Source organism: Thamnophis elegans, chromosome Z, assembly GCF_009769535.1.
Source record: "Thamnophis elegans isolate rThaEle1 chromosome Z, rThaEle1.pri, whole genome shotgun sequence".
Lineage (NCBI taxonomy): Eukaryota > Metazoa > Chordata > Lepidosauria > Squamata > Colubridae > Thamnophis > Thamnophis elegans.
In genome coordinates this window covers 61063612-61135700 of record NC_045558.1, presented here as the reverse complement: position 1 = coordinate 61135700, position 72089 = coordinate 61063612, and the positions used below count along the sequence as shown (strand labels likewise).

General features: G+C 41.7%; 1 protein-coding gene across 3 annotated transcripts; it reads right to left on the bottom strand.

Moving 5' to 3' along the window:
* Positions 1–51861: 51861 nt before the first annotated feature.
* Positions 51862–59591, bottom strand: CRTAP (cartilage associated protein). 3 transcript variants are annotated; one of them, XM_032237597.1, is made up of 7 exons: positions 59042–59591; positions 57221–57370; positions 56599–56770; positions 55055–55183; positions 54125–54270; positions 53817–53900; positions 51862–52404 (listed from the first exon to the last, which is right to left on the bottom strand). In XM_032237597.1, the coding sequence occupies exons 1-7, from the start codon at positions 59498–59500 to the stop codon at positions 52348–52350; spliced, it is 1197 nt and encodes a 398-aa protein (XP_032093488.1). In that variant the 5' UTR covers positions 59501–59591; the 3' UTR covers positions 51862–52347. The 3 variants fall into 3 exon arrangements, with proteins under 3 accessions (XP_032093488.1, XP_032093489.1, XP_032093490.1); XM_032237598.1 differs by lacking the exon at positions 53817–53900; XM_032237599.1 differs by lacking the exon at positions 55055–55183.
* Between the last annotated feature and the right edge of the window lie 12498 nt (positions 59592–72089).

Sequence of the window (72089 nt, the reverse complement as noted above, 5' to 3'; positions counted from 1 at the left end):
TAATGCACTTAAATCAAGGTAAATAGTTCATTGGTGTCAACTTTACCTATGTCAGTCGTAGAAAACATTCTGTCTTAGACTAGAGGGTTTGGGAGATGCTAATTTAGTTTTTCGATTGGCATATGCCTGTGTGACCTCATGCAAGAGTTGGAAGTACTGTGCTCAAAAGAAGAATGTTTTGTTGTACATCTTCAGGGCAGGCCACAGATATGATATAGGCACTGATGAGCTCAAAGGTAGTCTGTAAGACTGATAGCAATGCAGTTGGGCAGTTCTGATTTCTTGAAGATGGATGGGTTTGTTGCAAAAAGACAAATCTTTTCATTTAGGTGATCTATAACCAAACTAAAGTTCTTGAGGTTATGGCTACTTGCCAAATATTAATAATTGCAGATTTTCTAATTATGAATTAAACTGGCATACTAGATTTTATTAACTTTCTGTTACTTCTACTATGGTAATTGTTTTACAAAAATTACACCAAACATCAATGTCTTACTTCTTTAATTTAAATGTAAAACTTAATTTACCAATATTGGGATACCTTCAGTGGTTCTGAAACTGATTATGTGGCTAAACGATATCTGATAAAATTTTAATTAGTTCACAAAGAATAGCATTAAATTAATATAATAGAATGATCATGCATTCACAGTATTCTTCAAAAGAATATTTATTTATTTACATTTTAGGTCTGTTAGGCCACGTCTAACAATCTATGTATGCCAAGAGCAGTCAAGAAGTACACACCTGGAAAGGCAACAAGACTCAGGCAATGGAGAAAAGAATGGTGCAATATTAGGTATGTAATTTCTCTCGGTATCAAACATATTGCTCCTGTACCTTGAAATAATATTCTCTATATGTCAATTACAGATTTCTTTGAGGCATTGAAACCAGTCTTTTTAAAGAATTAAAAAACCTTTTAATCTTTTTTAGTGTGGAAAATCTATTTTGAATTATATACCATGTTGTTATAAATTGTTTGTAACTGAACTTGCATTTGAAAAAGTACACACAAGTGAATTTGTAGCTGAAGATTCATGCTGCAATGCATAAATACTTTTCAGTTTTCTAAAATACAATTCAGGTTTACTATCCTGAAAACAAATCATGCCAAACTGATACTGCTTAATAGATGTATTAATGAGACTTAAAAAAAGCTTCTAATCCAGATAACCCTCTAACGAAAAATATGAAAACACATTCCCTTCAAACTTGATTGACAAATAGCATTTGTAAAATGCAATTTTAAATAGAAATTGAAGCAAATTATGGGTAACCCAAGGGAAAATATTTGAACTTAAAGCATTGGAAGTACAGTTAGTTGAAGTAAATTAAATTTAGCAGAGACAAATATAAAGTATAATGAAGATATTGAAAGGAGATTATATGCTACAAGGCGTAATTAAGTATAGCGGTACAAAAGTTTGTGAACCCTCTTGAATTTTCAATATTTCTGCAAAAATATAATCTAAAATGTGATCTGATAAGGCTTATAATCAGATAAAAAGAATCCAGTGAAACAAATGAGTCAAAAGGATTTCTTGTTCATTTCTTTGTTGAGGAAAATGATCCAAAGCCATATATTTGTGTGTAGCAAAAATAGGTAAACCTTTCCGTTCAGTAACTGGTGTGGCCTCATAGGCAGCAATAATTATCCAAATGTTGATCAATGCTGTACATCAGAAATTTTAATCAGAGGTGAACCTCCTTGTATAAATTGGTCCTTCTGTCTTTTCATATTTCTATAGGATACGACTTTGTTTTTTGTCATAAAACCTGTGTGTTTTTTATTGTTCTCCTGCTGCATGAGCCACTTTCTCTTGAACTTAAATTCATGGGCAGATAACCTGACATTTCCCTGAACAATTTAGTGGTACAATTCAGAATTCGTAGTTCCATCAATGGTAGCAAAGGTTCAATGGCAGCAAAGCAGGCTGAAACTATGATATTGCAACCATTTTTCACATGTGTTCTGGAATGAAGTGTTTGCCTCTTTGCCAAACAACTCTTTTCATTCAGGCAAAAGAGTTTGTTTTGGTTTCATCTAACCACAGAATATTCTTCCAACAGTCTTATCCACATGGTCTTTTGTAAAACTATAGGCAGGCATCAGTGTTCTGTTTGGAGAGTATTGGTTTTATTCTTGCAACCCTGGCATACACATATAGTTGTTCAATGTTTTCTTGATGGTGGTCTCAACACTGGTGTTTCCCAATGCAAGAGAGGCTTTTGGTTCCTTAAACATTACCTGGGTTTTTGAGTCTTACTGGAGTAACACATGCCTTATCTTGATGTGATCTTGGTTGGTTGTCCATTCCTGAGGAGGGTAACAATAGTATTGCATTGTGTCCATTTATACACAATCTGCCTTTCAGTGGACTAGTGGAATTCTCTGAAAAGAGTTCAAATTCTCTGAAAAGAGTTTTGTAACAGGATGAACAACTGTTTTCCAGAAGCTCCCAGAAATCATTGTTTGAGCTATATCATACTTCCATATATCTGTGTTGTGAAGATCAGACTTAGATAGTGAATTCCCAGAATTCTATTATTTAAGTAAAGCAGGACTTTTCACCACCAGATCTGATTATCATCATCCTAGAGCTTCACATACTTTTGCCATATTGTATCATTTTTTCTTAATAAATCAATGAACAAATATAATATTTTAATTCAATTGTTTAGTTAGGGTCTCTTTATTTAGTTTTGGGGGTTCTTTGGATACTTTTTAAGTCATAGTTACAAAGAAAAATTAAAATTTTAGAATGATTCACAAATTTATACTCATCACAAAACAGATACTATTTTGTATAAATAAATATTTCAATATAATGTTTCAATGACAAAAAGTATGGTTGCATTAATAAGTGCAGTGTATTCAAATTTTGAGAAAAACATTTGGTCTAAAAACCTATATTCTGAGTGCTGTAGTAAGTTTTTCCATAATGATTAAAAGCATAAAGGGTAAATTATATAAAAGTATGTGGTAGAGGTTAAGAATGATTGAGAAAGGTACATGTAAAAATAGAAATGTTCTGTGAATAAAAGCATTCTTCGGCATATTCTCTTGTTTTTTTCAGCCATATTGATCTAACTGCCTATTTGTATTTATATTTGTATTTTATTATTTGTATGCTGCCCTTCTCCGGGAGGACTCAGGGCAGCGAACAATTCAAGGGGGGGGAAAAGGGGAACATAAAAGACAAAATACAAATAATAAAAGTAGACAACAGTTGCACAGCCATACATGTCGAGAGGGGAGGGAACTCATCACCCCCAGGCCTGCCGGCAAAGCCAGGTTTTGACGGCTTTTCGGAAGGCCTGGAGAGAGGTGAGGGTCCGAATCCCTGCGGGGAGTTCATTCCAGAGGGCCGGAGCTGCCACAGAGAAGGCCCTCCCCCAGGTAATAGCCAGGTGGCATTGGCTGGTAGATGGCACCCGGAGGAGGCCAACCCTGTGAGATCTAATGGGTCTGTGGGAGGTAATTGGCAGCAGGCGGTCTCTATGAAGGCGGTCTCTATGAAGTGAATTGATAGGTTTCTGTATACTACTTTGTCCTAAACAATCCTGTTTTATGTGGAATATCACAAACTACTACTTAACCATCAGAATAACTTCCAAAAAATGCCCAATCCATTTCCAGGCCAACTCGATCAACATAGCCTGAGAAAGAGAAGGAATATTAGATTTTAGATAACTTATTAAAAAAGCACATTATGAGATATTCAGATATTCACTTCCAGATATAAGGATACACAGCAATAAATCTCCTTTCCCCAAGTACAGAATGTTTTCTGTCTTAAAAACTCAATTTACAGGGAAGATTCTGCTGTCCATGCATGTGGCATTTGAAGTCAGGTTTGATTACTTTTGCACAGAGTAAGATCATACATATTTATGGAACAAGGGGATGCTTGTTGCATCTATATAGAAAAATATAAATTTAAAGGAGAGACTGGAAGTGCCTCAGTGAGACAGTCAGGAAATCCGTGGGCTCTGAAGAGCTTCATGTAAATCCTGGCTGACAAACCGTTGCCGAGGGTCTTCGAACCAGAACTTTCCTGGAGGGAAAGTGAAGAAGGAACTGCATCTCAATAGACCAAGAGGAATGTAACTGATTCTTCGCAGGTCAGAGACTAGTTCTCTGAATCAACAGCATTGTAAAATGGCCGTTACAAAGCTGAGGCATCTGGACTAAGTATCGAGCAGGAGCGGTGTTTGGAAGCAGTTTGGAGATCTGGTGAGATTTAAATAACCAACTGATACAAATTTGAATTTTGAAATTGGAATGAACTTTGTGAGTAGAAAATAGTATTAATGGACAGATTGGGAATTTGGCGGAAAGGAAAGAGAGAGAAAGAAAAAAAATGTGGTTTAAATTTTTAAGCCCAAAGATAACTGTTTGCTTTAAATACTCACTAAGGGGACTTGTTTGTTCCAACCTACACATCTTAAGCAAACCTAATTAACTAGAGGTGGAAAATAACAAAAGGAAGAATCAAGAAAAAGCTTTGTCTCTCCCCTGTCTACAATTTTATCTTTTTTAGATTTAAAATTACAAAGCTGTACCTTTGAAAACAATCAAGTTGAAAGAACTGAGGAGTGGAACCATTTGCCGGAAGGAAGAAAACAGTATTTGGAAGAACAAAGAAAGCAAAACTTAAAGATTAGACCTTAATGTGAAGTAGAACGGCTGAACTAGCTGAACTGGAATATTTGAATTGGATTAGAATCGGGGGGGGGGGGGGAGGAGAGAAGAAACTATGGAATTTAAATTGTAATTATAACAAATTGAGATTTATTTTAAAAGGGTAAAAACTGTACATTTTATACTGGACACTACTGAAAGTTCAGAATTTGAAGAAATATGCAAGATTATAAAAATATGCGTGAGTCATTAAAATTAAATAGAGATGTGAAGTTAGATATTAAGGAGAAACAAGAAGTGAGGGAAAAAGAAGGAAAAGAAAGTGGAACTACAGAAAAAGCAATAGAAGGAAATGAAAATAAAAAAACCATAAAATATTTCACTGGGTTTGGCAGTGGCACAGGAAAAATTGAAAAGGGGGGATATGTCCCAACAAAGAAAGGGAAGGGGATTATAGAAGAAAGAAAAGGAAATGGCCAGACAGGCAAAGAGAAGAAAGAAGGGAGTGTGTATACCACAAAGAAAAAGAACAAAACTGAAAGAAAAGAGGGAAAGAAGGCAAGGAGACAGACTACATTGAGGAGGACATGCTAAATGGCAGAGCAGAAGGTGATAAAAAAGTCATAGAAGGATTTATACCCAGTAGAAAGAAAAAGCAGAAGTTTAGAGATTGGGATAAAAAGCTCACTAGGAAGAAGGGGAAAGGAGAAGGGCTGGAATGAAGATTGACAGGAGAGAGGAAGAAAGGAAGTACACACATATATTTACAGGAGTAATTATATTAATATGAATGATTAGTTAATTGGATATTTAGAAATGTCTATGCAGAGAATATAAGAGGTATGTGATTTGTTCTTTTACATGATAGTTAAACTGAGTCATTAATTGACTATATAATAAGGATGATAATGAAAAATAATTAAATATGTTAAAATATTTGGAATATGGATATTGTGCAGATAAGTACATATAGAACATTTTAGAAGATGAATATAAGTGAGGTGTATGTTGCCTGCCATGTTTTGTAGCAGATTAATGAAATTGTAGTAAGCATTTAATAGCAAGAATTGCAACTAAAAGATAATTAAATGTAAGCTAAGTAATGATATGGGGGAATAGAGAGGGAACTTGAAATATATATTTTAATTAAAAATTACAGCTTATAAAGAGAGAATTAAAAACTTGGGGCATGTAACGATGCATAACTTTACAATATTATTATGAGAACAGCTGGAAACTGTAACCAGGCCCACACTTTGGCCAAAAAATAAGCTGGGGGAGGGGTGGATAAAATGTAATTGCTATATATGTATACTTTTTTTAAGAAAAAAGGAGGATATATGTTAAAATTATTAATATGAAAGATGTTTATTGAAATGAAACTACTAACACCATCTATATTAAATGGAGCCTGCTCAGCCACTGAAATACACCATGCAAGCAAGATGAAGACAGGAAGAGAGAAGGGAGACAAAAAGAGGGATTAGGAGAGAGGGTAGAGTGGGGGGAAGAGGAGGAGAGAAAGAAGGAATGGAAAGAGGAGAGAGGAGAAGGAGAGAAAGGGGAAGTAGAAAAGATAAGGATGATATAGGGAAGAAAGGAGGTAGGGAGGAGGAGAGAGGGAGAAGAGGCAAGAAAGTGATGGATAGGGTATAAATATGGTGTATGGAAAGCAGAAAAGCAAATGATAGTCTTTGGGCATTGATGGTAAGAGGAATTGATATAATATTGAATAATATTTAATAATACAAAATAATGTTGGTGATGATGTAATGGTATACATGTGGTTATTTGTATGAAAAAAAACTAAAAAACATTATACATACATACATACATACATACATACATACATACATATATATGTTTTTTTTATTTGTGCTTTGTTATATTTGTAACACAAATATAACAAAGGCAACAGTAAAAATATTGGGTTTCTGTCGTGATGGACTCTTGTGACGAGCCGATTGACAGATGATGAAAGCAGTTAGCTTCCTCCCATAATTGGGGCTTACCAGGGGTTGTAAAAATCTAATATATATATAAGATAATACCAGTCCATTTTCTCTCTCATACATAGCATGGCTTAACTATAGTTCTTTCAATGACTATTATAATATTTTAGAGTTTACTCTGTATTTCGAAAATTATTTGGAAATAATATTTTGTCTCTTGGCTTAGTTCTATTTCAAGAATATTATGAAAGGTAGTCATCTTCATTAATGTTTGGGCCATCTTTCAGCAGCTGGCATTCAGGTTTGAGGTTGTACTTACTTACCGTATTTTTGGAGTATAAGGTGCACCAGAGTATAAGACGCACCAAGGTTTTGAAGAGGCTTTTTTTTAAAAGTAGGTAGGTAGATAAAGGGAATAGAGAGGGAGCGAAAGAGAGAGAAATATAGTAGGTAGGTAGAGAGAGAGAGTGAGTAGGTAGGTAGGTAGGTAAATAAAGGGATAGAGAGAGAAAAATAAAAAGAGATAGAAATACAGTAGATAGTTAGGGAGAGAGAAAGAATAGTTAGTTGGTAGGTAGGTAGATAAAGTGACAGAGAGAGAGAGAAATAGAGAGAGAAAAATATAGTAGGTAGGTGGGGGAGAGAGTAGGTAGGTGGGTAGGAAGAGGGATAGAGAGAGAGAAACAGAGAGATAGAGAAATATAGTAGGTAGGGGGAGTGTGTAGGTAGGTAGGTAGGTAGGTAGGTAGGTAGGTAGGGGGTTAGAGAGCAATAGAGATAGAGAGAAATAAAGTAGATAGGTAGGTGTTTCTGATGGCACAGCACTTGATCAATATAATTCTCAACAATCAGTTAAGGAGCTTTCCAAAAAGGGGGGGAAAGTTTTTGCACTCTGCAAACCCCCCCCCCCCCAAAAGGGCTCCTTTTCACAAAAACAGGCCCTTTGTTTTTAAAGGCATGAATAGCCTTGGGGAGTAGGGCTTGCAGAGTGCTCCTGGGGGGTGGGGGTGCCAAAAATGAGGAAAACCTGTTTTTTGCAAAAATTGTGTCATTTTTTTGTCAAAAAAAATTGCATGCATAGCCTTATGGAAGCTTATTGGAGTGTTGCGGGGGGGGGGGGGCAAAAATGGCCTGTTTTTTGCTCATTTCTGCCCTCTCCAGCCCCCAGGAGCTCTCTGAAAACCTCCATGAGGGTATGCACAGCCATTTTGGTGAAGGGGGCAGGCTTTGGGTGGCAAAAATGCTATATTTAGCATATTTGGTATTTGGTATTTATTGGGATTTATAGGCCGCCCTTTTCCCTGAGGGGACTCAGGGCAGCTTACATTCGTAGGGAAAGGGGAAGTGCAATATAACACAAAAACAGTATGTGACTAAAATAAACAGTAAAAAACACAACTTTCATTCAGCATTCAACACTCGGGCAGGGTGAATTAGAAACTTATCCCCAGGCCTGGCGGGATAGCCAGGTCTTGAGGGCTGTGCGGAAGGTCTGGACGGTGGTGAGGGTGCGAATCTCAACGGGGAGGTCGTTCCACAGGGTCGGAGCTGCTACTGAAAAGGCTCTCCTCCGCGTAGTCGCCAGTCGGCATTGACTGGCGGATGGGATTCGGAGGAGGCCCAATCTGTGTGATCTAATTGGTCGGAGGGAGGTGATCGGCAGGAGGCGGTCTCTCAGGTATCCAGATCCACTACCATAAGATGCACCCAGATTTTCAGCCTCCTTTTTGAGGAAAAAAGCTGCTTCTTACACTCCAAAAAATATGGTAATTCGAAGAATCAGACTTCTACTTAAGTTGAAGAGAAAAGAATATATGAAGTGGGTCTGCAGGCTGCATGATTCAAACATCAGTGTTGTGGATCGGTATATAAAAAAAGGTTTTTAGTTATCTATAATTTAGCAAGCTATGCTTCATAATACTGTAATTTTATAGAATAGAATACTAATAATTTAATAAAAGAAATAAATCAAGAGATATTTGTGTTTGAAGAGCAGTATTATGGGGTCTTTTACCATTTCAGAAGATATTTTTTTTATTTTAGTTTACCATGCAATCTACTTGGAAGAAATGGCTGCCTTGGAAGTCATTCACAAGCTTGCTTTGGTGTTCAATATTCCTTTACATCAAATTAATCAGGTTTACAGACAAGGTCCTACTGGCATCCATATTCTTGTCAGCGATCAGGTAAATTCCATTTCTCCCTCACTAACACCCATTTTACATTTCAAAAATTCCAAAACAACACAATCAATTTGTGTTTTCTTCCTGGCGTAATCCACTGCTGTGGACTAAGAAAGATGTTGCAATTAAGGGTACAAATTCAAATTCTAAATGAAAGACAAGACAATCAACAAACAAGCATACTAATCTCATTTTTTATATGAAATTTATTTTTCATCTAGTCTTAGTTAATGAATATTTTGCTTTCCTTAAAATTCAAATGAATTTTTAATATTACAATACAAACAATTCCTATTATCTTAACTTTCATCCTATCAATTAAGCAACAAGAATGAAGCAAAATCATTGGAAAATGATTCTACTTAAAACTGTCTCAGTTCAGGAACAAATGGGTGATTATCATCCTTTGACAAAATGCTCAGACTATCCCTAATCTGATGTCTTCTTTGTGAACACCAGTGTCTCATTTTTGTTGCCATGATTCTAAATATTCCAGATACATAGTATGTAATATGTTACCTTTATTTATAAATAAATATATCAGATCCATATGTTAACTATGATATTATGAAAATATGCAATAAAAACTATGCATTATTAGATATCACTGCACCTTTGACTAAATTAGAAAAGAATGTTAGTTCATAAGAGGGAAGAGCATTACAGAGCCAAGTTGTTTGTGGGACTGTTTGTTAACTTTTATGTAATGTATTAAACAGATCTGACAATTGTCAACAAGGAATAGTATTTATAACCTTCCACCCTAGATGGTCCAAAACTTTGAAGATGAGAGCTGCTTCCTCATTACCATAATAAAAGGTATTATGGTAATCATGAAAACAGAGAAAATCAAATTATCTAGCATATCTCTAATATTAGATTTTGTATTTATGAAATTTCTAACTATACTATACTATAGCTTTCCAGAATTTATTTTAAGCCCTAGCTTTACATAAAATGTTATATCAATTTAGCATGGGAATGAGTCTAGGTGAGCCCTAAACACAAGTGCAAGCTGCAGAAAGTTTGATTTGTTGTATCATTCAAGCATGTCAATTTAATCTTATATACACTTGTTAAACCTATGGACTGCATTTTATGATAACTTGTTTGCCTTGACACTTCTAAAAAGTTAGAGTTAGGAAAATAAATTCATCTTTGAACCTTCTAAAATGAAAACAAAAGTTTCACCCTACCACACACAAGTCTTAGCCTTTATTAAGATTTCCCTTGATATGTCTACATCATATTTAGTCTGAAATGTGAATCATCTGAAATGGTGTACACAAAAACACTTTTTATCAGAGATACTGTTATTTATGTCAGAGATACTGTTGTTATCTGTTATACAGTTTGATATTGCTATATGGATTTAATGTTGAGATTGAGAGATTGAGAGATTGAGATTGTTTATTTGTATGCCGCCCTTTTCCATGGGGGGACTCAGGGCGGCTCACAATCAAAAGGAAGGGGGGGACAGACCTTTACATATAAGACAGTACATGATTAAAACACAACATTCATACCATTTGGGCGGGTTACCGTCTTTAGCCCCAGGCCTGACGGGATAGCCAGATTCTAAGGGCTGTGCGGAAGGTCTGGAGGGTGGTGAGGGTACGAAGCTCCACGGGGAGATCGTTCCATTGGGTCGGGGCTCTCCTCCGCGTGGTGGCCAGTCGGCATTGGCCAGCGGATGGAACTCGGAGGAGGCCTAAACGATGGATCTAATGGGTCGTGTGGAGGTGATCGGCAGTAGGCGGTCTCTCAAGTACCCAGATCCACTACCATGAAGGGCTTTATAGGTGGCAAGTAGCACCTTGAAGTGTATCCGGAGATCGACAGGTAGCCAGCGCAGCTCGCGGAGGATAGGTGTTACGTGGGTGAAACGAGGTGCACCCACAATCGCTCGCGCGGCTGCATTCTGGACTAGCTGAAGTCGCCGAATACTCCTCAAGGGCAGCCCCATGTAGAGCACATTGCAGTACTCCAGCCTAGAGGTCACAAGGGCCCGAGTGACTGTTGTGAGAGCCTCCCAATTCAGGTAGGGGCGCAACTGGTGCACCAGGCGAACCTGGGCAAATGCCCCCCTGGTCACAGCTGACAAATGGTGTTTGAAAGTCATCTGTGGGTCCAGGAGGACTCCCAAGTTGCGGACCCTGTCTGAGGGGTATAATGTTTGACCCCTCAGCCTGAGAGATGGAATATTTGCCAAATTGGCGGGAGGGAAACACAACAGCCACTCGGTCTTATCCGGGTTGAGCACAAGTTTGTTAGCCCTCATCCAGTCCCTAACGGCTTCAAGTCCCTGGTTCATCACATCCACCACTTCATTGAGTTGGCACAGGGCGGACAGATACAGCTGGGTATCGTCCGCATACTGGTGGTATTTTATCCCGTGCCGCCGAATGATCTCGCCCAGCGGTTTCATGTAGATGTTGAAAAGTAGGGGAGACAGGACCGAACCCTGCGGCACCCCATATGTTAGGGGCCTAGGGTTCGATCTCTGCCCCCAACTAACACCGACTGCGACCTGTCCGAGAGGTAAGAGGAGAACCACTGCAAAACAGTGCCTCCCACCCCCACCTCTTGCAGTCATCGCAGAAGGATACCATGGTCGATGGTATCGAAAGCCGCTGAGAGGTCAAGGAGAACCAGGATGGAGGCGTGGCCTCGATCCCTGGCTCTCCAGAGGTCATCGGTCAATGCGACCAAAGCGGTTTCTGTGCTGTAGCCAGGTCTGAAGCCGGACTGGAATGGGTCAAGATAGCTGGCTTCCTCCAAGGCCCGCTGGAGCTGAAAGGCCACCACCTTCTCAACAACCTTCCCCACAAAGGGGAGGTTGGAGACTGGACGGTAATTGTTAAGAGCGGCTGGATCCAAAGATGGTTTCTTCAGGAGGGGTCTCACCACCACCGCTTTGAGTGCGGAGGGAAAGACCCCCTCCCGAAGGGAGGCAGCAACAACCACCTGGATCCAGCCCCGTGTCACCTCCCTGCTGTTGACAACCAGCCAGGAGGGGCACGGGTTCAGTACACATGTGGAGGCACTCACAGCTCTCATGGCCTTGTCCACGTCCCCAGGGGCAACATCCTGAAACTCAACCCAGCGATGGTCTACCAGATTATCCCCTTGTGCCTCAGCTGGATCTGCAGAATTGGAGTCCAACTCTGACCGAAACCGAGCAACTTTGTCCGCCAAGAACTGGACGTACTCTTCAGCCCTACCCTGCAAGGGGTCCCCCGTATCCATCCTATTTAGGAGGGAACGGGTTATCCTAAACAGGGCGGCTGGGCGCGACTCGGCGGAGGCAATCAAGGTGGCAATATAAGATCTTTTTGCCGTCCTAATTGCCCTGATGTAATCCTTGATGCACGATGTTAAGAGTGCTCGGCTCGATTCGGATTTGTTGGATCTCCATAGGTGCCCTAGGCGTCTCTTCCGGCGCTTCCTCTCCCGGAGTTCCTCGGTGAACCAAGGAGCCCTCCTGGATCCACTGCCTCGGAGTGGCCGTAGAGGCGCAATCCAGTTAAGAGACTCCGTCGCTGCCGAGTTCCAAGCAGCAACCAGAGTCTCCGCCGGACTGCGAGCGAGGGTATCAGGAATAACCCCAAGCTCCGTCTGGAACCTCAAAGGGTCCATAAGTCACCTGGGGCGGAACCATCTGATCAGTTCCTCCTCCCTACAGCAGAGGTTTGGCCTCTGAAAGTCAAGCCTCAGTAGGCAATGGTCTGACCACGACAGGGGTATGATCTCATTACTCCTCAGACCAAGATCACAAGTCCACTGCTCCGAGAGGAATACGAGGTCGAGCGTGTGACCCGCTGAATGGGTTGGGCCCCAAATTACCTGGGTCAAGCCCATGGCTGTCATGGAAGCCATGAACTCCTGCGCTCCATCAGAGTGTTCACCGAGCGAAGGCAAATTGAAATCCCCCAGAACCATAAGCCTGAGGAACTCAATTGCCAGCTTGGCTACCGACTCGAGGAGCGAGGAGAGGGCTGCTGCAATGCTGTTGGGAGGCAGGTACGTTAACAGCAAACCCACTTGACCCTTGAGGTCCAACTTCACCAGCAAAGACTCACACCCGACAAGCTCCGGAGCAGGGATCCTACTAGGTGCTAGAGACTCTCGGATAACAATAGCCACACCACCCCTTCCGTGGGCTCTTGGCTGATGAAACACCTGAAAACCTTCTGGGCACATCTCTACGAGGGGGACTCCTCCCTCCGGGCCCAGCCAGGTTTCAGTAATACATGCCAGGTCTGCCCTCTCGTCTAAAATTAAGTCCCGGATGAGGGGAGCCTTATGAACTACAGACCTGGCATTTAGCGACAACAGCCTGAGACCAGGGTCCTGATTACTCGCGCCATCTGGCCTTGGAGTGGGACTCATAGGGCCGGAAGGAGGGATCTCTATGACGTAGCGAGCCCTCCTTCCCCGGTAATGGCCAGCCCTAAAGTCCCCGCCATATCTGCCCCTCCCTGTTACGACCGTAATGCCCCGGCCCACTCCCATGTCCGTGGTTCCCTCAACCACCCCTATGGCTCCCGCGTTCCCCGGCGGGCCCTCCGAATCAAACATACTCATTTGTACACTCATACAGTCCCCACGTAATAGTTAAAACACATAAAATACAACGGTAATGAAATAATAAAAAGTGGGCCATTCATTCAATCACAAACAAATCTCATACACTCACCATACCAGTTAAAAGTTGTGCAGATGTAATGTATAGCAGTATGAGAAGGAGGAGGGGAGAGGTATTCCACTCCTCTCCCTTCCTATGGCAATTAGTTGATAAGATAGTTACGAGCCCAGCTCCAATCCACTGAGGGTATACAGAGGGGGGGGGTGGCGTTTCCCCTCTCTAATAAAGTCAAAAAGTCCCAGAAGTCTAGATGGTTAAAAGGGCTGCCAAGGGTGTTGAATCCGGGTTGCCAGAAGTGTAGCAAAGCGTAGGGTCTGGGTGGCTCGAGTGATGTCACTGGGGCAGCAAGGGGTGATGCTGATTGCGCCGGTATAGTTTGTTCGTAGGTGTAAAACTCTGAGGACTGCGATTGTAGGCAGGATGGGTATGTGCTACTACTACTACTATTTGTAGTATCTAGCCAGCCCAAAAACCAGAAAAAAGAGGAACAAAATCATCCGGTAAAACAAATCCAAACTGTTTCTCTGCTTCGCTTTGCTAGTTATATTTATAATCCACAATAGTTCAAAGCATTTTAATGTTTTCACTATGTATCTCCAAACCTTCAGTGTAAACAGTTTGCAGGTGTTGTTTTGTTTCAGACTCCATTCTAAAAATAATTACCTGTCATAACAATCTTCTTCCTTTCACTTGTAATGTCCTCTCAACCATATGTTGCCTTTCCTCAATTTCTCTGTTTTTACTACAGTATTTATTTCAAACTGACTAAACTGTATAAAAGAATTTTTTCGAGTCCATCCAAACAAAATAACCATAAGATCCATTCCAATATATTTTAAATGTTAAAAAAGGGAAGGAGTAGCCAGACCAGGCTTTACTGTAATTTTAGCCCGTGCCTTTTAAAAAATAATAATAATTCAGGCTTTGTTTGGAGCTGTCAAATGCTCAGAATCTTAATCACCACTAAGCTTTGGGGAGCGGAAAAGGCATACCCTTCCTCCCCCCTCTTGAGTCTCACTCTCAAAAAAGGAATTATTTTGTGGAAAGTTCCACCCAGAGGCTAGAAAGATTCTTGCCTAGATCACTCACACTGCTGCTTGGACTTTCTCAATATCTTCTTCAGTTGGGCTTGGTCTGGCCCAGCTTGGTCTAGCCATAATGGCCATCATCTTCTTTGTTTGAGAATTTCCTCTGGACCTGCAAGGGATTCCTTTCCTCCTCACGATCCACGGCATGTCCTCTCTACCTTTGTTAGCTCTCTGGGGTGACTTTTGGCCCTGTGGGGGCCTTCTAGCAGGTAGTATTTGGTTGGATTAGCGGAGCCCTGCTAATCCACCACCATATTGCCGCGATGTCATCTCCGCTCTTTCTCCGGAATTTTGATCATATGTCGGTGAGCCACTGCAAAAGTCAATTTTCAGACCCAGTTATAAGTTCATTTTTTTCAGTACTATCATAACTTTGAACTTGGCAAACAAATAGATATAGCCTGAAGACATACATTCTTCTGAATGGCCATTTTTTGACAGAAACGTAGGTTTTTGCTGGAAGCCAGAAAAATAAGTCACAAATTATGTTCCTGTGACTATAGGAACATGCAACCAGTTGTAAAGGAACCAGCTGTAAAATGCAATGCAAGAAAATCCCCAGCCAAGTTCAGCACTTAGGAGACTCATTTCAATTCTGAGCTACAAATATTATCCTTTATTGCTATATTCAATAAGGACCAGAAATGCTCTAAGGGCCATAAAATGCCCATTCCAGCCTTATCATAATTTTGAATGGTTGTGAACTGACTGGTCACAAGTCAAGAACCATTTAAGGCAAAACTTTATTAAATTTTACCTCTAGAGGGATATGACTGTTATTTGGAAAGTTTTCTTTTTATATATGTTAAATGTCTGATTTCTGATCCAAATATAGCATAGTTACTAAATAAACATATAAATATGTGTTTTAATTGTCCACCCTTTTCTGTTTTGTCCGCAATAATTCATTTTTATAATGAAATAAAAGTATCCATCTCATCTTGATGAAATACAAAGGAAGAATAGTTAATGCTATTCTTCAAAATTCAGGAGAATAGTTAATAGTTAATGAAATGCATGATGCAAAACTGTTTATAATAAGATAAATAAAACTCACATAAAAAGCTGTTGTCTGACTATAAATATAAAAGCTCCTGTGAGAAAACAAGTCATCCTAACACTTGGCTACTAAATTCTAATTGCTAATGAATATTGAAGAAACTCCATAGGGTTATTTGGGGATGTGGATTCAACTTTCAAAGATGATCATATTTATTAAGAAAGATGTCAGCTATTTCTAACTTTGAGAGCTAATAGTTTTTCAGTTTATATAATCATAAAAAACACTTTTACATTAATATCCTGTTTTCTGCAATTATGCATCTTCAAAGATAGTAGGCATAATTTTTAAACTAGTGTCATTTTTGGCTTCAGTAGAAACAAATTAGCATATGCCAGTTTTATGTTACAGATACAGATTATCAGAATATCTACTTGTAGGTCATCTAGTCCAACCCCCCACCCAGAAGACTCTACACCGTTTTTGACAGATGGCAGTCCAGTCTCTTCTTGAAAACTTCCAGTGATGAAGCTCCCACACCTTCTGAAGGCAAGCTGTTCCATTGGTTGATTGTTCTCACTGTCAGAAAATGGTTCCTTATTTCCATGTAGTTCAGTTTCCATCCATTATTCCTTGTCTGGCCTTCAGGTGCTTTGGAAAATAGCTTGACCCCCACCTCTGTGTGGTAGCCTCTCAGATATTGGAACACTGCCATCATGTCGCCCCTGGTCCTTCTCTTCACTAGATAGCCATGCCCAGTTCCTGCAACTGTTCATCATGTATTTTAGCCTCCCGTCCCCTAATCATCTTAGTTGCTCTTCTCTGGACTCTTTCTAGAGTCTCAACTTCTTTTTTATAGTGTGATGACCAAAATTGGGTGCAGTACTCTTGGTATGTCTTACTAAGCTTTATAGAGTGGTATTAGTACCTCCCTTGATCTTGATTGTATCCCTCTATTAATGCAACTTAGGAGTGCATTGGCTTTTTTGGCTGCCACCACACACTGCTGGCTCATACTTAACTGTTTGCCCACTAAGACTCCAAGATCCCTCTATTAAGCCTGCTTTCACCCAGTCTTTATGTGTACTTTTGGTTTTTCTTGCCTAAATGTAAGACTTTACTTTTCTCTACATTGAATTTCATTTTATTAAATAGGGCCTTTTGTTCAAGTCCAACAAGATCCCCCTGGCTCTTGAGTCTATCATCTAGGGGTTAGCTATTCCTGCCAGTTTAGTATTGTTGAGGATTCAGAAAATCCTCCACTTACGACCGGGAGGCCAGCAACAGTCTAGGCTGCGCCCTGATTGGGTGAGGCGCAGCATAGCCTGTTGCTAGCCAGCCGAGCCAATCTGATTGGCCAGGGTAATGCGTCAGCAGTTGCTAGATGCTCCTAGGCCTCCCATTGGTTCCCCTGTTTAAACTACTGTGTATAAATACCTTGGCGCGGAAATGTTACTTTTGAATCGCTGTCATCTTCTTGCTTGAATAAATATGTTGTGTTGTGAAGTCCTGGCTCTCACGTCGTCTCTACCCTCGATCCATTAAACTGGCGACAAGGATGGGATTCAGCGATTCCTGACTGCAGAGCCTAGGACAGAGCGAGAAGGAATTCAGCAGAAGCCGCTCAAGCCGCATCAACCTGCCAGTGCGGCGAACCACTGATATATATTTTTTCCTCTCTCTACGCTCTTCTATCACTCCCTCGCGTACCACACCGAGAGATCTCTTACAGCTACCATGGCATCCGCCGTACCGCCTTTTGCTCCCTTCGGAGCCGCTAGTGAAACCTGGGAAGGTTTCATGGAGCGCTTCGAGTGCTACCTTATAACATTGAAGAATCACAACCAGCCAGAGGCAGAAAAATGCAGCTTCTTTTTGAGTTGTTGCGGACCTGCGATGTTCGCGTCCGCCAGAGCCTTAGCCTCTCCGCGACCGGTGTACCAGCTCAGCTGGGACACGTTAATGTCCAAACTGAAGAATCACTACGCCCCGGCACCGTCCTGCATCGCTCGCCATTACGTGTTCCACCAGTGTGTCCAGAAACTGGCGGAAAGCATCAGCCAATTCCTAGAGTCGCTCCGCATAACGGCGGTCCAGTGTGACTTCCGCGATTTGGATGAAAACCTCGTCGAGCAATTTGTATGCGGGATGAAGGATGTTCACTTATGAAGCTGCCTCCTGTGGCACCCCGACATCACAATTCAGCAGGCCGTGGAAGCTGCCAGAGCAGCCGAGCTGTCTGAGCAATCCAAGGCTGATATGCAATGCCTGCAGCCCTTTCTGCCGCCTCCTCCGGCACTTCCTGTCTGCCCTCCGCCTGCCGCTCAAGCCTGCCTCGTTGACGAGCTGGTGCCACCCGAAGATCCCAGATCTGAACTAGTTGGCCAGCTCCGGGCACAGCCCAGGCGCCCACCACCACCGCCAGCTGCCTCTGCCTTGTCTGGATGTGTGGGTTGCGGCGGCTGCCACACCCACACGGCTTGCCCATTCAAGGGCACAGTCTGCCGCCATTGCAACAAGAAGGGCCACATTGCCCAGGTTTGCCGCGCCTCCCTGCCTGCACCCTCCTTCCTACAGCAGCCTGCCACATCTCAACCGCAGCCACACTGCCAACCGCCGCGGCCCGCTGTGCGGGCTGAAGACTGCCACACCGTTTACCAGCCGGACGTCATCGGGGAGACGGTCAGCCAGGTGTCAGCCGGGGCCCGCAAAGTTTCCGCTGCACTCCAGCTCAAAGGTCAGCCCTGCCGAATGGAGATGGACTCTGGCTCCTCCCGCTCCCTGCTCTCCTGGGCCACCTTCTCCCGCCTGTGCCCCCACGTCTCCTGTGCCCAGCTGCAACCCGTGGACACCTCCGTCAGGGACTACCAGGGGACTCTTATTCCCACCCTGGGGACCTTTTCCATTTGGGTGGACTATGGGGATTTTCACGGCCGTTTGCCTATTCTTATTGTTAAAAACTCCCTGCCTGCTTTATTGGGGCTTGATTGGTTTCCTGCCTTGGGGCTGTCTATCGGGGGGGTGCATAGGGTGGTTCCCTCCTCCCTGGAAGATGTCCTTACAGAATTCTCTGACATCTTCAATGGCCAGCTGGGTTTTTACAAGGGCACCCCCATTTCCCTTAACCTCAACCCCCAGGTTGCTCCAATTCGGCTGAAGGCTCGCAGGGTGCCTTTTGCCTTGAGGGCCAAGGTTGATGCCGAACTTGATAAGCTTCTGGCGCAGGGCATATTTGAACCCGTCGATCACTCACGATGGGAGACCCCGATCGTGGTCCCTGTCAAGCCAGACGGGTCGGTGCGGATCTGCGCCGACTACAAGTCGACTATCAACCTTGCCCTCCAGGCAAACCCCTATCCAGTCCCTGTGGTGCAGCACCTGCTCCCTTCCCTGGGGCGGGGCTGCACATTTGCAAAACTGGATGGCGCAGGCCTACCAACAGCTCCCAGTGGATAACGATGCGACGGCCACCCAAACCATCGTCACCCATTGTGGGGCTTTTCGTTGCCGCCGCTTCCAATTCGGCGTTTCCGTGGCCCCGGGGATCTTCCAGAGCCTCATGGAACGGCTGCTCCATGGGCTCCCTGGCGTGGTTCCGTATTTCGATGACGTTCTGATCGCTGCTTCCAGCCGCTCAGAACTCATTGAAATGCTGAGGAAGGTCCTCCTTCGTTTTAGGGGCGCGGGTTTAAAACTCAAGCGCAGCAAATGCTCGTTTGCTGTCCCTAGGGTGGAGTTCTTGGGCTTCTTGATTGATGCCCAAGGAATCCACCCTACACCTGCTAAGGTGGCAGCCATCAGGAACGCCCCCACTGCCTCCTCTAAGGCGGAGTTACAGGCGTTCCTGGGGCTTTTGAATTTTTATGCACCATTCGTGCCGCACAAGGCGTCACTAGTCGAGCCGCTGCATCAGTTGCTCGACCGATCCGCGGCCTGGCACTGGGGCAACCGCGAAGCGCATGCGTTCGTGGCTGTCAAAGACACACTTACGTCAGAGGCTGTCTTAGTGCAGTACAGTGACAAGCTGCCGCTGACGTTAGCCTGTGACACCTCCCCCTACGGTCTGGGGGCAGTCCTGAGCCATGTCGTCCCCAATGGCTCAGAGGCCCCTGTGGCTTTTTACTCCCGGACACTCTCCTCAGCAGAGCGCAATTACAGCCAGATAGACAAGGAGGCTCTGGCTGCAGTGTCCGGGGTTAAAAAGTTTCATGACTATTTGTATGGTCGGCACTTTACCCTTGTCACTGACCATAAGCTGCTCCTTGGGCTTTTGGCTGGTGACAAGCCGACCCCCCCCCCCCCATCCTCTCTCCCAGGATGACACGTTGGATGGAGTTCCTCACAGCGTATTTTTATACGCTGCTCTACTGTCCAGGCAAGCAGCTGGGGCATGCTGATGCCCTTAGCCGCTGCCCCGTGCTGGATTCAGACCCGGCCTTGGTGCCTTCCCTGTCTGTCTTATTGATTGCTTCCTCCGGCCTGCCCCTCTCGGCCGCAGACGTCGTGGATCAACTAAGGAGGCACCTCCCTGCAGAGACCAGCGGCCCGAAGGATCCAGGGCCCAATGACACAGCTGCCTGCCAGCCGGTCTCAACGTTCCAGGCCTTTCCCCAGGCAGGCCTCTCCTACCCTATGTTTCCAGAATTTCAAGCTACAGTTGCTCCACCTCAATCCGACCAGCCGCAGTACGACAGGGCCTTCCCTAGTTCAGGCCCTACCTACCCAGATGCCCCCGGTGAGCAGGTGCCTCAGCAAACTCAACCCGAAATGGTTTTCCCGCCAAGTTCCAGCTACAATCCTTCGCTGGTTGCCACCTCCCGGCAATGCGAAGTTCCCCCTGTGGCCGCGCCCCCTCAGCCCGGCCTACCTGTTTTGTTGAGCCCTCCTCCTTTGGGGAGGAGCTACCATGAGCAGGTCTCACCCCTCCAACAACTGCAGGTGAACTGCGAAGATCTGGGCGGGTCCGGCGCCGCCCCGCCTACTTAGAGGACTACGCATGCTCCAATCAGGGGCATGCGCTCTAAGCCGGGGGGAAGGGGTGTTGAGGATCAGAAAATCCTCCACTTACGACTGGGAGGCCAGCAACAGTCTAGGCTGCGCCCTGATTGGCTGAGGCGCAGCATAGCCTGTTGCTAGCCAGCCGAGCCAATCTGATTGGCCAGGGTACTGCGTTAGCAGTTGCTAGACGCTCCTAGGCCTCCTATTGGTTCCCCTGTTTAAACTACTGTGTATAAATACCTTGGCACGGAAATTTTTGAATCGCTATCATCTTCTTGCTTGAATAAATTTGTTCTGTTGTGAAGTCCTGGCTCTCGCGTCATCTTTACCCTCGATTCATTAAAAGTATCATCTGCAAATTTGGTAAGTTCCCCTTCTTTTCCCTCATCTAAGTCATTTATCAACATATTGAAGAGTACTGGGCCTAAGATGGAACCTTGTGGTACTCCACTGCTTACTTCCCTCCATGTAGATGTTGTACCATCAAGGACTACTTGTTGAATACAGTTCGTTAGGCAATTACAATTCTATCTGATGATGATGCTATCTATCCCACTTTTTTCTAGCTTACCAAGAAGTAGGTTGTGGTCTACTTTGTCAAATGCCTTGCTGAAGTTTAAGTATATTATTTCCACTGTATTTCGCTGGTCTACTAATTTAGTCACTATGTTGAAAATGAAATAAGATTGGTTTGGCATAATCTTTTTTTAACAAACCCATGCTGACTTCTAGTTATTGCTTTACTCATTTCTAGATATTGGCAGATCTGTTTTTTATTATCTTTTCTAGATATTGGCAGATCTAGATATTTCCAGTGTCTTCCAGGGTATTGGTGTTAGGCTGATTGGTCTGTAGTTTCTTGGGTCTGGTTTTCCCCCCCTTTTTTGAAGATGGGAACCATGTCAGTTCTTCCAATCCTCTGGTATTTCCTGTGATCCAGGATTTTTGAAAGATGTGGTAAAAGTACAAATTTATTAGGAATGTTATATTAGCACAGCTGGTGAAAAACCAACTCTGAAAGACCCAGGGTTTCCCCCACCTAATCAAAACCCAAAGTTCTTGTCCCAAATCACACATTCATCATATGGTCTAATCAGGACACAGTCCCAATTCCTTCTGCTTCTGCTGACTTCTAGTTATTGCTTTACTCATTTCTAGATATTGGCAGATCTGTTTTTTATTATCTTTTCCAGTATCTTCCAGGGTATTGGTGTTAGGCTGATTGATCTGTAGTTTCTTCGGTCTGGTTTCCCCCCACTGGTTTTTTTTTTTTTTTTCTGGAAGATGGGAACCATTTCAGCTCTTCCAGTCCTGTGGTAATTCCCCGGTGCTCCAGGATTTTTGGAAGATGTGGCACAGTGATTCTGAGATAACATCTGCCAGTTCCTTTAGAACTCTGGGGTGTAATCCATCAGGTCCCGGTGATTTGTGTTCATCAAAATCAGATAGGTGTTCTCTTACCAAATTTTTTGCTTATTTTAACTTATTTCTAGTTTGTCTTTTACAGTTATGTTTTTTGTAAGCTGAACTATTGTTTCTTTTTACGTGAAGACCAATATAAATGAGTTAAACATCTCTCTTTCTCTCTGCTGCCTGTTACTTCTTTGCTGACTTCTCTCTTTAATGGACCAAATGTTTCCTTGATTTTTTTTCTTGTTATTTATATGTTGGAAGAAACTTTTTTTTATTATCTTTTGACTTTTGTTGCAAGTCATTGTTCATTCTGAGCCTTTGCTTTCCTGAATTCATCTTTGCAGATTGTAGCTATCTGCTGATATTCTGCCCTAGTTATGTGGCCTTCTTTCCATTTTTAGTACATATCCTTTTTGTCTTTTAATTTGTCAGAGAGATCTTTGTGCAGCCATGCTGGTTTATTCTTTGATTTATTGTTTTTCTTTTTCAGTGGTATTGTGCTTGGCTGGGCTTTCATGATTGTATTTTTCAGAGTTTCCCAAGCTTCTTGAGTTGTTTTCCTCTTAAGGATTTTCATCCAAGGAATCTTCCTGAAGTTCTCTCTGAGAGAGAAGTCTAGGACTTTAAATCAGCTCTTTTAAAGTCTAGGACTCTGGTATCATTATGTTTTATTGCTTGTGTTTGCATTATGTTTAATTCTAGTATGACATGATCACTCTCACCCAAGATTCCTGCGGTTTCAACTTCCTCAATAATTTCTTCTCTGTTTATAAGAATTAAGTCCATTATGTCCCTCTAATTTCCTCCTCTATCTTTTGGACAACAAAGTTATCAGCTAGGTTGGTTAGGAATCTATTCAATGTGTCTTCCTATTGATGTCAGGGTAATTGAAATCCCCCTGTAGCCTACATATATTAGTTAGTTGGTTGGCAAAAAGTAAATATATTTTTTTCTGCTTGATTGGGTGGCCTGTAGTAAATACCTATGGCAATGTCATCTTTTTTTCATTTATATTGATCCATATGGATTCTAGGAGGTTTTCATCTTGGTACCGTGCATTCTGTAGCAATGTAGTGATCCTTTACATACACTGCAACTCCACCTCCTCTTTTATGGGGTCTGGTTTTTTTGAACAGTTTGCATCCTTCTATCAATGTGTTCCAGTTGTGGGTTTTGGCCCACCAAGTTTCTGAAATTCCAACTATATCATATCCAGTGATGTGTGGTGAGGTTTATGGCTGCTGAGGCACTGACACAGTGGTGGGCTTCAATTTTTTTTAGACTTGTGGACTTCAACTCCCAGAATTCCACAGCCAGGCATGCTCAGTTCCGATTTAAAGTGACAGCATTTGTTTTTCTCCTTTGCGAAAGAAGTTTCCTTTTTTCATTTTTTTTTCTTCTCCCTTCCCCTCCTTCCTCCCTCCCTCCCCCTCTCTCAAACACACACACACACACACACACACACACACACACACACACACACACACACAAAAGTTGGATTGGATATCTTTTCCAATGGCTTGAAAACAGCTCCTCTGCCATCCCCCTCATTCCCCTGCTGCCTTCCCCAAACACCTCCACCATTGCAAATGCAGCCTGCTGTCTGGGTGGAAAATGCCTGGAACGCAATAAAGCCCACCCACTCACCTCCTGCTGGCAGGCTGGTGTGAGAGGAGAGGCAGAGAAGCCGGAGGGGAGCCGATCCGAGCCTTCCAAAATAAAGAGGCTGGGGGAAAGTGTGTGTGCTACAGCATGGCTCTTTGCCTGGCTTCCTGCCTCCTTCTGTGGTCTCCTCAGTGTTCGCTTGTGCTCTCCCTCCCCAAGTGTTTTTTGATTGCAGGCGGAGCAACGTTGCCTTTTCAAACTTGTAATCAGTGAATCTGGGCTTCACATAAACTTTCTTTATATAGTTTTATCCAGTTGTGTGTGTGAGAGAGAGAAATGGATGGGGACGTGGGGAGGAAGTCACTACACTTGGGGAGGGAGAGCACCAGCAAGGAGACCACAGGAGGAGGCAGGAAGCCAGGCAAAGAGCCATGCTGTAGCCCACATACTTTCCCCCAGCTCCAGAAGGATCCACTATGTAAAAGTCCAGCCCAGCTTCACTGATTACAGGTTTGAAAAGGCAACTGTGGCTCTGCCTGCAATCAAGCTACACTTGGGGAGGGATAGCACAAGCCAGCCAGGGTCCTTCCTTCCAGCCTTTGCCCAAAGTCCCGCACAGCAGCAGGAGGATAAAGTTTGAATTCCTTCCCCTCCCTCCGACCCACACGTACCTTTTCCAATTGCTTCAGAGAGGACTTCAACTCTGCTCTTGCCTCGGGTCCTCTGAAGAAGCCCCGCCCAAATGATTGCCCTCTACTATGAGGCAGGAGAACTACGTGCTTCACCTAGTCTGAATTTTTAGGCATTTTATGATCGCTCAGGACAAGAAACATGTTCCATACAGCGATCATAAAACACCTAAAAAGTCAGACTAGGTGAGGCACGCAGTTCTCCTGCCTCATAGTAGAGGGCGCTTTTTAGAGACTTTTTTTAACAGTTAGGCAGAGTCATCCACTGTGAGACAGCAACTAGCTCAGCTTTTTCCTTTTATACTTTTTTTCTTTTCATGATGAGAGCAGTGAGGCTGTGCCTCACATGCCTCACCTGACTTCACGTCACTGATCATATCTACCTTCATGTATTAATAATTCAAGTTCACCCTGTTTGTACATTTGTATATAGGCACTTGGGGTCTTTATGTCTGACTCTGGGAATGCTTCCTATACCTCCTTTTTGGTATTTGAGTTTGTTTTCCTTCTTACCTCATGAATTGACTTGTTTTCTAGGAGTTTTTGCTTGGAATTAGCACCTGGAGATTGATCACTCCCCCCTTCAATTTTAGTTTAAAGCCCTCCTGATAAGTTGAGCCAATCGTTTTCCAAAAACATTCTTCCCAGTCTTTGTGAGGGTGCAGCCCATCATGAAGGTAGTACAGACCATGATCCAGAAATCCAAAGGTTTTTTGGTGGCACCAACCCTTTAGCCAGTGGTTCACTTCTAGAATCCTTTGTATTCTTAATCTTGACCTTTCGTTGGCAGTACAGATAAATTACTTGTGCACCTAACTCCTTAACTTTCTTGCCTAGCTGCTTATAATCATTCAATATTGTTTTCAAGTCCTTTTTGTGCTTTTTATCCCTACATGTAGTAGTAGAAAAGGGTAGTAATCTGTGGGTCTAATTATTTTGGTTAGGTTCTCAGCCACATCCTTGATTTTTGCTGCTGGAGACAACATACCTCCCTAGACTGTATGTCTGGTATATAGATGGGTGGTTCTGTGCCTTTGAGAATAGAATCTCCTATCACCAGTACTCACCTTCCTTTTTTAGGTGGTACAGTCTGGGGTGCTTTTTTGTTTATCCCAGGTAAGTTTGTTGATCTGACTTTTTTAAGGGATATTGGATGATATCTATTGCATGTTTTCTTTGTGGGTCTTAGTATTTTCAACTGGGGGAGAAATTGGTTGCTCAGTTTTAATGGGGCTGCTTCTGATTGAGTTAGATTGAGCAGCAGGGGTTTGTTAGATGTATGCTGCTTCTTTCTTTGATTATTGTGTTTCCTTCTATATGTGACATACCTCCATTTGTCTTCCTCCAAGGGTTTATCAGCAGGGTCAAATCCTCTGGGAATTATTTGTTCATTATTTGGTTCAATTTGGGCATAGCTTTCTTGCGTAGGATCCCTTTTTCCTCTAGTAGTTCACATAGCATACATTTAATACATGGGTAATTTGGGTGTTTGTTAGGCATAAGCATATATATGGAACATATATTGCATACCACAATAGTATCAGTCACTTGTTCCATGTTTTTGTTTCTTTTTGCTGGTTCTTTTAAGGGTATAAAGTTTTGTATCTTTTTTTCTATTCTTTTTTCTGCCTTTTTGTGCATATTTTTATACCTTGTTATTTATTTTACTTGCTTACTATTATGTTAGTTTTAACTTAACTTAACCTTTCCTATATTTTTAGAAAGTTTTTGAGCTCCAGTTCCCCCTATCTTATTAGATTTGATTTGATTTATTTTATTTATCTTTATTAATCCTATTGTTCCTTGATTTCTAATTTTCCATTCTTGTCATTATTTGCCTACTTAATTATCTTTTATTTTCTCTCCTGTATTTATTTTTATGGTGTACTGGGCTCTTTCCTCCCTGCCTATTGGAATCTCAGGCTTAATTTGTTGCCTTCACCGTTGTTCTCTGTTCTGGCCTTTCGTTGTTTTCTCTGCCAGCTCCCTTCTATCCTTTGGTGCTCTGATCTTTTCAGCTTCATCCCTGCTCTGATCAGTTCTCTCAGCCTACTGTGCAACTTTCTGGTCAGCTCAGCTCTGCTCTGCTGTCCGGTCTGCTCCACTCAGCCTTCCACTATTGCTTTCCTGGTTGATTTCTATGGTGCTTGCAGGCTCTGGGTCACATGCTGCCCCGTGCTGCTGCTGGTCGCTCTCCTCCCTGCTGCTATGCCACTGTTTTTTGCTTTGGAGCCATGTGGCTCCCGTTTACTGTCCACAGCACTTGGGACGCTACTTCTACCAGCAAACAGGACTGCCTGGATGGTCCCCAGAAAGCTTGTCTCTTCTCTCTTCCCTTCCTTCTTCCCTGTTTTGTTCTCTCACCAACTCGATGATCCATTGGAAATTTGCCTCTTCTCTTCTTCCCTGTTTGTTCTGTCACCGGCTCGCCTCTTTGTTCTTTGCCAGTCATTGCACTGCCCTCAGTCAGTTGGCCTCTCTGCCCCACAGCTGTTTTTCCTCCCTGCTTCGCTGCTGGTCCCACTTGCTCACTGGCTCGCCTCTTTATTCTTCACTGGTTGGCTTTATCTGCAGTTGGTTTGCCTCTCTGCTCGCCTTCTGCTACCAAATATTACTTCTAGGAACAATAAAAGTAATTTCACCAAAATAGAATGGGGAATAGTCTTTCAGACATAATTTTGATAACTATTCCTTTGCATTTTTTTCTGTCATGTCAATAGCTATTGAATAACCAAAGACCAAAACTGACAGGACATTTTAGAATATCCTTGTTAATATCAAATTATTTTTTAAAATAATAATTCACATGGCTAAAAAGATGTTTCTGATGGAACTTTCTTCTTCAGAGGAAAGAATTAGAACAACCATAATAAAACCAAAACAAGTAAAAGAAAATCAGCTTTATAGAATTTGAAAAGGAATAAAATTGTGCACTGATATTGTTCAGCAAATGAAATTGTTCAATTGAGGGGAACTTGCACTCAGTAAAATATACAGTGCCATCCGCTGACTTCCCCCCACCCCCCAAAAAGCTTTATGGTTACAGTGCATTACACTGTAACCATAAAGCTAATTATAATTTTTATAAATTTTATTGAAAAATAATATATCACTATAAGATTATAAGAAATTCTTTATTTCTGGCATATTTAAACTGTCCAAAGTCACTTTGTTGAAAGATGTCTACTAAATAAACAAACAAACAAACAAACAAACAAACAAACACTTCCCAGTGAGGGAAAGTGAGTGAGTGTGTGTGTGTGTGAGAGAGAGAGAGGGGGGGGGGGATAAAATTCAAGCTTTTGCTGATGACTTAGTATTCATATTGGAAGACCCATTGGAATTGAGAACTGCCGTAAATTAATCCAGAAGATAGAAGAATTTGGCGAAGCGGCAGGCTTAAAAATTAACAAAAACAAAACAGAAATAATAACAAAAAACATTACAAAAAAACAAGAGAAAGATTTGGAGAAAATGACCAAAATGCAAGTAGTCAAGAAAGTTAAATACCGAGGAATTTGGTTATCAGCAAAATGCTCTTCAATTAAGGAGGGCAACCACCACAAACTAATACAGCAAATAAAAAAAGATCTAGAATGCTGGAAGAATTTGTAATTGTCGCTCATTGGACTCATAGCTATGATTAAAATGAATATACTGCTGAGAATTCTATTTTTATTTCAAGTAGCTCCAATACAACCAGGTAAAGCATTTTTTCAAGATTTAAATAAATTAACAAGGAAATTCATATGGCAGGGGGGAAAGCCAATGATCAAATTAAAATTATTACAGGATAGCAAGGAAAAAGGAAGTTATAGTTCCCTGATTGGGAACTATACTTTCAGGCAGCAACACTAACATGGCTCAAGGAGTGGATCGAGTTGAAAAATAAGATAATTATGGCAATAGAAGGGCACAATCTCCAAGTAGTATAGCACACATTCATTTGGGATGGAAAAAACAAAACACACAAATATCCAAAGATATTTAATTAAGAATGCACTCCTACAAATTTGGCAAAAATCAAAACAACAACACAATATTAAAATCCCAATATGGCTATCTACGATAGAAGCAATGAAACACCCAAATTTTATAAATATGGATTAAATAGTAAGATATAAAGATTTAATAAAAGGCCAGGGGAATTTGAAAACCAAACAAGAATTAAAAGACCTAGGTGTAAACATGGCTTACATATATGCAAAATGAATTACAGTTGGAGCAACATGAATTAGATAAAATACTACAAAGTACGGAGAAAAAAATGATTGGGAAAATATACAAATTCTTGAGATATAAAATGGAAGAGAAAGTTTTCAAGGAAACGATGATAAGGTGGGGGAAAAACTTTGGGTATAATATCAAACTGGAAAAATGGGAACAACTTTGGGAAACAAATTTGAAATTGACCATATCTGTGGCATACACGAAAAACCAGTACAAAATGTTTTATAGATGGCACTTACTGCCTGCGAGCCTCATGAAGGTATCTCCAAGCATATCTCCGATGTGTTGGAAGTGTGAAAAATCATATGAGACTTACTATCACACATGGTGGATATGCAAGGCCAAAAAATACTGTATCAAAATTAAAAAGTGGCTTGAGGGAATAACGGGGAACTGCATTGATTGGAAACCAGAACTTTTTTTATTAAGTCTAACCACAACAAAGTACAGTAGAGAAATATTATACCTAATCCTAAATATTACAACAGCAGCCAGAATAACATATGCACAAAAATGGAGAAATAATAGTACCGAAGGAAGATGAGGTGATAAGGAAGATCTTAGAATGTGCAGAGATGGACAAATTGATAAAGGAAATACAAGGAAAGGAGGAGTCAGAATATTATTTAGTTTGGGAAAAATGAAATGACTAGACAAAAGAAACAAAAAATAAGAAATGTAAAATTAAGGTATAGTAAAACAATTAGGATAAGATAAGGGGTAGGAAAGATAAGTTAAGATATATTAATGTAAAAAAAGTGTATACAATACAATATAGATAATATGATGGTCTGATATAAATGGCTAAATATCAATAATTAAGGAATTGTACATGAAAAGGAGTAAAAAACAAGGTGACCACAAATGTAAAATTGGAATATATAGGAGGGGAAACAATGACTATAAAGATTCACTAATATGTAACTGCTGTAAAATGGAATTTTTAGTTCCTGTGTTGTTTTAAGTTTCATATTTGTCTTTGTTGATGTATTTAAGTGTTTAAAATATAAAATTTTCTGAAAAGAAAAAAAAAGATCTGAGGCTAAAGGTCCAAAAATTACATATTGAAAGTATTTCCAAATCCCTCCCCTCAAGGACCCAGGCTGAATGCCCAATCCCCAATCCCCAAGATGTCATGTGGGGTGCATCTTCAGGTGGCTTCATCTTTCTGGTATGCTGGGACGGTTGACCTTGATTGGGCATAAACAAGTCCATTCAGCTGCGCCATAGACGACGAGAGCAATCCTCCCATTTACTTCACACAGATGAGATGTCTCCACCAGCTTGCTTCCACTCCCAAATACCTAAGCCCCTCCCCCATTACTATGACAGCCGATAGCAAGCAAACAACATAGATAGAGGCTAACTCTATGCTTGAATATTAAATATAACTATTTTTCTTCTTACTAAAATAAATAATTTGAAGAGTCCTGCTTTCTTGGGAATATTGGAGAGGCAAGATCTTACATTAGGCAAGAACTGCAAACTAGTCAACCCTACTGTGCCTACCCTAGGGGCCAAACACACTAAGTCTGCCCAGGGCAGTGACAATGAAGAGGCTGAAGACTGGGGGAGAACCCCACTCCCAAAAATCTCAATTGAGGCCCTCAATGCCTGGATCGAGAACATTGCCCCAAGCACCACTGCCAAGCTGAGGTGAACTTCCCCACCACCATAGGTCTACAGATTGTGCCATCAAGATTTTGTGGGGACCAAACTACCTAAGCCAAACCTTATGCTATGACTCCCCAGGAATTGGATGAATTGTGGCAATTCATAGACAAAAACCTTGAGCGTGGGTTCATCAAACCAGCAAGACCCAAGGTGGCCACCCCCATCCTGATCCAGGAGGAGGAGAACTCATTATGCTTATGTGTGGATTATAGGAATTTAAATGCTATTTGCAAAGAAAATCTTTATCTCCCTACCCTTAATGAAGGACATACTGGTCCATCTAGTGAAGGGGATAATTTTTTCTAAACTAGACTTGCGTGAGGCTTATTACTGATCAGGTTCTGAGAAGTGGACAAATGGAAAACAGTATTTAATTGTCCGCTAGGATGTTTTCAGTTCAAGGTTTTGCCATTCATACTCCAAGGGGCTGAAACGTCTCCCTCTCAGACAGAGGGGTTCAAGTTCTGGAAAGCTTTTTTGAATCTACTTGGGACTGAGCAGGGACTTACCATATTTTTCAGAGTATAAGATACACTGGAGTATAAGACGCACCAAGATTTTGAAGAGGCCAATTAAAAAAAAGTTTTTGCACTCTGCAGATCTCCCCAAAACTGTTTGTTTTTTGTGAAAACGGGCCTGTTTTTGTCAAAAAAGGGGGGCATGCATAGTCTTTAGGAGGTTTATAAAGTGCTCCTGGGGACTGGGGGGGGCAAAAATGAGCAAAAAAACCAGCCCATTTTTTGCTCATTTCTGCCCTCCCCAGCCCCCAGGAGCACTCTGGAAGCCTCCTAAAGGCTATGCATGGCCATTTTGGTGAAGGGGATGGGGTTTCAGGAGGCCAAAAATTCTGTATCCAGTGTATAAGGTGCACCCAGATTTTCACCCTCTTTTTTGAGGGAAAAATGTGTGTCTTATACTCTGAAAAATACGGTAGTTCTAGTCATCATGTGCAGACAAATGGGACCACGGAAGAAACACAATTCTGGAACAGTACCTGCATGCTTTTTAATTAATTACCAGCAGGACAACTGGACCGAACTACTGCCTTTTGCAAAATAGCCTATAATAATGCAATTCAAACTAGCACAGTTTTTACCCCTTTCAGAGTGGCCACAGGGCAATAATTCAATGCTATGCCTGAGTTACCCTCACATGAACCAGATATACCCTCCTTGAAACTGTATCAGTCATTTGTAAAACATTTGGTCGATGGTCCACAAAGCTTTGAATGAAGCCAAGGCTGCCTATAAAGCACAAGCAGACAAGAAACAAACAGAACCTAAACCTTATAAAATGGAGGACAAAGCTTACCTTTCCATCAAGTTTCTAAAATCTTTGCAGCAGTCTAAAAAGCTGGGCCTAAATATATTGGGCCTTTCCCTATCATGTTATTAACTCTGTCACAGTGGAATAGCAACTCCATAAGTCATTACAGCAAGTCCACCCCGTTTTCCATTGTAGTTTGCTGAAGCCTGACGTTACCTTTGATCTTTGTTCAGCTACTACTCCTGTTCTGCTCCCTATTATGGTAGAGGGTGAACAACATTTTGAAGTTCAGGAAATTCTTGACTCTAGGAAATTCCACAGGACCACTCAGTACCTGGTGGCTTGGAAACACCTCCCCTTCTCACACAATCAATGGGTTCACAAGCCAGCATCCCAGATGTCTATAGCGGCCACCAGCCCCTCGAACCAGAGATCTTTTTAGTATATGCTCCAGAGAGAAAGATCTAATTCAATTAATGATCTTCAGATGATATTACATGCTATGCAAGCACAATGGCTAGAAAGCATGAGGAATTACAAGCAAGGAGCTGCTAAGAGGAGTCCATATAGATTTGATTAAGAGGATGTTTGGAGGTCTGGTTCCACAAATGGCAGAAGATATGAGATTGTTTTGTTACTGGAAAGATACAGGTTGATAGATGGAAGAATATAATTTAAAACTGCTAAACCTAGTTAAATTTAATGACAATAGGTACAGCTAAATAAAAAATTGATAATGATAGTAATGTATACAATGTGTAGTGTTATGATAAGCAATAATTGGATATGAATATTGACTGATACCCATGAAGGGAAGACTAGAAATCCTTTTGGATTATATATAAAGGTTAATAATAATAACAGTACAAAAAGAACCAAATTAGACACAGTTAAGTTTTGATCGTTAGGGGGAAAATGTTATGATATAGGATATAGTCAAATAAAGAAAGGATAATGATAATAATAATAATAGTGTGTGTGTGTGTGTGTATGGGTATAATATAAGGAAACTGGATGTAAATTGTAAACAATGATTTGGAAAGGATTAGAAAACTTTGTTATTAAATATTATGGAAGTTTAGCTAGAATAGGATATAAGGATTTAGTATTAATGGAGGATTTTATAAATAAGTAAATAAAATGCCAGTATGTGGTTTTGTATTAAATTTTGGTATATTTTATGATGAAGGACGTTTAAACAATCATAGTCAAATAAAAGTGGAGGTATGATGATGGTAATATGTATAAACATTTGAGTTAAGATACTAGAGTTAATATGAATTATACTTGATGACGGTGGAAGAGATGCACAAAAGCCTTTTGTAACCAACTGATACACTTTCTACAGTATGTAAAGAAGGAGGATTTGTATGTTTGTTTTGAAAATAATATATATATTATGCAATCAAAAAAGAAGAACCAACTTCTTCCCTGGTCCAACACCTCAAAGCCACAGGACATAAAATTGACTTCAATAAGACAAGAACCATCGCCAAGGCCGAACACTTCAACAACCGTATAATCAGGGAAGCAATCGAAATAGAAAAACACCCACATAGCATGAACAGGCGAGACGACACCTCCCACCTGCCAGCCCTTTGGAAACCCGCCCTCATTAACAAACGAATCCCAAACATGAAGAATGAGACCAGGCCCACACTCACAATAGCCACACAGAATACTACCAAAAAACATCCACAAAGAAAACAACCAAAAACACAAACTGATGAGGAGGCACGACCCAGAACCAGAAGCCAGACTGCTAAAACACAATCAGCCTCTTCAAAACCCCTCCCACCCTCACAGGAAACACAAACCCCCCAAACAATCAGAACAGAACACCCCTCCACCAAATAATGACACACGTCCACCTAATCAAGACACACCCAAGCCCCCATTCAATCAGTTTTAATCCCCTACTGGCAGTTAAAACTTAATCCCCTACTGGCAGTTAAAATTTAATCCCCTACCAGCAGTTATAAGGAACAAACAGCCAAGATCCCACACTACTCCTGGAAACACCAAACCTGAAGTAGTCAGCAGCAGCCTGAAGATGACGAATGTGACTTCGTCGAAACGTCGCCAAGACATCTCCAATTCTACGCGGGAGAAAACCCAAACAACTAGAGACCTACATATATATATATATATATATATATATATATATATATATATATATATATATATATATATATATTTATTTATTTTAAAAAAAGATTGCCCCCTATCCCCACTGCTGTTCATAGTAATCCTAGAAGTTTTAGCTAGGAATATCTGTAAGGAGGAACAGATAAAAGGACTAGAAATTAAAAAGGAACAATTTAAGTTACAGCTTTTGCAGAACATTTAGTTTTCGTGTTAGAGGATCCTTTAAAGTCTGGTATGAAACTTAATGAGGAATTGACAGAGTATGGGAAAGTAGCAGGTCTAAAGATAAATATGACAAAGACTAAAATGTTGGTTAAAAATATGACATCTGAATTGAAAGAGGAGTTGAAAGAGGAGTTAACGAAGAAATTGGGTAGTCAAATTGTCAAAAAAGTGAAATATCTAGGTATACATTTATCAGTGAGGTGTGTGTCCATCAAAGAAGACAACTATATTAATTTGATCAATAAAACTAAGCAAAATTTAGAAAGGTGGGAAAATCTATAATTGTCCTTGATAGGTAGAATCACAGTCATAAAGATGAATGTACTACCAAAATTTCTTTTTCTGTTTCAGAACATTCCCATTAAATTAGAAAAAGGTTTTTTAAAGATTTTAAATCAATTGGTTTCTAAATTTATATGGCAGGGGGAAAAAACCAAGAATAAAACTCAAAGCTATGCAAGATACTAAGGAAAAAAGAGAATTTGGCATACCGGATTGGAAACTTTATTACACTACAGCCATTCTAACATGGTTAAAAGAATGGATAATTTTGAGAAATAAAAGATTATTCAAATTGGAAGGTCATGACCTCCAAGCAGGATGGCATGCCTTCCTATGCTATGAAAAAGGATCTGCACATAAATACTTTTATAGACACTACATCAGTCAGTCGCTATTATTAGTATGGAACAAAATTAAACATGACCACTATATTGAAATACCCATTTGGCTATCTACGATGGAAGCACACATACACCCAAATTTAATTAACATGGAAAAAAATGTCACATATGAAGAGTTATTGAACAGATGGCCACTAGAATTGGCAATCCAAGGGGTACAACTAGAATAATGATCTTATTTATAGATACAATCAAGGTTTGCACAGGATAGGAAAAAGGAAGGTATTGCCAAAGATTACACAATATTAGATAAACTTCTGATAGAGACAGAAGATAGGTTGATCAAACTGCTGTATAGATTTTTGCTGGAATAAAAACTTGAGGAAGAGCATGTCAAAGAAACTATGGTGGCCTGGGTGAAATTTTTTTAAAATATGGAATTGGCTAAATGGGAAAAACTTTGGATACTTATTTGGAAACTAGCAATGATCACAGTGTATAGAGAAAATCTGTATAATATGTTCTACAAATGGCATCTTCCTCCAGCACAGCTCTTCAAAATGTTTAAAAATTTGGCTCCAAATTGTTGGAAGTGCAAAAAAATCAGGCACTTTTTATTATATGTGGTGGACATGCAATGAGGCAAAAATATTCTGTTTGATATACTATCAGAGGATGTAGTATACATTATATTCCTGGATTGGATATGAACTCGAAACATCTATTGCAGCAATATCAACATTTATTTGAAAGAGATGCCTTCTCAGAGAAAACAATTCAGGCAGGATAAACTCTTTAATCCATAACAACCTCTAAAAAGAAGAAATGGTACAACATTGTGACAGATATAAAATGAAAAAGCCATTGTGCATGGAAACTGCTAAATGCTAAAGAAACATAATAATTACCCCACAACTGCCCCCTCCCCCAAATTTAACAAAAGTAACACCTTTTACTATGGAAGAATTGGAAAATATTATTCATTTAATGAAAAATAACCAGGACTAGGTCATTCCATTAAATTGGTCCAATTTTCTTTGTAATTCGAATTAGATCATAATTTTATTTGATGGAATTGGTTCTGTCATCCACAAAAAACTTCATCCTCAGTTGGACTTGGAAATAAAAGTACTTCCACATTAAAGTTTAATTGCAAAAAAAAAGTTGTTAACTCCAGGGATGTTCCACCTCTACTGTTCTTGTCAGTTTGAATAAACCACCTGTATCTCCAAAACAAGCCAGTTTTTTGAAGAATCCTTAGAGATAAGCTTGATTTTAGTACCCTGCCAGATACTGAACAAATGGGCATTATAAAAAGGCTGGGCAATCTGAGAGAACTTTTAGAAACAACATCCAAAGCTGCAAAATGTAGAGCTTCCAACTCCAAAAAATAAATAAATCATATTTTTGGGGAAATTTCCTGCTCTTCTATTTCAACATGGAATTTGGACTTGGAAGAGAACACTTTCTTCCCTTTGTTCCCTGATAAAGCATCATTCTACACAGAAAATGAAAGTGACTGGGAAAAAATAGAGATCAACAGACAAGAGCAAGCAAGTTGCACAAACTGAGGATGGCTTTGGAATTGAACTGAGTCACCCTTTAGTCAATGCTTCTCAAACATAGACTATATTCTGAGTTGCTAGCCTACAAAAGCACCTTATCTAAATTTCCACTCTCCTCAAAAAATTTCTGTAACACTGTTCTGACCCCGCTTCCCTGTCCAGAAACGAAAGCCAAAACAAACGTAAAAGAGAATGTTTTTAATCAGTCCAGACTCTCGTTGGCTGCAAGCCCCAAATAAACAAAGATATAAGCACTCTGGCAGCAAGTCCTACAAACATAGGCCAATGCAAACAAACTCTCACAGCAAATTCTCCAAGTTGGCTTCTCTTAATCGTGAACGTTGACTTCTGCAAAAGGGCGTGGCACAAGCAGTCTCTTTTATAATCAGGAGAGGATCTTAATAAGCATCAGCTGAGCGTAATCATCTTGTATAATTACACAGTTGTTCTTGCCACTGAGTAGCCCTTCAATGGCATGCATCCCGAAACAACGCACAAGTGTTTTCCGGATCACTCCCTCTGATCCAAGGCTCCGGCGCCATCTGGTGGCCAACCAGTCTCTCCTCGCCCTGCTCAGATTCGTTACCCTGTCCAGAGTCCTCCACCTCCTCCAGGGCCGACTCATAAGACAGACCCCTTGCTGTCGGAGTCTGGCGGCAGCTCCAATGACTCCTGCCGGGCCACAACATACACTATAGCAACGAAGTGGTGAATATCAAATATCAAAGTGTGTTTTTTCCAACACTGGAAGAATTTTTGATGTCACTTCTGTGGAATGACTGTAAAGTTTCTGTGTTTTACCCCAAAATTCCAATACCCTTTCACCTATTTTCACTAACTATAAGTACAATGTTCTATTCAGCTGCTGACTTGAAACATCACTACAGTGGATGAGAACCTGATTGAGTTTCTGACCTTATGGCACTCCAAGAAACTTTGTTGACTACAGATGAAGAGAAGATTCAATTACCAGGCTTCAGTTCCTGGAATAGCCCTGCAAAGAAATATAGAACTAAAAAGTGGGTGTCAGGAAGACTGACTATTCTTGCCAGGCAGAGTTGGATTGGCAAGGACAGGAATTGGTCCTCGGAGATGACTCTCCCCATTATTTAGCAGTCAAATCTTCTTAAAAATCCTCTGAAATGGTTCTTCTGAATATTTCTGAATATTTATCTTCCACCATAGACATTTTCTCCTAATACTTGAGAAAATCTAAAAAAGACAAGTGTTAAAGATAAACTCAAATTATCTAAAATTATCATAATTCTAAGCAGGAGACTTCACTCCCAAGGTGGAGGCCTTCTCAAAAGATTTTGTCCATTTGGGTATTATTCCCAAATTATATAGGATTGCAAATTGTAAATTTAATAAATTTATATGCCGCCCAATCCCAAAGGACTCCGGGCGGCTTACAAAGTACAAGACTAAAAAAAAAAAAAGTTAAAAAATAGGGAAAGAGAAACAGATTTAAAAAGCAACACACCATACACTCAATCTAGGTGGGGCTGGACTTCGTTCATGAGGTCAACAGCTCCAGGCCTGCCGGAATAGCCAGGTTTTAGTGGCTTTTCGGAAGGCCGAGAGAGTGGGAAGGGTCTGGAGCTCTGCTGATAGATCGTTCCACAGGGCCAGAGCAGCTACAGAGAAGGCCCTCCCCCAAGGGGTCGCCAGCCGGCATTGTCCGGTTGATGGCACCCAGAGAAAGCCCATCCTGTGAGATTTTATCGGCCGTTGGGAGGTATGTGGCAGGAGGCAGTCTCGCAGATATCCGGGTCCTAGGCCATGTAGGGCTTTAAAAGTGATAACCAGCACCTTGAAGCACGTTCGGAGACCGATAGGGAGCCAGTGCAGCTCGCGGAGGATAGGTGTAACATGGGTGTATCTAGGTACACCCGATATCGCTCACGCGGCTGCATTCTGGACCAATTGTAGTCTCTGAACACTTTTCAGGGGCAGCCCCATGTAGAGTGCATTACAGTAATCAAGCCTTGAGGTGACGAGGGCATGAGTGACCATTTGAAGTGCCTCCCGGTCCAGGTAGGGCTGCAACTGGTGCACCAGGTGAACCTGGGCAAAAGCCCCCCTGGTCACAGGTGACAGATGGTGTTCCAGTGTCAGCTGCAAGTCCAGGAGGACACCTAAGTTGCGAATCCTCTCTGAGGGGTGTAAAATTTCACCCCCCAGGCTGAGGGATGGAATATCTGGACTGTCCTTGGGGGGCAACATCAATAGACACTCGGTCTTGTCTGGATTGAGTGCAAGCTTGTTCGCTCCCATCCAGACCCTGACAGCCTCCAGGCACTGGCACATTACTTCCACCGCTTCGCTGAGTTGGCACGGGGCAGAGAGATACAACTGGGGATCATCCGCGTATTGGTGGTATTTAATCCTGTGCCAGCGAATGATCTCACCCAGTGGCTTCATGTAGATATTAAATAGGAGGGGGGACAGGACCGAGCCCTGCGGCACCCCATATTTAAGGGACCTAGGGGTCGACCTCTGTCCTCCAACCAACACTGACTGTGATCTGCCCGAGAGGTGAGAGGAGAACCACTGTAAAACGGTGCCTCCCACTCCCACCTCCTTTAACCGTCGCAGAAGGATACCATGGTCGATGGTATCGAAGGCCGCTGAGAGGTCAAGAAGCACCAGGATAGAGGAATGTTCTCTATCCCTGGCCTGCCAGAGATCATCGGTCAGCGCGACCAAAGCAGTTTCGGTGCAGTAACCAGGCCTCGTTGCCCAGCCAGGTTTCAGTAATACATGCCAGATCTGCCCCTTTGTCTAATATTAAGTCCCGGACGAGGGGAGCTTTATGGATCACAGACCTGGCATTTAGCAACAGCAACCTGAGACCAGGGCCTGACTTCTCTTGCCACCTGGTCCTTGAGTTGAGCTATCAGGGCCGGAACAAGGGATCGCTGTGACGTAGCGAACCCTCCTTCCCCGGTAATGGCTAGACCTGTGGCTCCTGTCGTACCTGCCTCTCCCCAATGTAACCGGGATGTTCCGGCCCGTCCCCATCCCCGTGGACCCCTCCTCCCCTCCCATGACCCCTGTTCTCCTCGGCAGGCCATTCATACCATGCACTCTGGGATGAGAGGCGGGTCCGGGCCCCCATTTACTTCTGCTTCTGCACTCAGTGGAGGGGGCCCCGGGCCACGCTCTCAGTCCCCTCATATATACCAAGCAGCCATTCCCCAGATGCATACCCCACTATAACATTAAAAACATATAGGTACAATAAAAACAGGATATAAAAATTAAATTAATTTAAAAATGTGGGATCATTCATCTATATGCATACGACAAACATTCCACATACAAAGAAGATTCACGCAGGTATTAATAATTGTGCAGGTAATTCTTAAAGTTCAAAATAGCTGAGAACCAGCGGTGGTATACAGGAGAGCGTCTCGTCTTCCCTTCTCTCCTGTAGACCTAGGAGGGTATAACAGAAGGGTCCAAAATCGGGGATGGCTGAGGCGGATCGAAGAAGAGGGGGGCGGTACGTCAGTTGAGAGAACGTTAAGTCCCCACCCGTATTTCCGCCATCTTACGTCACTCCTTCCACTGAACAGATGCACCAAGGAGTGAACTGTAGGTGTCACCGACATGTCAGAGAGCCCCCACACTTGTTGTAAGTGCCCGCACCCATCCAAAGTCCATAGTGCCATAGTAAGGTGGATTGAATAGGCACTATCCAAGGTGGTATTCCAGGGGCAGTGGCGGGTGGCAATGGTCAAAGCAAATGGGGCTGAGATGGCAAGTCCAGGAGCCCAGAGGTCGTGGTTGGAAGAGGCCAGGTAGGGGAAAGCCAGATGTTGGGCAGGAGAAGCAGGAGGAGGCCCCACAGCAGCGAGGGCAGGCAGAGGAAAAGTCGCGCTAAAAGGAAGGTCGGATCAAATAGAGAGCAGAGGAAAGAAGAGGCAGCGCTGATGAGAAGGCTGAGCCAAGTAGGGGGTGGGCGTCCGGAAGGGTTGCAGCGGCGACAAGCAAAGCCAGCCGCCCGATTTGCCCAGTACCGGCAGAAGTACAAATCGACCACCCCCTCTCTGGGGCGATGGTAGTCAAGTAAAGCCCCCAAGGGCTCACCAAGTCAAGCAGACGGGCTCGAAAGGCATCGAGGCTGCCGAGAATCGCTAGAAAACGCTGCCGTCGTCAGTGCGGCACCGCCATCTTCACCGCCGAACAGCATAGGTAACCCAAAAACCGCCAAAGGTTGCGTGGTCCAGGGCCGCCCAAAAGTGGTGACCCCCCCCCCAGATGTCTGCCTCCTCGGGTCCCCTGAATTGCAGTCATCTCCAGGGACCCTTTTCCGCATGGTTACAAAGTTAATTTTGGGAGGTTTCCAGCACTTTTCGCCTGGTTAGATCAGAGCGAAAAAGCCTGGCAGCCATTCTAATCTTGCACATTATTATTATATAATAAATGACTTCTCTTCCCCTGGTTCTCTAGAGACCGCAAAAGAAATACCACAGTTTTTTAATTGGTGTGCCTGATTTATAAATATAACCTTCACATTTTAAGTGGTAAAGCACCTGGTTTTATATATTCTTTTGTATATCATTCAGCAATCTTAATGTTTAGATTATATATTTGCCACATAAAATAAGACTGGGTTGTTTTCAAATATTCAAACCTTTGTGAAAGAAGTTGAGTGACTATCAACCAATCACAGTCCATGTCCAAAGGAGATCTAATACCAGCTTATACATGCCCCATGATAAGAGGATACTAGCTTAGTTCAAAGGAGGCAGAATAGAAAACTTAATTGGGCCAAGGTTGATACCAAAGCATTAGCTATCTTTTTGAACTCAAAACAGGACCAGATTTGGAAAAAATCAAGTTTCTCCTTTACCCAAGGTTCACATAAAATCCTGACCCAATATATGGATCTATGTCATTCACTGAGAAAAATTTTAATACACAAAAATCCTACTTAAACCACCAGGTAGTAAGCTCAAATTGATTTGATTCCAGCTATTTATGTAGCAGAAAACTATTGAGGGCAACTGTGTATCAGATCCTGGAATACCCTACCTTTAAAAACCACATTAAAATGCTAAAAATTAGGTGTGATTATAATGGCTAGGTTTTTAAAAAGCCTCCTATAAAGTTAAAATGTACTCAGATCTGGAAGTTTCAATGACAGGGGTAAATTCAATTTTCTTCTGGATGATTTTATCAGGTTTATTGAATAAATGTAAATTCCAATACAATATTCCTAATTCAGCCTCAATTTGCAAGGATTTTCATGCTACTTCATATTCTAATCCCAACCAGGGTCCCTCACAAAAAAAAAAAAAAGATTGATACCTTAGCCTTTAAAAATCTTTTTCCCACCATGACCTCCAATGTCAGTATCAGAAATCAAATCGATCAATTTTTAAAATCAAATAAGGAGCCTGGAAAAGATTTTATGCTCCCAGAAGCTTTTTGGACTCATATTGATTTGTGGGCCACACCATTAGCAGAAGCTGTTCTCCCATATAAATAATATAGGTTGGATTCCAGTTGGATGGAAAGTTGCCATTATAGTCTCCCTATATAAAAAAGAAGACAAGAGGGACAAAATATAGTAAACTGATAAGCCTTAATGGAAAATATAGGAAAAATATCTGTTGAGTAAAATTAGAAGACTGAGTAATGGAAATAAATCTTTTAGTGGAGGAACAGCTTTTTAATTTGAATGTTAATGATTTACTAGATTTCCTAAATGTCAAAGATCCATGATAAATTAATATCCTTCCATATATCAATGATATAGTTCTAATCAGGGGTGGGTTGCTGCCGGCATTACTGCCGCTTCACTTGCTTCACTCATGCACGTGCTTGGCGCACATTACACACATGTGCGCAGTTGTCTGTAAACAGGTCTGCGCATACGCAGAACATTAAAAAATGCCAAAAAAACATGCTGCGGCAACTGGGGAACTGGTTCGGGGGCATGGCGAGCTTGCCATCCCTACCAGTTCAGCAACCTAGTTGCAATTTCCACTATTGTACTGGTTCACCCAAACCGGTGCGAACTGGTAGCAACCCACCTCTGGTTCCAATGGTCTATTCCCAAATAGGCCTGAGAAGAAAAGCCTACCTACTTTGCTCTTAATTCTTTAAACATCAGTAAGACCAAATCTAAAGTGATGGTATTTAGCATAGAAAATATGAAATATAACTGGCAGATAAATGAGGAGCCTACTCAGCAACTAGGAGTGGTTTTTAAAAGAAGCTTGACAAGGGCCAAACAAGTACTAAAAGATTATACAAATTATTTAACTACAACTGCCCAGGTACTTGATCCCTATACTGAAAGTATTCAATCTTATGGAGAAGTTCATCTCAAAGTTAAATATAGTCCTGTCCTCACAGAGCATTAAAATAGGCTTCATTGTTGTGAAAGAAAACTGTTTTAAAATGAAAAAAACATCCATACTTCACAGTAGCAAAAGTCACGCAATCATACTTTATATATAATGTGTCTGCCAAGTCACATTAAACTACAGATTGACCAACCAAATTTTGCTATACCATGCTCTATGAATTCAGCCTTTGTGCTTATTTAGTGTTATAAATGGCTATCAAAAATGGGCTGCAAAAATATGGAATATCAGATAGAGCTGTGATGGCTGCCTGGCTTCTCACTCTAAAGAAGCCAGTGCTGAAGATAGAACACCCTGAGTGCCTCCGGTGTCCTTTTACACCTATTGCAATTCTCCCCGGTGGAGCTTTATTCCAGGATTCGGGCAAGATCTGGTTTTCATCTGTTGGCTCCCAGCAGTCGTCTCCCGAGCAGCGGAACGGCAGCGGCTTGAAATCGGCAACTGCGGCGTGGAGGGAAAGATGGTGGCGCTGCACAGCTGATTCTCAGCGTTTTTACATCCTGAGCGCCTCCTCTCCCCTGGCCAGCTTGACCGAGCCGAATGATCGGTGAGCCCTGAGGGATTGAATTTCAACTCTGATTCGCAGCGTTTCTTTTTACATCTTGAACGCCTTCTCCCCCCTGGCCAGCTTGACTGAGCCGAATGACTGGTGAACCCTGAGGGATTGAATTTCAACTCTGATTCGCAGCGTTTGTTTTCACATCTTGAACGCCTTCTCCCCCCTGGCCAGCTTGACTGAGCCGAATGACCAGTGAGCCCTGAGGGATTGAATTTCAACTCTGATTCGCAGCGTTTCTTTTCACAGCTTGAACACCTCCTCCCTCCTGGCCAGCTTGACTGAGCCGAATGACTGGTGAGCCCTGAGGGATTGAATTTCAACTCTGATTCGCAGCGTCTTTACATCTTCTCCCTCCTGGCCAGCTTGACTGAGCCGATCTGTTGCCTTGCTCCTGCGGCCCCTGGGAAAAGACCTGGCCGTTTTTAGCTGCCTGGTGTGGTTGCTCGGATGAGGAAGAGGATGGCGCCCTGAGCAGTATATCGTTGTTATTAACATCATCCACTGCTGAGTCCGAGAGGGGCATGGAGGCCCCCCCTTTTACTGGCCTTTTAACCATCGTAGCCTTCTTCAGATATTACTCCTTTGCCCCCCCTCCCCTGCTGCCAGCGAGCCTTACCATCTCCCTACCCAACACTGACTCTCCTCTGCCTTGGCTGGTGACCATCTACTCTGGCGGTAATATCTGTCCTCCCCTCAGGTTCCGCCCCAGGCGACTTATGGACCCCTTGAGGTTCCAGACGGAGCTTGGGGTTATTCCTGATACTCTCACCCACAGTCCGGTGGAGACTCTGGTTGCTGCCTGGAACTCGGCAGCGACGGAGTCTCTTAACCGGATTGCGCCACTACGGCCACTCCGAGGCAGTGGATCCAGGAGGCCCCCTTGGTTTACCGAGGAACTCCGGGAGAGGAAGCGCCGGAAGAGACGCCTAGAGCACTTATGGAGATCCAACAAATCTGAATCGAGCCGAGCACTCCTAACATCGTGCATCAAGGAATACATCAGGGCAATTAGGACGGCGAAGAGAACTTACATTGCCACCTTGATCGCCTCCGCTGAGTCCTGCCCAGCCGCCCTGTTTAGGATAACCCATTCCCTCCTAAATAGGAGGGACACGGGGGACCCCCTGCAGGGCAGGGCTGAGGATTACGTCCAGTTCTTGGCGGACAAAGTTGCTCGGTTTCGGTCGGAGTTGGACTCCGATCCTGCAGATCCAGCCGAGGCACAAGGGGATAATCTGGCAGACCATCGCTGGGTTGAGTTTCAGGATGTTGCCCCAGAGGACGTGGACAAGGCCATGAGAGCTGTGAGTGCCTCCACATGTGTACTGGACCCGTGCCCCTCCTGGCTGGTTGTTAACAGCAGATAGGTGACATGGGGCTGGATCCAGGCGGTTGTTACCGCCTCCCTTCGGGAGGGGGTCTTTCCCCCCCGCACTTAAGGCGGCGGTGGTGAGACCCCTCCTGAAGAAACCATCTTTGGATCCAGCCGTTCTTAACAATTATCGTCCAGTCTCCAACCTCCCCTTTGTGGGGAAGGTTGTTGAGAAGGTGATGGCCTTTCAGCTCCAGCGGTCCTTGGAGGAAGCCAGCTATCTTGACCCATTCCAGTCCGGCTTCAGGCCTGGCTACAGCACAGAAACCGCTTTGGTCGCATTGACCGATGACCTCTGGAGAGCCAGGGACAGAGGCTACACCTCTATCCTGGTTCTCCTTGACCTCTCGGCGGCTTTCGATACCATCGACCATGGTATCCTTCTGCGACGACTGCGGGAGGTGGGGGTGGGAGGCACTGTTTTGCAGTGGTTCTCCTCTTACCTCTCGGACAGGTCGCAGTCGGTGTTAGTTGGAGGGCAGAGATCGACCCCTAGGCCCCTAACATATGGGGTGCCGCAGGGTTCAGTCCTGTCCCCCCTGCTTTTCAACATCTACATGAAACCGCTGGGCGAGATCATTTGGCGGCACGGGATAAAATACCACCAGTATGCGGACGATACCCAGTTGTATCTGTCCGCCCCGTGCCAGCTCAATGAAGCGGTGGACGTGATGAACCAGGGACTTGAAGCTGTTAGGGACTGGATGAGGGCTAACAAACTCGTGCTCAACCCAGATAAGACCGAGTGGCTGTTGTGTTTCCCTCCCACCAATTTGGCAAGTATTCCATCTCTCAGGCTGGGGGGTCAAATTTTACACCCCTCAGATAGGGTCCGCAACTTGGGAGTCCTCCTGGACCCACAGCTGACTTTCGAACATCATTTGTCAGCTGTGACCAGGGGGGCATTTTCCCAGGTTCGCCTGGTACATCAGTTGCGCCCCTACCTGAATTGGGAGGCTCTCACAACAGTCACTCGAGCCCTTGTGACCTCTAGGCGGGAATACTGCAATGTGCTCTACATGGGGCTGCCCTTGAAGAGTATTCGGCGACTTCAGCTAGTCCAGAATGCGGCTGCGCGAGCGATTGTGGGTGCACCTCGTTTCACCCACATAACACCTATCCTCCGCAAGCTGCACTGGCTACCTGTCGATCTCCGGGTACGCTTCAAGGTGCTACTTGTCACCCATAAAGCCCCTCATGGTAGTGGATCTGGGTACTTGAGAGACCACCTACTGCCAATTACCTCCACGCGACCTATTAGATCTCACCGATTAGGCCTCCTCCGAGTTCCATCTGCCGGTCAGTGCCGACTGGCAACCACGCGGAGGAGAGCCTTCTCGGTAGCAGCTCCGACCCTATGGAATGATCTCCCCGTGGAGATTCGGACCCTCACCACCCTCCAGACCTTCCGCACAGCCCTCAGAATCTGGCTATCCCGTCAGGCCTGGGACTAAGATTGTAACCCGCCCGAATGGTATGAATGTTGTGTTTTTAATTATGTATTGTCTTATATGTTAAAAGTTTGTCTTTCTCCCCCCTTCCCTTTTTAAGTTGTGAGCCGCCCTGAGTCCCCCCAGGGAAAAGGGCGGCATATAAATAAACTCAATACCAATACCAATACCTCGACCGTCTGCTGCCTGCCATAGCCCCAGATAGTTAGGTAGATTTAGGTAGATATAGGTATAGGCTTAGGTTTAGATATAGATAGATATAGATAGTTAATTAGATTTATAGTTTAGGTATAGGATTATAATTAGGATTAGAATTAGGATTAAGGCCAGGGTTGGAGCAGGGCTAGGAGTGATAGATGATGGCAGCCGTAGGGGCCAAGACTCGGCTTTGTGGAAATTGGCGCCCTTTACCCCATCTTCCGGAGCAGGTCAGGCCAGTCCCAGACATTGGCCCCCCAGACTTTGCCCCCCCAGACATTGGACCTTGCTCAACCTTAGGAGAGGGAGAAGAACTACTCTCCGGCACGTGGTCCACTAATCTTTCCTTGTATTTGGAGGGCTTAAGACTGGAAAGCTACTGTTTGTCAATACCGGACCCCTATTGCTTACCCTCTCCGTTTACAGCCACTTTGCACACCATTGACTCTGGACCTGTGGCCTTGGAAGTTCTTCTGAGGCACAGAGGAGGGGAGAACAGCGGAGCAGCTCACCCTCCATCTGCACATCATTGTCTTACATCGCACTAGCGCAGTGCTCCGCGAATTTTTAGGAATGTAGTGTGAATGGTATGCTTGGCTGATGTTTGTACCCACCTTTTAAACCTCATATTGTTGTATTTTTTGTGTTTAATTAATATATGTGGGGAATGCATGGGTGAATGTCTGTGTGTGTATGAGAGGATTGAGAGTACAGCCTGGTGCCTCCTCCACTGAGTGCTATTGCAGAAGTGGTAGGGGGCCCAGGCCTACCTCCCGTTCCAGAATGAGTGATAAAAATCGCCTGCTGGATGGTGCGGAGGCTGTGGGAGGGGTTATGGGGTCTACGGTTGCGGGGGTGGGCCGGAGCATTACGGTCACTATGGGGAGGGGCAGGTACGACAGGAACTTCAGGGCTAGCCATTACCGGGGAAGGAGGGTTCGCTACATCACAGAGATCCCCCCCTTCCAGCCCTGTTAGTTCCACTCCAGGGCCAGGTGGCGAGAACTGTCAGGGCCCTGGCCTCAGGCTGTTGTTGCTAAATGCTAGGTCTGTGGTTCACAAAGCTCCCCTTGTCCGGGACCTAATTTTAGACGAGGGGGCAGACCTGGCATGTATTACTGAAACCTGGCTGGGCCCGGAGGGAGGAGTCCCCCTCACCGAAATGTCCTCAAGTCAGTAGCAGAGTTAGCGGTAGAGTTCCCCAGGCTTATGGTTCTGGGGGATTTCAACCTGCCTACACTTGGTGAACGCTCTGACGGGGCGCAGGAGTTCATGGCTTCCATGACAGCCATGGACTTGACCCAAGTAATTCGGGGTTCGACTCATTCAGCTGGTCACATGCTTGACCCCGTATTTCTTTCGGAGCAGTGGAGATGTGATCTAGAGTTGAAGGGCATCAAAACCTTGCCCTTGTCATGGTCTGATCACTTCCTACTGAGGCTTGACTTTCAGAAACCAATCCCCCACTGTAGGGAGGGGGAACCGAATAGGTGGTTCCGCCCCAGGCGCCTTATGGACCCTATGGGATTTCAGACGGCGCTTGGAGAAATACCTGACACTATCGTCCATAATCCGGTGGAGTCCTTAGTCGCTGCCTGGAATACAGCGGGGGCGGGGGCTCTAAACCGGATTGCGCCTTTGCGACCTCTCCGAGGCAGCGGATCCAGGAGCGCTCCTTGGTTCACCGAGGAACTCCGGGAGATGAAGCACCAAAAGAGACGCCTAGAGTGCTGCTGGAGAGCCAGTAAATCTGAGTCAGACCGAGCACTGATGAGAGCCTTTATTAGAGCCTATCTCATGGCAATACGAGCGGCGAAATGTTCGCATTTTGCCGCCCTTATTGCATCCGCTGAATCGCGCCCAGCCGCCTTGTTTAGAATAACCCGCTCCCTCTTGAAAGGGAGGGATGCAGATGACCCTTTACAAGGAAGAGCTGAGGAATTTGTTCAGTATTTAACGGATAAGTCGCTCAGATTCGGACAGCGCTGGACTCCAATTGCACGATACCAGCCGAGGTACCGGGGGAAGGTCTTGAGCATACTTTATGGATTGAGTTTCAACGTGCTTCTCCTGAGGAAGTGGACAAGGCCATGGGAGTGGTGAGTGCCTCCACCTGTATACTGGACCCGTGTTCCTCCTGTCTGGTCTCGACCAGCAGGGAGGTGACACGTGGCTGGATCCGGACGATAGTTAACACCTCTCTCCAGGAGGGAATCTTGCCGCCCCTCCTAAAGGATGCGGTGGTGAGACCCCTCCTGAAGAAACCGTCTCTGGACCCAGCCATTCTGAGCAACTATCGTCCAGTCTCCAACCTTCCCTTTGTTGGGAAGGTTGTTGAGAAGGTGGTGGCCTCTCAACTCCGACGGTCCTTGCATGAAGCCGATTACCTAGACTCCTTTCAGTCGGGCTTCAGGCCTGGCTACAGCACGAAAACTGCTTTGGTCACGCTGATCGATGATCTCTGGCGGGCCAGGGATAGGGGTCACCCCTCTATCCTTGTGCTCCTTGACCTCTCAGTGGCCTTCGATACCATCGACCATGGTATCCTTCTGCAGCGGTTGCGAGAAGTGGGAGTGGGAGGCACCGTTCTTCGGTGGTTCTCCTCCTACCTCTCGGACAGGTCGCAGTCGGTGTTAGTCGGAGGGCAGAGATCGACTCCAAGGCCCCTCAATTACGGGGTGCCGCAGGGTTCGGTCCTGTCCCCCCTCCTATTTAACATCTACATGAAGCCGCTTGGTGAGATCATACGCCGGCACGGGATTAAGTACCACCAATATGCAGACAACACACAGTTGTATCTGTCTGCCCCGTGCCAACTCAGCGAAGCAGTAGAAGTGATGTGCCAGTGTCTGGAGGCTGTTAGGGTCTGGATGGGAGTGAACAAGTTGGCACTCAATCCAGACAAGACCGAGTGGCTTCTGATGTTCCCTCCCAAATTATTCCATCTCTCAGGCTGGGGGGTGAAATTATACGCCCCTCAGAGAGGGTTCGCAATTTGGGAGTCCTCCTGGATCCCCAGCTGACTTTAGAACACCATTTGTCGGCTGTGACCAGGGGGACCTTTGCCCAGGTTCGCCTGGTGCACCAATTGCGACCCTACCTGGATCGGGAGGCCCTTCAGACAGTCACTCACGCCCTTGTGACCTCAAGACTGGATTATTGTAATGCGCTCTACATGGGGCTGCCCTTGAAGAGTGTTTGAAGACTTCAGTTACTCCAGAATGCAGCCGCGCGAGTGATTGTGGGTGCACCCAGGTACACCCACGTCACACCTATCCTCCGCGAGCTGCACTGGCTACCCATTAGTCTCCAAATTCGCTTCAAGGTGCTGGTCGCTACCTATAAAGCCCTACATGGCATCGGACCTGGGTACCTGAGAGACCGCCTCCTGCCGATTACCTCCCATAGACCGATTAGATCTCACAGGTTAGGTCTCCTCCGGATTCCATCCACCAGCCAATGTCGGCTGGCGACCCCCCGGGGGAGAGCCTTCTCTGTTGCAGCTCCAGCCCTCTGGAATGATCTCCCCGTTGAGATCCGGACACTTACTACCCTCCCAGCCTTCCGCAAAGCCACCAAGTCCTGGCTGCTCCAGCAGGCCGGGGGGCTTGTGAAACATCCAGCCCCACGGAAATTGTGAATGTTGCGGTTTTTGTTTTAAAGTGTTGTCTTTGTCCAGTTTTCCCCTTCCCTTGTCTATTGTGAGCCGCCCGGAGTCCTTCTGGAGTGGGCGGCATACAAGACAAATAAATAAATAATAAACTTATATATGGCAAATATGGCATGCGAAGCCATATTTGCCAACATGCATGCTGTCAGCTCTGGTGTGCATGCACACACTGGCCAGCTAATTTTCGCCTTCCAGAGGGCAAGGGGAGGCCATTTTCGCCTTCCACAGGCTTCAGGAAAGCCTCCAGATCCTGGGGAGGGCAATAGCAAGGCCCAATGGGTCAACCGGAAGTTCAGAAACTTTTCTGAAAACAGCCTCCCCTGGGCAGTGGTTGGTTCCTAGTGGTTCGGCTGAACTGGTAGTGATATGGTGGCCTGGGTTGCTGGGACCGGCAGCGACCCAGGGCTACCACGCCCCCAATCTAGTTCCCTCATTGCTGTCGCTGCTCTCGCTATCTTGTTTTTTAGTTCTGCGCATGGGCAGAACAATTTAAATTGAACTGCACATGAGCATGCATTGCAGATTCAGCATGTGTGCGCAAAGCATGTGCATGCAGGTGAACTGGCAGTAAAGCTGGGCAGAACCCACCCATGGCCCCCCAGAGGCACTCTAGAAACCGGAAACGGATTGTTTCTGAACTTCCAGTTGGCCCGTTGGGCCTGTTTTTCGTCTTCCCCAGGCTTCAGGAAATCCTCCTGAAGTGGGCAGGGCACATTGAACTGTGGGTGTGGATAGTGCGTGCACACAATTTTGGCACGCCTATACAAAGGTTTGCCATCACTGAGATAAAGATACTCCTTATGAATCTTTTGCTGCCATCTAGTGGTCAACTGATCTACTTACCTTAATTAACCTTTTAAAAAGGTTGTGTAAACAGGTAAATCTTGACTTACAACCACAATTGAGAACTGAATTGTTGTTAAACAAATCACCTGTAATTGTTAAATTAATAACGTTTGTTAAGCACATTTGGTTTCCCCATTGATTTTGCTTGTCAGAAGCCAGTTGGGAAGGTTGCAAATGATGATCACACATGACTCTGGGACACTGCAACCATCATAAATACATGCCAATTGCCAAGCACCAGAATTTTGATTATGTGATTGTGGGAATGCTGAGAAGTTTGTAAATGAGAATAACAATTATAAGTCACTTTTTCCAGTGCCATTGTAACTTCAAACAATCATTTAATAATGGTTGGAAGTTGAGGGCTACCTGTACACAGCTTTAGTCAGAAAAAAAATCATTAGAAATTTTTCAACTAAAAAACAAGATGGCGATGGCAGTGACGGAGTCAGCCACAGCAACAAGGGAACTGTTTTGGGGGCGTTGCAGGCCTGTGTCGGTTCAGCCGAACCGGTAGGAACCCACCACTGGCTGGGGGAGGCTGTTTTCACCCTCCCCAGACTTCAGGAAAGCCTCCGGAGCCTGGGGAGGGGGAAAAACAAGCCCAATGGGACAATGAATCTTCTGGACAATGTGCAAATTCACCTTGATATACCTACTTTTCTAAAGTTTAGCTCCTTTGCAGTTATATTAATTACTGGATGCATACAGTGAACCATAACCGTTTTGTTTTAACTCTAATTTAAAAATATAGCCAGCCATCTTACTTTTCTTCTGTGATTAACGCCTTAGGTGAAAATTTTGAAAGAAAATCTTGTAGCATCTTTTAGATTCACTAAAATCACAAACTTCAATGGGCTTTTTTTCCCTGCACTCAATTTATAGCCAATTTAGAGTGCAGGCCTATGGATCTCTACTTAGAAAAAGGCTCTAAGTTCAAGGAACTGACTTCAAAATACAGGTAGTCCTCAACTTACAACCATAGTTGAGTCTGACAATTATGGTTGTCAGACTTGATGGTTTTAAAGCAGATCATCACATGATATTTTTTTCAGTGGTTGCTAAGCACAGGCTATGGTCATAAATGAATGCAGCAGTCATTAAGCAAACCCATTGTTTGCTATTGGGCAGACTTTGGAAACTGGAAATAAAGTCTGGTTTCAGGAAAAAATGTCTTAGACTGACATCAAATGCCCACAGAGCCCTACAAACAGCTGCAAAACTTCCAAAGTGGGATCATGTGACTGCGAGAGGCTGGGATGGCCATCGTAGCTTTGGAATCAGATCATAGGATGAGGGCTACATGTAAGTTTGAACATGTAAGCTTGTAAGTATATGATTGCAGCTTCAGCTATTTCAAAGTAAGTGCTTGTGGCTCAAGACTTTATTTAAATACACTGTGCAATATAATACATAAAGAATCCTTTAAAATTATAGAGTTGTGTCTTTATTTATTTGAAGGATTTATTTTCTATTCTTTATTTGAAAACTCTTTTCATACAGAACAAATCACAAAGATCCATATCTCTCATCAAAATCCCATTTAAATCACAATGCCTTTGCTCAATAGAATGACTAGAAAAAATTGCTCAAAATGTTCCACATTGTTCTATTTTTACTTGTTTAAACTTCATTTTTATCTCTTTATTTTTTATGATTGAGAGCTGTCTAAAGTAGCCCCATAGTGAGATAGGTGGCAAAGAAATTTAATAATAATAATTTTTAAAAGGAAATAAAGAAAACAAGTTTAAGCTGAATGACAAGATAGAAAATTAATAGGACGAGTCAGGCATCTTATGAAGCTTGATAAAGACTGGAGGTATTTATAAATCTGAGCTAAAAACGATGCATGAAAATACTTAGATGCAAAGGTGAATATTCGCTTCTTAACCCTCTTTACTTGTTAAAAGTCACTGTGTTCCATCTTCTACTTCCAGGAGTTCATCAAGGTATTCTATGACTTCATCCTAGGATATGTTATCACAAAAAAATAGGTTAATATTTTAAAAGTTTAGTTTTTGAGACAAATTTCTATTTTTGAAAATAAAATAAAATAAAATATAGAACTGACATTAATGCTGGAATAACCAGTTTGGTTTAATGATTAATCTTTTGGCCAGAAACCAGGAAACAGAGTTCTAGTTCCACCTTAGGCATGAAAACTGCTGGGTGACCTTGGCCTATCACCGTGATGGCGAACCTATGGCATGCGTGCCAGAGGTGGCACACAAAGCCCTCTCTGCTGCCACACATGCTGTTGCCCCAGGTCAGATCTCCGTGGCGTTTCTTTGGTGAGCTTCTGTTTCCCTGCAAACGATGAAACAGAAGCTCATAAAAGAAAAATAACTTACCTCTGCCATGCTGCCGATGTTAGGATGCCCCACCTCCCACTCGCCAGCTGGTCCTCGGGTCTCTGCTGTGCATGTTTGTGCGCACACCTTTCAGTTTGGGCATATGGGCGTACACAGTTTATGAACTTGGTGCCATCAATGGCCTATCACTTTCTCCCAATTTCTGAAATGCACTATTGTTTTTAATTTATATAAAGCTTTCAAATGTAAAACTCTTTGAAAAGCTACGCATACAACTTGACAGCAAGAACCCATAAACGAAATAGAGGCTAGAAAAGCAAAATGGCAAGGAAAAATGGCAATTATCATGGCAAAAAAGTTACTTTTCCTTATATCTCTTTGATCTAACAAGAGATAATTGGAAATCATGCATAATTAGTTACATGGCATTATTTTTTCATGGCCTATTTCTCTGCCATTAAAGGTAGTTTGATATGTCACAATATAATACAAGTAGTCCTCAAATTCAACCATTCACTTAGTGGCCATTTGAAGGTGCAATGGTGCTGAAAAAAAGTGACTTATAACTGTTTTTCACACTTACATTGCAGCATCCCCATGATTACGTTATTCAAACTTTAGATGCCTGGCAACTAGCATGTATTTATGAAGATTGCTATTTCCAGAATCATGTAATAAACCTTTTGTGACCTTCTGACAAACAAAGTCAATGGGAAAGCCAGGTTCATTTAACAACTGTGTTACTAACTTAAGAACTGCAGTGATTCACTTAACCATTGTGGCAAAAGCACATCAAATGGGGCAAAGTTTATTTAATAACTGTCTTGCTTAGCAACAGAAATTTGGGACTTGATTATGGATGAAGTTGAGGACTACCTTATAGGCATGGAGAAATGCCTATAAGAAAGAAAGAGAAAATATTGTGTTTTAATTTCAACATGTCAATATTTAAAAGCAAAGTCAGAAGTGGAAAAACAAGGATGGGGATTGTGGTTCATTACCAACCTATAACCTGATCTTTAGTTTCTTTTTAAAATATTAATTTTGCTTTAATTTGCTTTACTTACTTCTTCATCATCCATCACATACTCTTTAGCAAATTCATACATTTCTTTCTGAAGCATTGTTACATTGTAATATTGAATAGCTTCCTAGAAAAAGAGCAGCAAAACTATGTGTCATATTAAAATCCAAACACTGTTTAAAGTCTCAAGGTCAACATGGCAAGACTCGAAAAAATAAGCCTATTCTCATACTGTATGTCAATGCTAATCATGCTACTCCAGAAGTCTAGAATTTATGATAGACTTATTAGTCAATCAAACAGAATGTGCTACTTTTCTTTCTAGACTGTAATAGGCCAACATTTACTTACAGCTCTAGGGTGGAAATTTTCATCTGTGAGTCCCCATTTATCTTTATGATATTGGTAATAGACAAGATTCTGTTTCATCACTTCATCTTTCTGGTCGAAAAGCATGTAACTAGCAACACATGGAGCTGCATTCTTCAAATCATTCACTGAATTAAATACGCAATAAATCAAGTCAACTTCTCAGAAAGGTAGTATTATAAAAACATACCGTATACAAATATAATATTTTATTAAACACTTTCATCTGAAATCAGATCTCATGACTGAAATGTGAAACACGGACAATGAGCCCTCCCGTGTTGCCTCTGTGCGTCCTTGTGATTGACAATGCGGCAGGTGGTGTGCAGGACCAGGGAAGACGCTGCTTCTGTGGGAAAGCTGATGGGAAAGGGAGAATGGAGGAGGGGGGGGGAATGTGTAGCCCTTTGAAGCCTGCCTTTCCCATGTTCTCTGGCCAGATCGAGCATGGCTGCTCCAACCACAAATTGCCTATAACTTGCCTATAAATGCCAATATGCACTAACGGTATATGAATTGCACATAGTAATAAACAGCACAATCTTATAACAAATAACCTGACAGTACCTAATCCAGCATTCAAGACATCAATAACTTAGATTTCTGAAATAACCAAGCCTTAACAAACTTTTGGAAAGCCATGAATATTGGAAGAGGGGGGAATCATCTTCATAGGGAAATGATTCTATAGTAGAGACTCCTGTAAAAAAAAATATCCACCTTTGTACTGCTTTCCACTAGGAGCAGACAAAATTGTGGATATGATTATATAATTGAAGCCCTGTCACCCTGAATAAATATTTATGGAAAAACAAGAACAGGAGGCTTCAATTGCATCTTGGCTTTTCAGCTCTCATCCAGACATCTTTGCTAGGGTCAGTTTCAGCTTAAGAACAAAACGCTTTAACTTACATTTATAATAGGCAAACTGCAAGTAGTGATACATAGTTGCCACAAATTTTTCCACAACGTAGCCCCCTATGACAGGTGTCAGATCAATTTCACATCTCAGTTTGCACTTAAGAACTTCAGTATAGTGATCTAAAAATAAAATCTGAACATTACTTAGTTTACTAATTGACTGTCAAAAACAATACTGTGAATTTAGAGTACAGTACTTAATGCTTGAAAGTCAGTAGGACATGCCAATGTTTAATTTTTGGGATGAAAAAATATTTAATAAACAAATAAGCATACATTCTCAAAATCACCTGACACTGGCATGACAAATTCCTTGAACAAGTCATCAGTAGTTTAACTATTAAAAATAATTCTGAATGTATTAGAACTATGCAGGGTTTCAAATAATCATTCTGATTCATTTTCTTCTGACTGAGATACTAAACTGCCACAACACAGGTCTCTTTCCACTTCTTTTCCAATTGAATTAATTTGGCCCATTTCAGTATTTCAGTTTGAGGCACAGAGTTCTTATTTTCCAACTTTTTCCCAAGATTTTTTTCTCAAAATTAAGGACTGCAATAATGACTGAAGCCAACACTAGAGATACAGCAGATCTACTCTAAACAATATGCATAAGAATTGCTTTGTTAGCATTTCATGGTAATTCAAGCAAGTAGGATAACATTCAAAACTGTTGTGACATTTGGACACAGAAAATAAATTTACTATTTGCTTTAATCCAGAAAGCTGGAAACTATAATGTTTGGAAAAAGGAAATCAAATTCAGAAAAAATATTGCTGATTTCTTCCCTCAGATTGTTTCACCCTGTCCAAATTATCCCTCACAAAACTTTCTGCACAAATTTGAATATGGGAATCTAAAAGAGAGGAATAGGAACATGCAGGGCTAACTTTCTCAATCAATACCTTCTGCCCTACCACTTCTTATAGCTGTATTTCCAATAATTAAGGAGGTAATTAAATATTATGCTGTCTAATTACTATGGTTTTGATCTCAATTTCAGTCAAAACTTGTTTTTACAGATTGGTTTCTTGACTGATTTTTCTCTCTCCAATCTGGATTATAATTATTCATTGGCCTATTTTAGGTCTTGTGAATAATGTGTCATCATACTGTATGACTAATTCATACAATAAATAGGTAGAACAGAAATAAAGAAAAGGAACAATTTTGTGCAGAAGCAGAATATTTCTTATATAATGTATTGTGATTATAAATATTATATTTAGACTTCTTTTATGTCAGAAAGGGACATATAGAAATTCATGTTTTTTTATAAAATACATACTGTATATGTAGGCCTAATTTATGTTTTAAACAAACTTCTTCATCTGCATAAGCACTGGAATAATCATATTTATGTCAAATATAAATTACTTCATTTTTAATTCTTATTCTCACACTCCTCCTCTCTCCATTGGCTGAAAACTGATTATTATAATTTTTTATTATATAGTGGGTGTGAAATTTAGAAAGTAAGGATTCTTTCAAGAAATCTTTTCATTATTTTAGAATACAACTGATCACTCACCTGCGATAGACAGATAAAACTCCTTAAAATCTGTGATTTCTCGGGAGCCTTCACAGGCAGCTGTACAATCATCATAGGCTTTGTAGAAATCAGGAAGTGCCAGTTCCATGTCTGAAATTGAAGTCCTCCAGTTTTCTCCATTGTAGGCCCTTACTGCCCTGACAAAGAGAGTCTAAAAGGCAAGAAAAAAACTGAAGGAATGTGACAAACATTTTATTTGAATGATCTAATTTTAAAACACATCACTATAAACTTAGAAAACTTAAATTTTGCTTTGTTTTACCCTCTGTTTTTCTTGAGCAGCAGATCCAAGTAGGTCATTTCTCCAATACATAACTTATCAATTACACTCCCCGCCCCCATGAAACTTACATTGCCTTAGATTTATGGAGACTTCTAATAAAGTCCTGTATTAAAGAATTTACTTTCCACTAATATTTTGAAATTAGCAAATTAAATGTTATGGATTGTCAAGGGACCAAAATTAGGCATTTTTAACAATAAAACTATTATTAACATTTACAAATGAAAATAAGAAATTATGGGAGGCTTAAATTATTATTTTTATATATTTTTACAGAATATACTGAGAAATGTTCATAAACAAGGGTAGAAACTATACCTCATACGATTTGATTTCTAAATCTTTAATATAATCTTCAGCATCAGGCATGCTTTTGTAATATGCCATATTCCTTTTCATCATTTCATCATCCGGATGTTTCAGAAGAAATGTATGTGCAGCTGCAACAGCTTTTGGAAAATTGTTTGCCTATTGAAAAAGGATTTGAAATGTTTATTTATATTTTATATTCCCTTCATGGATTACTGCTTTGTCGTGGTGAAGGAGCTTGTGTAGCTCAATGAAGCTATGAGCTATTTCATGCAGGGCCACCCAAGATGGACAGGTCATAGCAGAGAGCTCTGACAAAATGTGATCTACTGGAGAAGGAAATGGCAACCCACTCCAGTATCTTTGCCATGAAAACCCCATGGACAGTACCAAATCTGATGCTGGAAGATGAGCCCCTCAGGTTGGAAAGTGTCCAATATGCTACTAGGGAAGAGCAGAGGGCTAGTACTACTAGAGCCAGAAAGAGTGAAGCAATTGGGCCAAAGCCGAATGGACACTCAGCTGTGAATATATCTGGTGGTGAAAGGAAAGTCTGATGCTGTAAAGATCTATACTCCATAGGAACCTGGAATGTAAGTTCCATGAATCAAGGCAAGCTGGACGTGTCAAATGAGATGACAAGACTGAACATCGACATCTTAGGAATCAGTGAACTAAAATGGACAGGAATAGGAGAATTTAATTCAGATGACCATCATATATACTATTGTGGGCAAAAATCCCTCAGAAGAAATGGAGTAGTCTTCATAGTCAATAAAAGAGTAGGAAAAGCAATACTGGGATACAATCCCCAAAATGACAGAATGATCTCAGTTCGAATCCAAGGCAAACCATTCAACATCACAGTAGTCCAAGTCTATGCCCCAACCATTGGTGCTGAAGAGGATGAAATTGACCAGTTCTATGAAATACAGCACCTTATAGAATTAACACAAAAAATGATGTCCTTATCATCATGGGGGATTGGAATGCTAAAGTAGGAAGACAAAAGATAACTGGTAAAATAAGCAAGTTTGGCCTTGGAGTACAAAATGAAGCAGGGCACAGGCTGATAGAAACAGAAAAATAACAATTGGATGAAGAATTAAGGAAAAGGAACTGATGGGCCTAAGAGACCACAAAGATTATTAAATTCCACATTTGACAATGGCAAGTTCAAAGCCGTTGTATGACATGCAAGAAAAATAAACCTGCATGCAGGTGGACAGTGTTTCTTAACCTTAGCAGCTTTAGGATGCATGGACTTCAATTCTCAGAATTCCCCAGTCAACATTGAAATCCTGGCAGACAAATCCACACTTTAAGTAGATGAAGTTGAGAAAGAGATTCAAAATATTAAGTCTACCACCCAATAGAAAGTTCTAAAGTTTTTCAGTAAAAAGTAAAACATAAGCCTGAAATTCAAAGTTGGTGATAGATGAACATTGAATTTATCTGAATGCACATTTGATTGTAAAATGACCCTTCCTTTGTAATGATACCGAGTGGGTTGTCACAAATCTTTGTTCCAGAAAAATATAAATGATTCAGCTATAATTTTCACCTGCTTATATATTTTGTTTCTTCTAAATGCATAGCAGTGAAAAATAATTAAACTTTTCCAATATAGACATGATGTAGGATTAGGGAAAACACCTGCTGGATTTCTGCCTTCCTGTTTAAAATGCCTCAATTTAACACACGGGGAAAAAACTAAAAGTGCGGAATGCTTTGTAATCAGAAAGCTCCGGATTTCATGAAAACTTTAGAAAGAGGGGGACGCAGAAGAGGGACACGCCGTGGCAACGGGCTGCGCGAACGAGCGGCTACCTTGAAGTAGGCGAACTGCAAGAACTTGTAAGGATCGCGGCGCTGGAATTCTTCCAGGACTTCCCGGCTAGGCTGAGACTGGCGGAAGGCCGGCAGCCCTTGCTTGCAGCGCTTCAGGCACTGCGTTCTGCGTAGTATGTCACCGAAATAGCGCAGCTCCGGGAAACCGTGGAAACGGTAGGCCTCCTTCTCTTCCTCCATGCGGACAGAACTACAGTTGAGGTGACAGAAGGCCTCGCTGTCCCGCAGAAGGCGATAGAGCCGCAGGCTCATCTCCAGGTAGCTCACGCTCTCGGGCCAGTTCTCATTGCTGTATTGGTCCAGGCCGTAGCGGTAGGCAGACTCCAAGGGCATCAGTTCGTCGCGCGGGAAACTCCTGAAGCTGTAGCGCTCATACTGAGGCCGCACCCCAGCCCAGAGGAGGCAGAGAGTGGCCACGAATAGCCGGCGATTCCACATTTTCCTCAGTTTAGAGAACAACCGGACACCACGTAGCAAGAGGAAGAGAGAGAAAACTTCAGCCTTCCCGTCCGACTCGGAGAACCAGGCGGGGATCCTGAAGGATTGACGTACAGTTGAACCCCTCCTCCTGACGCGCGCTGGGAAGGTCGCACATTTTGGGGAGAAACAGATGGAGAAAACCAACTATCCTAAGGGATCTCGCTTAGGAGGATCGGCATAGTCGGGTACTTTAGGAAGCAACGTGCAAGAAGACTGACCTTGTCCTAACTTTTATATCTCAATGATGGATCTTTCTTGTCTTCTGCTTTTCCTCAAACAATAGAGATGGTTGGAGGCAGCATTTCAAAGGGCGTGCTTCAAAAAACCCCAAAATGAGCCTAAACATACAGACAGTCTTTGACTTACAATAACAATTGAGCCCAAAATTTCTGTTGCTAAGTGAGACATTTGTTAAATGAGTTTTGCCCTTTTACAACCTTTCTTGCTACATTTGTTAAGTGAATCACTATATTTATTAAGTTAGTAACATGGTTGTTAAGTGAATCTGGCTTCCCCATTTACTTGCCAGAAAGTCTCACAAGGTGATCACATGACCTCAGTACACCGCAACTGTCTTAAATATGAACCAGTTGCCAAACATCTGAATTCTGGTCATGTGACCATGGAAATACTACAATGGTGTAAGTGTGAAAAATGGTCATGTCACTTTTTTCAGTGCTATAACGTTGAATGGTCACTAAATGAACTGTTGTAAGTCAATGACTCTTTGTATTTATTTTCTGTTTATGTATATCTATTCACTTATACCAGTATTTCTCAGCATCAACAAATTTAAGATGCATAATTTCAACTCTTAAGTTTGAAATACACTGAATTAAATTCATGACCCGTCAAAACCGCGGTCCACAAAAGCGCGCTCGACAAAAGCGCGCATTTGACGTCATCACAGCGCAACGAAAAAAATTAAAAATTGAAATAAAAATAAAATTAAAGCAAACAGATTCACATAAAGGTAAGGGTTAGGTTTAGGGTTAGGGTTAGGGTTAGGGTTAGGGTTAGGTTAAGGGTTAGGGTTAGGTTTAGAGCGTTAGGGTTACGTTTAGCGTTAGGTTAAGGGTTAGGTTTAGGGTTAGATTTAGGGTTAGGTTAAGGGTTAGGTTTAGGGTTAGGTTTGGGGGGGTTAGGGTAAGGTTTTCGCTTTATTTTTACATTTATCGATCACAGCGCGATGTTTTCGTCGCGCTGTGATGATGTCACGTACGCGCTTTCGTCGAGCGCACTTTTGTCTACCGCGGTTTTGTGGTGGAACCAATTAAATTAGTACCAACTATTTCTGGTGCTCTGAAGTTGAGTTTGATTCCTAAAGGTTTATGACATCTCCTCTGATGCTCTCTAGATCTATTGGACTACCACTGCCAGAATTCCCACTAGCCATGCAGGAAAGCCTGGAACTTGCTAATGGACATATGCAATATTTGGGGAAAAAAATCAGATATATGTTAGCATCTCCTATTGTCCCAAAAGTGCTTTTTCCAAAAGACAAGTGGGTTTTTTCTTTCAAAATGTTTAGCTTCTTGATGAGAAGCTTCTTCGGTTCTGACTGAATGGTTGGGAATTGAAGGTGTGGAACCTTCTTGATTCGGCTGAAAGGAGTCAGCAGTTTAAAAAAAGTTGCATTAACCCATTTGCATTCTGCAGATACAGCTACAGATTCTGATTCAGCTGGCTCTTGAGGATAAACCTCCAAGTGGCCTCTATGGCTCTGTGAAAGCTAATCATCCCATTCCCCACCCATCAGTTAGAACTGAAGAAGCTTCTTGGATGAGAAGTGAAAATATTTTCAATGAAAAAAAACCCCAAATCTTTTGGAAAAGCACCCTTGGGACTATTATGACTTGGATGATTGATAATCTCCATAGACATCTGTTTTCATTGTCCTATTTTTGTTAAGAAGGAAGAAAATGTGGCTGATAACCTTATATGTACACTTTTGACAGATGGCAATCCAAACGCTTCTTGAAAGCTTCCAGTGATAAAGCTCCCACAATTTTTTGACAGCAACTGTTCCATAGGTTGATTGCTCTCACTGTTAGAAAATTTCTCCTTATTTCCGGGTTCAACCTCTCCTTGATAATTTCCATCCATTATTCCTTGTCTGGCCTTCCATGTGCTTTGGAGAATAGCTTGATCTCCTCCTCTGTGGCAGCCCCTCAAATATTGGAACACTGCTACCATGTCTCCTCTGGTCCTTCTCTTCACTAGACTAGCCATGCCTACACCATTCACCATATGTTTTACCTCCAGTCCCCTAATCATCTTGGTTGCTTTCCTCTTCACACTTTCTAGAGTCTCAACACCTTTTTATGTAATGACCAAAACTGGATGCAATATTCTAGGTGTGGTCTTACTAAGGCTTTATAGAGTGGTATTAGTACCTCCCTTGATCTTGATTGTATCTCTCTATTAATGCAATTTAGGATTGCATTGGCTTTTTTGACTGCTGCTGCACACTGTTGGCTCATATTTAATTGGTTGTCCACTAAGACTCCAAGATTCCTCTCACAGTTACTGCTATTAAACCTGGTTTCACCCAGTGTATATGTGTATGTTTGGTTTTTCTTGCCTAAGTGTAAGACTTTACTTTTCTCTATATTGGATTTCATTTTGTTAGATAGGGCCCTTTGTTCAAGTCTGTCAAGATCCTTATGGATCTTGAGCCTATCATCTAGGGCAGAGGTATCAAACGCATGTCATCATGGCAGCATCATGTGATGTATCAGGACTTCCCCCTCCCCTTTGCTAAACCAGTTGGGAGCAGGACCAGCATGTGATGCATCGGCCCATGGGCCGTGAGTTTCATACCCCTGATCTAGGGAGTTGGCTATTCCTGCCAGTTTCGTATCATCTGCAAATTTGTTAAGTTCCCCTTCTTTTCCCTCATCTAAGTTGTTTATGAAGACAGAACCTTGTGGTACCCCACTGCATACTTCTTTCCATGTAGATGAAGTACCATCAAGGACTACTTGTTGAGTATGGTTTGTAAGCCAGTTACAAATCTATCTCATGGTGATGCTATCTATCCCACTTTTTTCTAGCATACCAATAAGTAGCTTGTGGTCTACTTTGCCAAATGCCTTGCTGAAGTCTAAGTATATTATTTCCATTGTATTTCGGTGGTCTACTAATATAGTCACTTGTTGAAGAATGAAATAAGATTGGTTTGGCACAATCTGTTTTTAACAAACCCATGCTGACTTCTAATTAATACCCGTTTCTAGATATTGGCAGATCTGTTTTTTATTATCTTTTCCAGTAACTTCTGGGGTATTGGTGTTAGGCTGATTGGTCTATAGTTTTTTGGGGTCTGTTTTTACCCCCCTTTTTTGAAGACGGGACCCATGTCAGCTCTTCCAGTCCTCTGGTATTCCCTGTGCTCCAGGATTTTTGAAAGACATGGTAAAAGTACAAGTTTATTAGCAATGTCATATTGGCACAGCTGATGAAAACCAAACTCTGTCGGACTCAGGGTTTTCCCCACCTAATAAAAAACCCAAAGTTCTTGCCCAGGTCACACATCCATCATATGGTCCAATCAGGACGCAGTCCCAACTGGCTTTTGTCCACGCCCAGGGCCAGATTTTCCTATAGGCTAACTAGGCTTCAGTCTAGGGCCTCAAGATTTAGAGGGGCCTACATTCAAATTGTTAGGAAAATTAAAATTACACTATTCTAAAAACAGTGAACACTAAAACACTGAACCGAAAATAAGGAGAAATTCTACGCATATGACTAATAAACATAAAAATGTATTGGTTAAGATCGTTCCAGCGCCGCGGCAGTTGGGGAGCCCGCCCATGTTCCCGGCACTGGTGGTCGGGCGAGAGGCGTGGCCGCTCCTAGTAGCCGCCCCATTGACGCAGAGCCCACCAGCGGCCAGGCAGGTGAGGGCGAGGGGGCAGAGCTGGGCAGTTGAGCGCAGCAGGGGAGGCGGCTGGCCTTGCTGCCTTTGCCGCAGAGCAGAGCCGCTCTCCGTCGGGAGGCCAGCTATATATATTGTTACATATTGATATATATCACAGTAATGATGTATTTTATTGTCTCTCATGTAATTTACAAACTTAAAAATGGGAGGTGAAAGGGCCTCATAAGTGGAATAGCCTAGGGCCTCTTTTCATCTAAATCCGGCCCTGTCCATGGCCCTCTAACACTTGATAGAGCATCCATGGCTCCCTCAGGAAAGAATGCTATTTTGCATCCCCCAGCTATCTCTATCTCCCCCCTCATGTTCCCTTAACTCCACCCGGCCTTGCTGTGGCTGCCCTGAAGATGCTCCCAAAATGGATTCAGGGTGACAGAGTTAGCCTGCTGCCTGTTATTTCTTTGCCTCTCAATAATTTTCTTTATTTTTTAATATAACAATTCCATCTCCAATTAAAGTGTGTCATTAGCATTGATTCTATATTAAAATGATAATATTAAACATAATAATCATATTTGCTTCTTTCTGTTAACATATATTCTTTATTTCACTAATCTTTTTCTTTTCTTTACCTGTTTCTAACTTCAATTTTTCTTATCTAACCATTGATAAAATAAGTCCCATCTCATGTAATATTCAGTTTGTTCTTTCTCCTTAATTGCTAGCATTAATCTATTAATCTATTCATTTCGGCACATTGTAATATTTTCTTGATCACAGTCTCATCTTCACTTTTCCAATTTTGTGCAAATACAATTCTAGCTGTAGTTAATATGGGAATAATTAAATATGCATTCCCCTTATTATATTTTTTGGGTAAAATCCCCAACAAGAATATTTTTGGTTTTAAATCAATATGCTGCTTTATTATTTTTTCCAGCCCTGTATGTATTTTTGTCCAATATTTTTTTGCATATGAGCATGTCCACCATATATGATAATATGACCCAGGTACTTGTTGGCACTTCCAGCATTTCGCTGACTTATCTTTAAACATCTTTTCCAACCTCACTGGTGCAAAATGCCATCTATAAAACATCTTATATAAATTTTCTTTGTATGCAGTTGACATTGTTAATTTATAGTTTCTGCCATTTATTTATTGTATAACCAAAGTTTTTTGTCCATATTATCTTTGTCTCCTTCACTTGTTGTTCTTCCAATTTCATGCCTAATTAGTAGCTGTATGTTTTCTTTATCAATTTTTCTTCTGTCTCTGTTAATATCTTGTCTAATTCTTGTAGTTCATTATAAAAACCACATAGTTTAACATTTTTCTCATATCTAGAATGTATCTGCACTTGTGAATACCATGCCAAATCAATCCCTTGATCGCTCAATTCTTGTTTAGTTTTGAGTTCCCCCTTTTCATTCAAAATGTCTTTGTACCTAACAATATTTTCCATGTTAATAACATTTGGGTGAATCATTGCTTCCATTGTTGAAAGCCAAACTGGTATCCTCAAGTAATGTTGTTCTCTAATCTTCTCCCACTCTAACAATAATGTATTCCTAATATAATGTCTTTGAAAGTAAACATGTATTTTATTTTTCCCAAACCACAAGAAAGTATGCCAGCCCAACTGCAAATCATGCCCCTCCAAAGTCAATAGTCTTGTATGCCTCAATACAATCCATTCTTTCACCCATGTGAGTACCGCAGCCTGATAATACAATTCCCAATTCGGTAAGCCAAAGCCTCCTCTCTCGAATCCTGAAGCATTTTAAAGCTTATTCTTGCTTTTTCCCCTTGCCAGATATATCTTAATATTTATTTATTGAGTTCCTCATAGTATTCTTTTTATAATTTTATCAGAATTGTTTGAAATAGGTATAGTAGTCTTGGTACAATATTGTATTTTATTGTAGCTATTCTTCTTACCAGTGATAATTGTAGATTTTTCCATTTCTCCAAATCTATGTTATTTTGTTGCACCAGTTTATAATAATTATCTTTCTTAATAGTTACACATCTTGCTATCAGGTTAATCCCTAAGTATTTTATTTTCTTAGTAATCTGCATATCTATTTTTTCATTAACTCTTTTTTCTACATATCTGTAAGTTTTTTAACTAATATCTTAATTTTCTCTTTATTTATTTTCAATCCTGCCACATTGCCATATTCCTCTATTATTATTATTTTTATTAATTTAGGCCCCAATTCTTGTGGATCTTCCAGAATGAAGACTAAATTATCTGCAAATGCCTGCAATTTATATTTTTCCTTTTTTTAGTTCCATACATTTTATCTCTATGTCTTGTCCACTATTTCTGTTTAATACTTCCAGTATCAATATAAATAATAGTGGAGACAGGGGACATCGTTTGTCTTGTATCTTTTTTAATGTTAACCTTTCTGTCATATTTCCATTTACCATCATCTTTACTGTTTGCTTATAATATATTGCCTTAATAAATCTCCCCCCAAAGTCCATATCTTTTAACAGTGCCAGCATAAATTGTCAGTTCACGTTATCAAATGATTTCTGTATGTATAGAAAAATCAACACCATTTGCTTCCTGGATGTGCTTTATAGTACTCCAGTATATTTAAAATTATTCTCATATTCTCTTTCATTTGTCTCATAGGTAAAAATCCATTTTGATCAGAATGTATAAATTCATTTAAGAACATTTTTGGTCTTTCTGCTATTATTGAGGCATATATTTTATAGTCAGCATTCAATAAGGATATCGGTCTGTAATCTTTTATCTGTTGTAAAACTGAATCTTCTTTTGGTATGAGAGTGATATATGCTTCCATCCATGAATTTGATACTTTAGCTTCTAGCAGTAGTTCATTGCACACTTCCAGCATTGGTATACTTATAATATTTTGTAGGTCTTTATAGAGTTCTGCTGGTAGACCATCTGGACCTGGTGTTTTATCATTCATTTGTCTTTTAATGGCTTTTGTTAATTCCATCATTTTTATATGTTCATCTATCATAGCTTTCATTGTTTTAGGTATTTTAGGTAATTCCGCTTTTTCTAAGTGTTGTTTTTTTTAAATCTTCTGAAACTGTCTCTTGATCATATAATTTTTCATGGTAATTTTGGATCATTTTATTTTTAATGGTGAAGGTTTCCTTCCTCATCCACTAATTGGTGTATAATTTTTTTCCTTTCTCCTTTTTCAATTTGTATGCCAGCCATCTTTCTGGTTTATTTGCACTTTCAAATAAATTTTGTTTAGCAGTTTTGATTTTTTTGTGCTAATTCTTCTTTATGAATTAAATGCAACTTATGTTTGATTAATTAAGTTATTAATTAATTATGTTTTATTAACATTTGGTTTTTTAGATTCTTTTTTGTGGTTCCTTTTGTAGGTCTCTAACATCTAAGAGTTGAGGTGGCGCAGTGATTAGGGTGCAGTACTGCAGGCCACTTCAGCTGACTGTTATTTGCAGTTTAGCGGTTCAAATCTCACCGGCTCAAGGTTGACTCAGCCTTCCATCCTTCCGAGGTGGGTGAAATGAGGACCCGGATTGTTGGGGCATATGCTGACTCTGTAAACCACTTAGAGAGGGCTGAAAGCCCTATGAAGCAGTATTTAAGTCTAACTGCTATTGCTATCTTATATTCTTTTCCTAATATCTTTTGGTTTTGTTCTTATTTTTCCTTCCCATATAAGTTGTAGGTAAACTTCTAATATATGCCTTATGTCAGACTTGGAAGCCATCTTTTAGATGGTTCAGTGATTTATGTTGACATCATCTACTCCCCTTCCTAGCCCATGGTGGAAGTTGAGGAAGCCACAGAAAAAGAGCACCAGCTGGGGGCCTGGCATAGAAAACCGACATTCAAGTGAAGCCTGCAGCTGGATCTGATCCTGCAAGGCAAAGCTGCGGGAGTCACCCCACTTCAAAAGATGCACAAATGGGTGCGGGACATGCCCAGACCCTCTCGAGTGGAATGCCAAAGCAGATGCACTGCGAGTGCTCCAGAGAATGGGGATTCCTGACACCGTCACGCAGCCAATCGCTAGCCGGTCTCCTGGAGCAGTGACCAATTCAGTGTGAGCAGTGCTACTCAACCCCTTGGCACTGAACAGCCCAGGTGGACATTGGCACAGCCTACATTCATCTTCCTGGGCCAGGAAGTTACAGCACAGCTGACATAATCCCTCAACAGGTCGCAGCCCAGCAACAGGTGCCTGTGATCCTGCAACAGGTTCTGTCCCAGCAGCAGATACCAGGCCAGCAACATGCACAAGCTCAGCAGGAGGCCCCGCCAGCCTCTCCCCCTTCACAATTCCGGCCAATGTTTGACAGGACTCCAAGGAGGCTAGCCTATTTTCTCAACTGAATCTGGGTTCACATTGACCAGTATGGAGATCAATACCCATCTGATCAGGAATTCATTTCTGCCATCACTGATGACCTGAATGAAGAAGAACTGGTGGAATGGATAGCTGAGCTGAGCTTCACAACAAAGAAGCCCCTGAGCTAGAAGATGCCGACAAGTTTGTCCAGCTGATGTGGACTCGATTTGAGAATGTGGCCCATTGAGTGGAAGCCGAGTCTCAGATTAAGGCCCTGAAGCAAGCTGTCTGACCCCGAAAACATTAACTTGGGAATTTCTGAGACTAGTCAGAAAACTGAGAGACTGGCCAGAACACCTCGTAGTATATACTTTTTTTTTTTCAGGTTCAAAAGTTTTATTTTCTTTTAAAACAAACATTTCATCATTCCTCAATCAGTAAGACATTGGAGTACAATTTTTTGTGTGTCAAAATGGTTCTAGTTTACCACCGAATTCTTGTCTAGCCTAATGTATACCCCTCCCTCCCTCCACCCTCCTCCCCAACCCCCCTCCTCCTCCCCCCCCCAACTTCCCAGAACCCGTACACGGTATGGATTTTTAACAAACACAGTCTAAAATCTATTGAGAAAAAAGAAATTAAGAAATTAATGACATCTCTACATTGATCTCAGCTTCTTCTTGCTGAGCTAGCTTTAAACAATTTAAATCATTTCTGATCTTAAGCATAGGCTAACTGGAATTTCTTGGTCCTGTATTTATTTTGTATATAGTCAATCCATTTTTTCCAGTCTCGTCTATATCTCTCATTTGAGTGATCTTTAAGATATGCCGATATTTTAGCCATCTCGGCTAAGTTTGTAACTTTCAATGTCCATTCTTGAATTGTAGGCAAGTCTTCCTTCTTCCAGTATTGCGCCAGCAACAGTCTTGCTGCCGTTATTAGGTGCAGAATCAAGTTAGTCTCTACCACTGTAAAGTCAGTACATACACCTAGTAAGAATAACTGAGGAGTAAACTTTATCCTTCTTTTAAAGATATTTTGCATAATCCACCATATTTTTATCCAGAATGCCTTAACCTTTTGGCAGGTCCACCATATATGATAATATGTAGTATCGAGAGAACCACACCTCCAACATTTAGGCTGTACATTCGGCTACATAGAAGCCAGCTTTTTAGGATCTAAATGCCATCTATAGAACATCTTATAAAAATTTTCTCTCAGGTTTTGAGCTTGTGTGAATTTCACATTTGTTACCCATATTCTTTCCCATGTATCCAACATTATTGGTTCTTCAATATTTTGAGCCCACTTTATCATACAGTCTTTAACTAATTCTGTTTCCGAATCCATCTGTATTAATACATTATATATCCTCTGTATATGCATTAAGCTTTGATCTCTTATTTGTTTAAACAAATTATCTTCAGCTTGGATAAAACCAATTTTTTTAATCTATTTTCCACCTGGCCTGTAATTGCCCATAGTGGAACCATGTTTGAACTACCTTCTCCTCTTTTAATACCTCTAAAGATTTTTGTTGTAGTACCCCCCTTTCCAAAATGAGAAGCTGTCTATAGGTAGTTCTATCCTGTTTTTGTGCTATGTTCATATTTTCAATTGCATGTCTAGGAATTGCCCACATGGGTATCTTGTCATTTAATTTATATTGGTATTTTTTCCAGACCCGCAGTAAAGCATTTCTTAAAATATGACTTTTAAACTTCTTATCCAATTTTTTGTTGAATAACAGGTAAGCATGCCAACCATATACCAGATCGTGTCCCTCGATATTCAGTATTCTATCGTTAGTTAAATGAGTCCAATCACTAATTACAGATAGCACCACTGCATCGTAATATAATTTTAGGTTAGGTAATTTCAAGCCTCCTCTCTCACATACATCTTGCATTATTTTCATCTTTACCCTCGGCTTCTTTCCTGCCCATACAAATTTGTTGATACCCTTCTGCCATTCTAAAAGATTCGCATCTTTTTTAAGTATAGGTAACATTTGGAAGAGAAATAAAAATTTTGGTAAAATGTTCATTTTCACTGCCGCTATCCTACCCAGCAAAGATAAGTGCAATTTCTCCCATTTTTCATCTCTATCTATATACTATGCCAAAGTGGTTCATAATTATGCTTATATAATTTCCCGTTTGAGGTTAAAATATTGACTCCAAGATATTTGACTTTTTTGACTACCTCACATCCTAGCATCCCTCCTAGTTCTTCCTTTTGTTTAGTATTCATATTTATAGCTAATATTTTGGTTTTTCCTAAATTTATTTTAAAACCAGATACTTGACCATATTGATTAATTGTATTCATTAAGACCATACTGGATTCCTGCAGTTATTCCAATATTATGACCAAATCATCCGCAAAAGCATGCACTCTGTATTCTTGCTGCCTAATCTTGATCCCTTTTAGACCATCCAAGCCCCGTATTTTATTCAACAATACTTCCAAAGTTATAATAAACAATAGTGGGGACAAAGGGCAGCCCTGTCTTGTACCTTTTCCAATTTGAAAAGAGTCTGTTAAACTTCCATTGACTATAATTTGTGCTGTTTGCTGTTGGTATATTGCTTTAATTGACTGTAAAAAATTATCTCTTATCTGCATTTTTTGCAATATCTTCAACAGAAATTGCCAATTAACTCGATCAAAGGCCTTCTCAGCATCCAAGAATATAAATGCAGCAGGGATCTGGTTGTTCTTTCCCAAATATTCTAATGCATTAATAATTAATCTGACATTACTTTTCATCTGTCTCCCCTGTATAAAACCTGTTTGGTCAGTGTGTATCAATTGTTGAATAACCAGCATTAACCTATTTGCTAGTATTTTAGTAAAAATTTTATAATCTACATTAAGTAATGAGATAGGTCTATAATTTTTTGGTTGGGTAGTATCTTGATCTTCTTTGGGTATCAAAGATATAAACGCTGTCTTCCAAGATGGAGGCACTTTACCTTCCGTTTGAATCTTATTAAATAATTCTCTAAGAGATTCTACCATTTCTAACTGTAAATTTTTATAGTAAACCGCTGTCAAACCGTCTGTACCTGGTGCTTTCCCTAACTTTAATTGCTTAATTACCTGCAAAATTTCCCCCGAGGTTATTGGTTGATTCAATTTTTGCCTGTGCTCTTCTCTAACTAAAGGTATTTTCTCTTTATCTAAATATTTATCTATATCTAGACCATTAATTTTATCCCCTTTATACAATTCTGTAAAAAATTCCCAAAATGCCTTTTGAATCTCTTCCTGTTGAAACACCTCCTTTCCCCTGTAAATCAGTTTAGATATATTTCAAGTTTTCCTTTTTTTCCTAATCTGATAAGCTAACCATCTGCCAGGTTTGTTTGCGTTACAAAAGGTATTGTGTTTTGCATATAATAAATTAGTGGCTACCTGGTCAGAGATCAACATGTCAAATTGAGATTTTAATATGGTGATAGCTTCCTTAACCTTTGTATCGCCTGGATTCATTGTTAACTCTAACTCTTTTCTCTTAATTTCCTCTTCCAATTATGTTCGTTTTAGCCCGTTTATATCTATGTGTTTTATTTATATTCATCAGCACTCCTCTCATATACATTTTGCTTGCATCCCATATGAATTCCATAGATGTACCCTTATTCATATTCAAAACAAAATATTCAGATAACAATTTTTTACAATCATTAATATACTTTTCATATCTAAATACGTTTTCATTCAATCTCCAAGACCTTCTTGCCTGCACTACCCTTCCCAACTCCATCCAAACTGGGTTATGATCCGAAAGGACCCTAGCCACAATCTTTGTCTTCTTGACCCTAGAAAGCAAATCATTAGTGATTAGTATAAAATCAATCCTTGAAAGGGATTGATGTCTATCAGAGAAGAAAGTGAAATCATATTCCTCTGCATTTCTTTCTCGCCAAATATCTCTCAATTCAAAGTCGTCCATCATGTCAAAAAAAGGTTTGGGTAGCTTTGCTCGCATCTTAGTATTTGGGCGAGAAGTCTTCTTATCTCTCTTAGTGTCTATCACACCATTCCAATCACCCAATAGTATACAGGACCTATAGTCCCACTGTACTAATTTGGCATGAAGATTTCTATAGAATCCATATTGCTGTTGATTAGGAGCATAAATTCCCAAAAGTAATGTCTTTTTCCCTTCTAGGATTAGGTTTAACGTGATATATCTTCCGAAGGGATCTGCTTCAATTAATTCAGCTTTCATGTCTTTTCTTAAGTATACAACTATATCATTCTTCTTTTCCATAGCAGAAGCTACAAAATGTTGACCAAGTTTTGAGTTAATCAGATATTTTTGAT

What these genes read in the sequence shown, in the direction of transcription:
- CRTAP (XM_032237597.1), bottom strand. Translation starts at nt 59,500, where the DNA reads ATGTGGAATCGCCGGCTATTCGTGGCCACTCTCTGCCTCCTCTGGGCT. An exon ending in TAGAAATCAAATCGTATGAG is followed by an intron (nt 56,771 to 57,220) that starts GTATAGTTTCTA and finishes CTTGCCTTTTAG; the next exon opens with ACTCTCTTTGTCAGGGCAGT. An exon ending in GTTTTATCTGTCTATCGCAG is followed by an intron (nt 55,184 to 56,598) that starts GTGAGTGATCAG and finishes TTTTATTTTTAG; the next exon opens with ATCACTATACTGAAGTTCTT.